Source organism: Cyclopterus lumpus, chromosome 4 (assembly GCF_009769545.1).
Source record: "Cyclopterus lumpus isolate fCycLum1 chromosome 4, fCycLum1.pri, whole genome shotgun sequence".
NCBI classification, from domain to species: domain Eukaryota; kingdom Metazoa; phylum Chordata; class Actinopteri; order Perciformes; family Cyclopteridae; genus Cyclopterus; species Cyclopterus lumpus.
In genome coordinates, this window is record NC_046969.1 from 14245493 (window position 1) to 14316277 (window position 70785).

General features: G+C 39.7%; 4 protein-coding genes across 6 annotated transcripts; all 4 read right to left on the bottom strand.

The window, feature by feature from the left end:
• Nucleotides 1-4285: 4285 nt before the first annotated feature.
• zgc:172302 (phospholipid-transporting ATPase ABCA1) lies at nt 4286-35133 on the bottom strand. 2 transcript variants are annotated; one of them, XM_034530175.1, is made up of 49 exons: nt 35031-35133; nt 33258-33356; nt 32931-33024; nt 32278-32419; nt 30669-30793; nt 29237-29355; nt 28368-28565; nt 28148-28240; nt 27599-27836; nt 27174-27313; nt 26733-26849; nt 25893-26090; nt 25241-25446; nt 24191-24367; nt 23577-23799; nt 22943-23164; nt 22505-22709; nt 21831-21944; nt 21026-21197; nt 20550-20681; nt 20114-20253; nt 19862-19999; nt 19280-19521; nt 19008-19065; nt 18684-18886; nt 17255-17384; nt 16472-16617; nt 16147-16271; nt 15902-16009; nt 15246-15438; nt 14881-14975; nt 14221-14253; nt 13980-14085; nt 13816-13890; nt 13545-13714; nt 13182-13359; nt 12722-12837; nt 12028-12172; nt 11814-11937; nt 11377-11506; nt 11131-11257; nt 10797-10859; nt 10157-10263; nt 9188-9329; nt 8900-9034; nt 8460-8563; nt 8114-8206; nt 7404-7653; nt 4286-6237 (listed from the first exon to the last, which is right to left on the bottom strand). In XM_034530175.1, the coding sequence occupies exons 2-49, from the start codon at nt 33321-33323 to the stop codon at nt 5752-5754; spliced, it is 7143 nt and encodes a 2380-aa protein (XP_034386066.1). In that variant the 5' UTR covers nt 33324-33356; nt 35031-35133; the 3' UTR covers nt 4286-5751. The 2 variants fall into 2 exon arrangements, with proteins under 2 accessions (XP_034386066.1, XP_034386067.1); XM_034530176.1 differs by lacking the exons at nt 32931-33024; nt 33258-33356; nt 35031-35133 and having other exon boundaries at nt 32274-32319.
• A 476-nt stretch (nt 35134-35609) lies between these two features.
• si:ch73-40i7.5 (amyloid-beta A4 precursor protein-binding family A member 3) lies at nt 35610-45017 on the bottom strand. The gene is made up of 11 exons (XM_034531210.1): nt 44122-45017; nt 41777-42758; nt 41270-41297; nt 41023-41168; nt 40752-40838; nt 39563-39751; nt 38564-38743; nt 37705-37917; nt 36768-36887; nt 36465-36605; nt 35610-36309 (listed from the first exon to the last, which is right to left on the bottom strand). The coding sequence occupies exons 2-11, from the start codon at nt 42743-42745 to the stop codon at nt 36238-36240; spliced, it is 2145 nt and encodes a 714-aa protein (XP_034387101.1). The 5' UTR covers nt 42746-42758; nt 44122-45017; the 3' UTR covers nt 35610-36237.
• An 84-nt stretch (nt 45018-45101) lies between these two features.
• On the bottom strand, nt 45102-49086 carry pex11g (peroxisomal biogenesis factor 11 gamma). Of its 2 annotated transcripts, none has more exons than XM_034530771.1 (5): nt 47764-49086; nt 47066-47119; nt 46292-46470; nt 45695-45763; nt 45102-45577 (listed from the first exon to the last, which is right to left on the bottom strand). In XM_034530771.1, the coding sequence occupies exons 1-5, from the start codon at nt 47824-47826 to the stop codon at nt 45364-45366; spliced, it is 579 nt and encodes a 192-aa protein (XP_034386662.1). In that variant the 5' UTR covers nt 47827-49086; the 3' UTR covers nt 45102-45363. The 2 variants fall into 2 exon arrangements, with proteins under 2 accessions (XP_034386662.1, XP_034386661.1); XM_034530770.1 differs by having other exon boundaries at nt 46922-47119.
• A 119-nt stretch (nt 49087-49205) lies between these two features.
• On the bottom strand, nt 49206-59844 carry si:ch73-40i7.2 (FYN-binding protein 1). Its single transcript, XM_034530769.1, has 16 exons — nt 59712-59844; nt 56135-56726; nt 55805-55919; nt 55406-55461; nt 55185-55222; nt 54921-54952; nt 54232-54364; nt 53813-53975; nt 52640-52790; nt 52446-52462; nt 51873-51933; nt 51559-51601; nt 51095-51257; nt 50554-50587; nt 50306-50343; nt 49206-50130 (listed from the first exon to the last, which is right to left on the bottom strand). Exons 1-16 carry the CDS (start codon nt 59712-59714, stop codon nt 50093-50095), a joined length of 1677 nt encoding a protein of 558 aa, XP_034386660.1. The 5' UTR covers nt 59715-59844; the 3' UTR covers nt 49206-50092.
• Between the last annotated feature and the right edge of the window lie 10941 nt (nt 59845-70785).

A 70785-nucleotide genomic window follows, 5' to 3' on the forward strand; every position in this document is an offset into this window, starting at 1 on the left:
CTAAAGATATCAAAGTCTTTAACAAGTTTTACTTATTAAATATTAAAGGATGCAAATCATGTTATGCCTCATTATTTGCTAATTACTGCAACGCTGATAGGTCCCTAAAGCTTGAAACATTGCTTGAGGCTCTTTATCAGGTTTCAGACGTCGATGCTGTTAGAAGCTCCACCAAAGAAAGATTTCCCCTCAGACACTCACATGGTTTAATTTCAGCAACTGTTTGAGGCCCAAAAAAGGTATAATCATCCAGTATTTCTCGAAAGAAATCAAAAATTAGAGAACTGTGTTGTGGTTGAAAAAACACTTTTTTGTAAATAAAGAAGTTAAAACTAGCTCCACCTCGACCAGCTGCAAGAGTAAAATGCTACTTCTCATCCCACATTGATTAATACATACAAATAAATCAGTCAGTGGACATTTACTCTGCAGAATGAGTACTTGTACTTTTAATAGTGCATTTGATTAATATTTAAGTTGTAATGGGGTCATTTCACATTATGGTATCAATATTACAGTAATAGATCTGAGTACTTCTTCTACCACAAATATATCTTCCCCTTCCAAACTGAAGTGTCTCACACGACAGATCCGTCTGATCTCCTCTTGTTGTCCAGCAGAGATCTGCTGAGTTTCGTCTTCCAGACATCTCCTTGTCCAGTCTGGACGCTTTGCTGCAGACGGTCACACAGAAACTGGGGAGGAAGAGAAGAGGTGGTGATGAAGGACCGTAGAGACATATCCAGCTTGATCGTCTCCTCGTGGCTGTTAGTGAACAACGTTTGAGAGAGAAGAGCGACTTGTATGTTTAATCGTTTTGAGTTTGTCAGGATCTGTAGTGTTGTTTCGTGTTTCCTGTCTTATTTTGAAGTCCTTGTCTCTCGTGTCCTCTGTTTCTCTTCACTTCCTGTCCCTGTGATTGTCTGCCCTGTTCCTGATTGTTTCCTCCTGTGTCCAATCACCTGCACCAGCCCTCTGTATTTAAGTCCTGTTCATGTCATTCCCCTTGGTCGGTTCGTCTTGTCTAGATCGTGGAAGATCTTGTGTGCATGTTTTGTATCCTGGTTTTTTGGAATCCTGTTTTGGAATCCTGTTTAGCAATAAAAGTTGCTTTTCCATCGTTGACGGCGTTTGGGTCCTGTGTTTCAAGCTGCACATAACAGAACGAACCGACCAAGAATGGACCCAGCCTACAACCCCTTCGAAGGGACCCGCTTGGCCTATGGGGGCCCTCGTAGCCTCCAGAAAGGGAACTACAACCCCCATAGGGTCTCGGCACCAAACCCCTTCGAAGGGACCCGCTTGGCCTATGGGGGCCCTCGTAGCCTCCAGAAGGGGAACTACAACCCCCATAGGGTCTCGGCACCAGACCCCTTCAACGGGACCCGTTTGGCTTATGGGGGGCCTCGTAGCCCCAGGGGCAGAGGTCACCCAGGCCCAGCCCCGGAGTGGGGGGCGCAAACCTCCGGACCGCGTCGGTGGAGGGTTCCGGCTGCCGCCTCTGTGCCGCAGACTACTCCGGTTCCCGCAGTCGCCTCCGTGCTGCAGCCCTCGCCTGTTCCTGTTGCCGCCTCCGTGTTCCGGCCAACCCCAACTTCCTGGGACCTATTGGACTTCCGGCCGGCCCTTGCTTCCTTTGCCTTGTCCCAGGACGCTTTCCGGGACATGATGGAGTCCCTCCAGGCGTTAGACAGGGTCCTGCTTCGGCCGCAGTCCCCGCCGGTTCCTGCCGATGCTGTCCCGTCGTCGCCCCGGCCGACTCCAGCTCCCCGTGTCCTGTCGGCGCCCCGGCCGACTCCAGCTCCCCGTGTCCTGTCGGCGCCCCGGCCGACTCCAGCTCCCCGTGTCCTGTCGGCGCCCCGGCCGACCCCCGCTCCCCGTGTCCTGTCGGCGCCCCGGCCGACCCCCGCTCCTCGTGTCCTGTCGGCGCCCCGGCCGATCCCAGCTCCTCGTGTCCCGTCGGCGCCCCGGCCGATCCCAGCTCCTCGTGTCCCGTCGGCGCCCCGGCCGATCCCAGCTCCTCGTGTCCCGTCGGCGCCCCGGCCGATCCCAGCTCCTCCTGTCCCGTCGGCGACCCGGCCGACGCCAGCTCCTCGTGTCCCGTCGGCGCCCCGGCCGATCCCAGCTCCCCGTGTCCGGTCGGCGCCCCGGCCGATCCCAGCTCCCCGTGTCCCGTCGGCGCCCCGGCCGATCCCGGTTCCCCGGGTCACGTCGCCGCCCCGGCCGACTCAGGCTCCCTGTGTTCGGTCGCCACCATGGCCGCTTCCGGCTTCTGTTCCTGGGGGTCCCCCGGAGCCCGTCTGTTCACCTGGTGGTCGCCCTTCTGCCCGTCCCCCGGAGCAGGTCTATCTGCCTGGTGGCAGTCCTTCAGCCCGTCCGCCTGGTGGTCGCCCTTCTGCCCGTTCCCCGGAGCAGGTCTATGTGCCTGGTGGCCATCCTCCTGCCCGTCCCCCGGAGCCCTTCCGTCCGCCTGGTGGTCGCCCTTCTGCCTGTCCTCCTTCTGCCCGTCGCCCGGAGCCCTTCCGTCCGCCTGGTGGCCGTCCTTCAGCCCGTCCCCCAGAGCCCTTCCGTCCGCCTGGTGGTCGCCCTTCTGCCCATCCCCCGGAGCAGGTCAGTCCTCCTGGTGGCCGTCCTCCTGCCCGTCCTCCGGAGCAGGTCAGTCCTCCTGGTGGTCGTCCTCCGGCCCGTCCCCCGGACTTCTTCTGCCAGGCTTTTGGTCCCGCCTCCGGCTCCCCTCCACCCACCCTGGGGGACTGTGTTGGGTCGTCTGGAATCCGCCCCTTGAGGGGGGGGTTATGTCAGGATCTGTAGTGTTGTTTCGTGTTTCCTGTCTTATTTTGAAGTCCTTGTCTCTCGTGTCCTCTGTTTCTCTTCACTTCCTGTCCCTGTGATTGTCTGCCCTGTTCCTGATTGTTTCCTCCTGTGTCCAATCACCTGCACCAGCCCTCTGTATTTAAGTCCTGTTCATGTCATTCCCCTTGGTCGGTTCGTCTTGTCTAGATCGTGGAAGATCTTGTGTGCATGTTTTGTATCCTGGTTTTTTGGAATCCTGTTTTGGAATCCTGTTTAGCAATAAAAGTTGCTTTTCCATCGTTGACGGCGTTTGGGTCCTGTGTTCCAAGCTGCACATAACAGAGTTAAATATTTCAGAATGTACTGAAGCTAAAGTATGAAAGGGCAATATAGAAAGTACATTATCAGGGATGAAGTATTTTTAAGTTACACATCAGATATGAATAGTGCATCGTCCCCTGTGGATGTGGCTTCCTGTCAGACCATTTTGGGGAACAGACTGTCAAATCTGGAAGGATTTTCTTAGCGCATTTCATTTATTTCTTATTAACAAAAAATACAATGTCCTCTTCACAATCACTATGTTGTATTTGTATTCTTCAAATACAGATGACTTGTGTGTGTGCGCACCATTTGAATCCATTGTGGGAATGGCGGACCCCACCACTTACATTAGAAGCTATTATATAGAGAGGTGACACATGATTGTAAACACATTTAATGTTTTTTTTAAAAAAAGCCATACTTAATGTCAGCATTGGGTTTGATATGATGAACATCTTAAAGATTATAACTTTGGATAATCTTTATAGACTTCTTAGTTTAAGAGAATAATTGTATCTGAAAGAGCAACTGATACACATTTCAGTGACTCATGATGGTTTAAATGGTTTCTACCAAGACCCTCCTTAAAGTTGTAAAAAAAGCACCATTAGCCGAATCCAGTTATTTTCCTTCCTCTGGTCAAGTGAATGAGTCCGAGAACGAGACTAGACAGAGGGCCGGGAGGTGGGGGTAGAGGAAAGGCTGGTGTGCCTCCTTATTATGCAGAGGATTGACAAAAGATCTTGGTAATTTTATACTCGTAATTTTTTTTGCTTAATGCAATACTGAGCAACTTTCATATGAATGAATGGGGCGCCGACTCCCTATCAGCTGCTCTTTATACATCCAGGTTTCTACCCTGCAGGTGGCTGTAAACGTGTACATACAGAAGTGTATCTATCTCAATGACATTAGATACAGAAAATGACTTCAGTGTAAAGAAAACCATCCAGTAAAGGTGGTTTCTGACTCTTTTCTCTGAACAGTGAAGCAGTAGCAGAAACATCTGTGGGTGAATGCAGAATAAACAGACAGAGGATCCTTCCTTCACTTTTATCTGCACTAAAACCAATGCTGATCCTCACGATGACGAAGAAGACCTCCTGACATGTTTCAGTGATTCATCAAAAAAATAATAAACTACACAGACAACATTCTCCACATTATGTTTCTTTAAATAATACGTATACAGACAGTTTTATTTTCCTTCAAGACAAAACATTCACGACAGACATAAACCCATTTTTCTTTTTCTATGCTAGCATATCTTCAGTATACAATGTACATCTTATAGTAGATGCACAGATAGAGTTATGTTCAAGTAGAACTTTTCAAGCATAATACCTTAAAAGTACATTTAGTAGTACAGACTTTCATTCCAAAATGACACATCAGCCATTTCGTCTATCTTAATGTATTAGTTCTGCATTCTCATTTCAGCTTTTACAATACATTTCATCTTTTAAAATATTATATTGTAACAGTTTGCATTTTGGAATGAAACCCTTCTGATTGTATACTCTCTTCTGATACTTTGTTTGTCTCATGCCTATTATTGTTATAACAATCTTTTGAGTATGTAACAGTGCATTGCAGTGCAGTAACAACCTGCTTTGAACATTCATTCAGCGGTGTCTTTTTTGTTTTTATAGAAAAAAAAAAAATACAGTTTCTAATTATTACAAAAACATCCAATGACCAAAGGCAATGTTGTTGCGTTTGGTGTTTGCAGCTCAGACTCAATAGAACAATTAATTATTGGATATTTCATAATTTCTTTGATTTAATTTGGAGGGCTGTTTGGCATTATGTAGAGTAATTTGTAGGGACCTGTATGTCCAGACTTTTTAAATAGTTTCATATTGAGTAAATATTTAAATATCTTTGTGATAAATAAATGTCCAGACCTTTCTCAGATCTGTGCAGGAAGTTTGTCAGATTATTCTACCTGTGGCATACAGAATATGTAATAACCTCCGTTTGGATAGTAACATTATTATCCAATCAAAACAAAATAAAGAAAAATAAAATAATTTATAAAAGAATAGCATTCGTAAAGTTCATCATTAAATATAGGTAGAGGTATTTCACAATGAACTTACAGTAAGAATTCTCTCCACATAAGAGAAAAAATCTCTCAAATGCTTTCTGATACATAAAATCATCAGAATTATTATATGTTACACATGTACATCAGACACTGTTTGAGTGTTTGCAACATTTTCTTTTTTTTAAAGTGCTTTCTGCAAAATAAAGATGAGACTGTGAGAGGTCTAATGATTGAGCCCTGAGGAACGCCACCCCTTGTTTTTACATTGAGCCTTGCATAATATTCTTTTATAACTAAAATATCTTTGGACTGATGAGATTGATACAGAAAGAGAAGACACAGTGTAAGATGTATGAACCCAAATAAAGGGTATAGAGCTGCAGATATGTTAACGGGTGAACAAGGCACCAAAGCCATTTTGGAAAGTACTCAGCTTTCTTTCTTCAGAGGAGGCCATGTTGCATATTGAGGTCGCTGCCAGCATTGTAAAACACTCAAATGAACATACAGCGAGTAATAAAAAGCTTTTGACTGTAGTAGGTCCTTCGAACCTGCGTCCTCTGCTCGTGATGCCTCAGTCCACTTCATAGTGCACTGTCCTGTGTGTTGCTGTCGACTATAAAGAGTGCTGAAGGATTTTGACTGGAGCTCCCTGCTCTGTGTTTGGAGCCACTGGATTTACTGGAATCTCCCTGAACTCCATCGTTACTGCAGTCTGATCCACTGCTGTCACTGCGGCCTCTCCTCTGAGCCTTCTCCCCTCGCCGAGGCATTCTGGTCATTGCCGTGCTGTTGCTTTTCTCTCCGTTAGCTTTGCCTTCTTTAGATTTGACCGTGCCAGCTTTTGGCTTTTTTGATTTACCCTCTTTTGGTTTGCTGTCACATGATGTGTCATGTTGCTGTGGAGTATTGCTTGGTTGAGGGGGTGTGATTGGCGTCTGTGGTTGGATGGTGGGAGTGTTAATCTTGGAGTGCAGCGTCGTGAGGTTGGTCTGCACTGTTCTGTTGCTGATGACCACATCTGTGAGGACGTCGTCATCCGTCTGCTCTTTGGCAAAGTTGACAAATACCTACAAAAATAAATCTGCTTTAGTGTCACATTAAATGAGTCTTTAATTGATTTAAATGAGCTTGGTTAACTATCAAGCTATCCATCACATTCTTGTTGTTAACGCCTATTAGCATGCATGCCAACTAAGTTACTAGATTTAATTCCTATTCTCTCATTACAGCTATATAATAATAACAATAACATTTTGGAAGAAAACTGCTGCTCTAGCCATTAAAATGTGTCTGGATCACTTAACACCTTATTTATCTTTTTCAATTTAATAGAATTCTGCAACACCTTATTAAGTACCATGCTCAGGGTCTGAAATCAGGTGTGTTTTATTAAATGAAAGTTCATAAATGTTATCTGTCTCTTTTGAAATCCAAGCACTAAATTAAGAGTAACATTTAGACCATTTACAGATCATTTAATGAAAAAATAATGATGTCTTTCAATGTTCAATGTATTTACACCAAAACATGAGGCATGTGCATGAACAATACCAATGTGCTTATTACACTGTGGCACGAGAGAGACCCATTTTTCGGAGTGAGGTGCGGAACACATGCACACGCATACATGAATGCGCCTACCTACATGCAAAAACCTACTATAAATCAATTTTAATTAATACAGTTTGGCGTTAATTCAGGGACAAACTAATACCTACACTGTACATTTACTACCAAATGACAAAGAGTTTTCTCTCTGCCACAATCGTCAACAGCTGTCTGAGCTACAGCTCAGCTTTCTAAAGCTGTCTTTCTGGCGTGAGGTGTGTTTCCCTGTCCACCAAAGGGGCAAATGGCACTGACAATTTTAGCCAAAATGAGCATTTTATGGGTTGCAGGTGCTAATTTCAGATCCTAATCTTGCAATTTGAAATCAAAAGATAATCTACATTTTACATCTTTTGTATATTTCATGGTATCATAGAAATGTGAAAGAACATGAGCGAGTGATGATATACTATAGATGTAAGTAGGTTAGGGTGGGATTGTCATTACTATGCATGGCCCCTTTCTCCCTTTTTTATTAGTTGTTAACTTTACAAATGCTTGTTAAAATGCTCTATTTATTAAATTTACAGAAGATCCCAGATTAGGACCTTTATGTCAACCTCTTGTAGAAATCTGAAAAGTTTGAATGGCTCTCGTGCCAGTTGCATAATTTATTCATCCTCACCTGGTCCAGCGTGGTCTGTGAAACAGAGAAGTCAATGATGCCCATCTCCTCGTAGTTGTTGGCCAGCACATCAAAGACACGAGCTAGGCAGCAGGCGTGTGAGGGCAGCTGGTACTGCAGCACGCTCTGGTGGCGCTCCTTCAGCTCGATGCTGGGAAAAGAGCTCTTCATATGAGTGCTGATGGGGCACGAGTCCAGGTTGGATTTAGTGTCCATCAGGCGGAGGATGATCGTGTAGCCGTCACCAAACCTGGAAGATGAAGGACGAAACAATAGTTAAGACTTTGTATGTACTCTTATGTCATTTGATTTAAAGCAGCTTTAAAAACAAGAATATGGAACAACACATAGGGAAAAAGTTAAACTCACAAGGGTCTACAAGATTATAACCAAAAGATTTCTTGCAGAGGTATTTACAGTAGATTAACAGACTAGATACACAAGAGATTATACCCACAGCCATACACAATGAAGCTGCTTAATCAATTACTTTAACGTTGCTGCTATCACGTTCTGCATCGGTCTTAATTGAGCTGCATGATATGTGTTGTTGTGCAGCTTACACTGGGGCTAATTGTCTTTGCAAGTACTTTGCATTTGACAGTTAAATGTAAGTCACAGTACGATGATCCATTTTAGGAGTATTGGCATATGAAAAAATCCAATATACCAGAATAATGTATCCAATTTCATATGGCAAGTGTGCTTACCTGTTCTTCAGGTGTTGTACAGATCCGAGACACTGGAATCTGCCGTTCACCATGATGGCCATTCTCGTGCAGAGCGCCTCACATTCCTCCATACTGACCATACAGACCCGTGATAAAGCCATTAACACATATTATACACTATATAATTCACACCTTGAGGAAACTCTTAGCCATCACTACAGAATTGACGGAGCAGTAGAAGATTATTGACAGGGTTTTGTGTTTACTGAGTGGAACAGGAAGTCGTGGGTCATCCTGCTAATGTGTCTTACAGGGTTACAGCCATATATCTACTGTTAATGACTATATGAAAGAATACATTAGTGTACTGTACATCTCCTCTTACCTGTGGGAGGTGAGAACCACAGCTCTTCCTTCCTTGGTGACGCTGAGGATGCAGTTCCACAGAAACCTTTTGGCTTTGGGGTCCATGCCAGTGGTGGGCTCATCCTAACAAGAGTTAAATAAATCAAAGCATTGTGGAAACAACAGGCAAAGTGTAAGTCGAAACACAAGTACAGTTTAGCAACACATTTTAAGAAAGATTTAAAAAACAGATATTACTGTAGTGGCACCAACAATTAAGTTAGTGAACCACATCATCTCAGAGAATGCATGTATGTGATGTCAGGGTTGCAATATGTAGAATATATGTTTTTGATTTTTAAAATGTTATTCATTCAAATATTTAATGTAAACTCATTCATGTTTCCCATGTTTTCAAAGGTTCAATAGGTTCATCCTCTGTGTTGATCTCAGTGGTTGGTGAACAAGTTTGTTTCTCACCAGGAATATAACAGGAGGAGCCCCGATGAGGGAGATGGCAGTGGAGAGTTTTCTTTTGTTGCCTCCGCTGTAGCCTCCAGCCTCCCGCTCAGCGTACTGGGTCAGTCCCAGCTTCTTCACGCCCCACTGCGCCACCTACATGACATCATAGAAGGTACATCACTTTAATCCAGCACAGAGCAGCTCAACAGACATGTCACTCCACATCAATTATGTCACGGTGTCTCACAATCACATGACTCATTGTCTTCATTTTTAGTTTTGAGGTGAACTGCTCCTTTACGTTACCTTGGTGACAGACTCCTCTGGCACTCCCCGCAGGCGGGCATACAGCTCCAGATGTTCCCGACCCGTCAGCAGGTCGCTGAGTGCGTCAAACTGTGGACAGTAACCCATCAGCTGGTGGACTCGCTCCATCTCTGTCAGCACACTGAGAACCACAGAAACACTTTCACAGTACTACCAATACTAATACTACGGCTCTTAGTAGTACTCCTGCCATAACTGTTACTATTATTACTAGGATTACTGCTACTACTACAACTTTAGTTATTGTGCTGGGCGACTACTATTTCTCACCATACTTCTACTTTTGATGTTACTGTTTCTTGGTACTACTACTTAAGTACTAATACGACGATGTAAATGGTACAATTGCAAAGTACTTTATATACTGGCACTACTAGGACTTCTGATTATTCTACTACTATGACCACCAGTACGACCACTACTACTACTACTACTACTACTACAATTACTTCAGCATCTTCTACTGCAGCAACTTATAATACTACTGCTAACATTGAAGACTGCTAATAGTATTGTTACTTTTACAACTGATACTATCAGTACTACTGCTTCTGCCATTACGATACATGCAATAATATCAACTATCAAGTACTTTTACTAGTGCTGCTAATAGTACCCCTAGAACTTGCACTCTTTCTACTGCTACTGCCACCATTTCTACTACAACAGTTATGATATCAACTTCGTAGCTTATTATAAAAATGTAGGTATGTTGAAGATAATAAACTGCCAAATAACAGTAAGTTTAAATTCAGTAAGTATTTTCTGAAAACTAAATCTTTTTTAATGTCTTAAATATGCTCATTAATAAAATAAATGCACAGTGTTTCCATATTTTCCAGAACGTTTCATACAGGTTAATTCAGCTTCCTGTCCTCTTATATCCGGGACACATTCACTTAGTAGGAGAAGGCTTTTGTACAAGTTGGTGGTGCAGAGAGTTTGTACCTATGCTGATTAAGGAAAGCCTCTCCGCAGGTGATGGCCGTGTCTCCGGTCAGCATGCGAAAGGTGGAGGTCTTCCCTGCTCCGTTCACCCCCAGCAGGCCAAAACACTGTAAACAAACATAACATCAAGCATGCAGCAGCTGTAGTGAGGAGCTGGGACCATTGAATCGATGTCAACTTTTTAATTAAAAAATTAGCTAAAATATAACAGATGTTTCACAGTAGCAGCAGTAGAAACTACTGTATTAGTTAAAGTACCAGTAAAAACTGCGCTAGTATCTGTAGAAAAAGCTGTAACGGAAGTATATTTCTAGCTGTAGGTTAAGAAGCAGCAATATTTGGCGTAGAAGCAGCAGCAGTATTTTTTAGAAGTAGCAGCACCAGTTGTGGAAGTATTATTAGAAGTTACAATAATAAAAACAGCAGCAGGAGCAGCAATACGGACACTAGTAACAGTAGCTTCAGCAGCAGCAGTGATATTATCCAAAATCCCCTCTTATGGGAAATAATGACTGTATCTACAGCAGATACATATACATGGCTGACAAACAATGCTGATTAGAACAACGGTCAGACAATGTGTGCGTTGTCATTGTACTATTATGTAATTGGTGCTTCTTTTGGTGTGTATATCACTCACCTCTCCACGAGGAATCCCAAGGCAGAGACGATCCACCGCCGGCTTCCTGCCTGATTTATAAACCTGTAAAACAAAAAGTCCTTTGTTTTACCATCAACCAGAAATGCACAACGATTCTGTCTCAGCAAGAAGTTTACCAGTGTAGGATGAAAAAAATGTGGCATGATGGCAGAATTAAATTCTAACAAAAATACACAAATGCAGCTCTTCCACAGATAACTTGAAACAGTAGTTTGAATGTTTTGTATGGGTTATACTTGATGTCAACTGAGTGCAGACATTTGCTGTGATTCAGCCACAGGAGTGTTAACAACGTAAACAGTTTAAACTGTACCTTGCTCAGGTCTATCATGGAGAGGATGTCTGATTGGGCGTTGCCACTTTTGACCCTCTCTCTCTCCCTGTTGACATCCTCATCCTCTGGACCAAGCGGAGACATCTCAGGCTCGGCCCACCACGACCTGAACGGAGCGGTACAAGATCAACCTGTATCATTTTGGTACAGATGCTGCAGATCATATTCCAAACAAAAGATCTGTCTGCATTTTCCAAATATATTGAAGGGTTGTTTTAAACTTACCTAAGGCGAATGAAGAACTTGTACTGTAGCAGTATGGTGAAGATGAAGAAGATAAGACCTTCAGCTGCCATTGCAAACAGGTTCTTCCCTATCGCGTCCCACTGAAGAGGGTTCAGTGTTTGCTTCGTGCCTGGAGGAGAACCACAGGCAAAGACAATATTTACATATATTTATCTTCATAGATTGTACATCTTGTGTGTTTGCTGCAGTCCAACAAGCTGCTCAAGTTAAAAGTATGCAGACAATAATGCCCCACAGGATGGTGACAAAAGTCTTTCTTGTACATAAAAGGGTCTAGCAAAACAACAAGATACAATTTACTGTATATTCAAATTACAGTGCACAATCACCACAACAATGAGCCGAAAGCATCAAAAGCAGAGTGTCTTGGGCTCAAATAATTGTTATCTTATATATATGTACATATTTATAGGTACCCAGTCTCTGGAAAGCATCTGCCATGGCCTGGTTTTTGGCCATGTCGATGAGTCCTCGTCCCAGGCAGAAATGAGGGAAGATGAGAAACACCTTCTTCAGGATCCTGTTCACCTCGTTCAGATGCTGAAAAGAAATCCCATAAATTGTGATTAAAAGAGCATTAAATCTATTTATTTTTGTCACATTGCCTGTGCAGACTAGTGCGCTCTGTACCTCGTCAACAAACAGCTCCAAGACAAAAGTTGCAATGCTGCCGTTGATTCCGATGAAGAGGTTGATGGAGGTCAAGACTACATAGGCTGTGCTTGGGACTGAGAAGACAAAGGATGCTGGGTACATCAGAGGCGTGATGGACCACCTAAGAAGGATAATGAGGTTATTCAATACAGAGTCATCACTTTTGTCACAGACTATGATCCAACTAGGACAATAGAGACATTGTTTACAGAGAGATCATTGTTTACCGTAACAGTAAACTAAGTAATATGGAAACAAAACACATTTTTTGACATGGGGCTTTATTTAAGTACATATTATAAATCATCCTGTGACGACTGATACAATTTAAAGATCACTGCTCTAAACGTGGTCAACTTTGTAGTTACGCTGGGAGTACAACTATGAATGAAGGAAAAAGGTCAAAATTCAGATTCAAGCTCATGATGTCTCAAGTACTCAGGATGTTCTCGATACCAATCAAGTTCAACATGCTGGTAATAATGATCATTGGCGAATGATTGAGACAATTAGATTAAACAATAAGACACATGGATCAAAAGAAAACATTTTATCCTTGAGCACGGAAACAGACACGAGTCACTCTGATGATTCAGTCCAGTCAAATTTGATAATGTATGATATTAGTAGTGTAGCAACGAGGACAAAAGTCAGTGAAGCCTGAACGTACCCGTAGAGCAGGAGAAGCAGGACGAGGGCAGGCAGGTTGGTCTCTGAGACGTACGACTGCTGCTGGAAACAGATGAAGATCAGCACCACCATGGAGGCTGGGACTGTGTAGTTCAACTGACAAGATGACAAGATGACATTTTAGAAGAAGAGGAAGTCTTTGTGAATATTTATTTGATCGGTTGAAGAAGCAACTCTCTGTCAACATCAATTGGCAAACTGTAGGAATTACAACATCACTGACACAATTCATCTATTCCAGTAAGTGTTGACCTCTGCAATAATGCATGCAGTATTATATCTCTGAAGAGATCTAACTTTATTTTTTCATCCCACCAAATATGATACAAAAATGACTAAACATAATTGCAGAGTGAGATTGTTGTCACATTGTGAAAACCTTTAAGGGTCGTGTGGCTGATAAGAGTAAGGAACATGTCTTCTTTCTCCTGAACACTGACCATGTCCCAGGTGAAGTTGGCCAGCCAGTAAAGGATCGGTTTTACCCCGCTGACAAACTGAAGGTGTTTGGCTTTGCTGACTCGCTCCTCAATCAGAAAAAGGACGAAGCTGGCCGGCACAAAGGACATGGCAAAGATCACGCAGATGGAAACCAGAACATCTACAGATGTGGCCATCCTGACGGAGGAATCGGGGAACAGTCAGGCACAGAAAAACACATATCAACATACACAATACACATATTCCTGTTTTACTTCTCACTAAGTTGCATTTAACTAGTGAGACAAATTGGGGTAATATAACAAGCCTGAGAAACTAAATCCACCAACACAACCCTTAAAACTTCAGAGCAGTGAACTAACATGGCCATTTCTGTGAGTTGTTCCTTGGTGAGGTTGAGCGGGTGGTTGTAGGCTGTGATGCCGTGTCTTCTCCTCTCTGGACCTGGTGGCAGACTTGCTCTCAGCAGGCCGTTGTTCATCACGTTGACAAATGACACCATGGCATGCCACCCTTTGTTATTGTACCACACCTGAGTACAGCAACGAGAGAAACCTCTTTTAAGTACTTCTTTCTTGAAAGACAGTCCACAGAAAATGAGGAGAGAAGACAGATAAACAGACACACATTTACCTTGACATTGTTTTGACTGTTCAGTCCTCCTAGAAAATCCGGCAGTCTGTTTAGAAGATGATCCAGCGAACTGTTCTGTGATGAATCAAAGAACATCAGAACACTTTAGGAACATTCAAGAAAACAGCCGTTTCAGTGACACATGCTTGAAACCTTGTTTATACCTGCTGAACTTGATAACGAGTCCTGATCGCCACGATCGAGTCTTGGACATGGTGGACTTGAGATAAAGTCTGAGTGGCGCTGCCCCCGAGAGAGAAACCTCCATATCTGTTGGTATAACAGTTTTTTTTTTTGTTAGTCCTTTAGAATAATTATGTTAATGCAGGTCTACAAGCCATTATATGGCTATAAGAACTGCAGATATTGTGCCTTCAAAAAGGAAGTTTTAAACCAGCAGCTTACCTGAATTCATTCACCCACTTCTTGGTTTTTAGGCTGTTAATGACACAGAGAGAAAAGCGTGAATGTGTGAAGGATATTATTTAAAGGAAACACAAACAGTGAAATCAGTGTTCTAACAACTTCAGTCTTTTTACATTTAAAATAGGTTGGCATTTACTCTAAAATTAAAAATATTTGGGGCTAGTTTGGGGGACAATATGTGTATCACATGATGCTCTGAATGATCTTCATATTGCATGTTGTCTCCTAAAAATAAATCAGCTATTCAGTATAAGTATACTTCGGTATAAAACAATAAGATTCAACCTTATTGTTTTATACCGAAGTATACTTATACTGTAGGCTACAAATAAAGATAGAACAACAAACAGAAAGAGAGATAAAGGTATCTCTACATGAGGGAAGGATACATTTTTTAATTATTTTTTTTATTTAGGGTAGAACTAATAATTGAGCACATACAATTGGGTCTTGATCACTGACATCAAAGATGGATGATACAGGTTTTTTTAAGCTAAAGTTCCAAACACCACAAGAAGGAAAAGCAATGGTGATGTATTTTAGACCCTTACATTTATCATCAGTAATCTTCATCAAAACAAAAAACCTAAACTAGGGAAAAGAAAGTAACTAAATAAAATGGAATGTTTAAAGAAGTACCTTTTCTTGAGAATCTGAGAGTATGTTTTCAACAGGTAATCAGAGATGTTATAACTTGTCAGATTTTGGAGAACGTCTCCAGTCAGCCTCTTAATCTAAAAGATAACAAATACAAAATCTCAAGAGCCAGACAGAGACAACCACAACAGTATATTTCACCACATGTTATAATGCACAAGCAAACATTTAATGACAACAATTTTACAATAGTTTCTGTGTTTTGGCTTTAGATTTCCAATTAAATTAAATATCAATTTGTCCTTCTATATATTCCTTTAATTGGCTTAATTTTAAATGAAAAGAGATCAAAGTCTAATTAATCAACCCTGCATTAATCTAATAAGTCGGTCTTGCCCCACACTGACCTGCGGAGGCGGCAGTCCACCGGCACCCTGCGGACAGTCTGGGAGCATCCGGCGTACGTCCTCTGTGCTACACTGACATCCAGGAGACGGTGCGTCTGTGCTCCAGTTGCCTTTGCTGAACATTTGCCAGGTGGAGAAAGAGACCTGTGGCCGCATGAACGGGCCACCCCGCTCACCCTCACACTGAGGACTCCTGCAGGGAGAACAGGGAATGAACATGTTGCCTGAATGTCTGGTATTAAACATAAAGTACATCAAACGACCACAAAAAACTAAAAGGTAAACAGATTCCCCCAAAGCTGTTTACAGCGATAAAGCTTACAACGGATTTCTATATTTCTATTAAGTGCTAGTAGAGGTCATAGATTACTTAATACTCCCAATCAAAAGGCCAAACTTACATCATTTCTACTTTAACTCTACACAGAAGTCTGTATGTAAGGAATGAATGAATAAATGTTGTTTTAATCTCTGTCTATTTTATCTCACATTTGTAGAAAACTGATATATTTTGCTGTCTCTCAAATGTTTTCTTCGTACTATGGTTAAGATCTTGATGTCTCACGACCATTTCTCCCACTACCTTCATTACTGTTTCATTAAGTTTCTTCTGATGCTTCTGAGACAAATTATTGTATTCACAGGGGTTGTCTTACGTGCTGTTGTCTTCCTCCTCTTTCTCCATGCACTTGGTACCAAAACCTGGCTGGTCCAGCAGAGCTTCCAGCAGGTTCTCCATGGCCGGGTTCCCAGGTGCGTCATTGCTGTAAATAATGTGAACAGTATGACCAGTTTATTCACAGGAGTAGACCAAACCAATTGACCAATTCATGGCTGAAGAAACCGATTAAAAATGGTGGCGCTGACTTAGGTAATGGTGAATGTTTGGGAGGCGGCCTACCTGAAGAACGTGTACTGTTCTCCGTACATCCAGGGCTGCAGCTGCATGGCAGGATACTTCCCAAATGGAGGTACAACGAGGCTGAAGAGCAGAGCGACCAGTACGAACACAGCAGGCAGGACAATCTGAAGCACAAATCAACCTTCAGCTGAAAAACTTACAGAGAGATTGTCTCATTCTAAATAATGACTTAAAGCCATAAACACCAACAAATAAACCATTGAATACATTGGATTGGAAACAAAGTCTCTAACAACTATTAAGTCAACTAACTACTGGATAGGGGACAGCGTTTGTTTTGTGTGCTGTCAATATTTGTCAGCACCTGAGCAAAGAAGCCCCTGCGGCTCCTTCGAGCATAGAGCCAGCGTTTGATGAAGAGAGCCCTCAGCTGCTGCCAGGTCAGCCACCAGCCGGTCAGGGGTATCCCACCTCGGCCATCTCCACTCAGCAGGTCTGTCTCCTGAGGTTCTGCAAGCAGAAAAAGCACAAAGTGAGAGTAAGTAACTGTAATGTATTTATATTGCACTTTTTACAGACAGAAGTCACAAAGTGCTAAATTAACACAATATCAATACAAGGGGCCAATAAATTACAAGAAGTTGTTAACACAAGATATATATTGGTGAGCACACCAATATATTGGGCTGATAAATACATAGACTTCTGTCAGTGCTGTCGACCTGTAAAATGATGGAGGCTCTTGTCAGCTCAGAGCCACAGAAAACTAGAGTAGAAGCATGACAACAAATTTGGAATATAAATTTATTGGAAAAAAGCTAGTTCAGTGCAGAAATGTTGGTGTGCATGTCAGTGTTCATGAACATCTGTTAAATCTATCCTAATTGTTGGCTCACAGTTAAAGGTACAGAGTGATGAAAAATGCAGTGTATTTAATATGGGGGGAAAATAAAAACTTTATTTTTCTATATATCTCTATATTTCAGTACAGAATGATCTGAAGGTACCTTGCTTTTGAAGCCTTTTCCTTCCTGGCAGCATTATGGCAACAAATAATCACAGTTGGAGATGAAACAGCAGACTGACTGTACATGGAAACACTGTGTGGTATGTACACAAAGACATGTCTGCAAGTGTTTGTGCATACCTGTCTCTGGTTCTTCAACATGTTGTCTGTCAGCCATCTGCCCAGCTGATGGCTGCTGCCTGAGGGGAGATCCGGCCTGCAGATCTGGTTCAGCATCAACGCCGGTTTCCTCCGCCACTCGCAAAAATATCTGAAAGTGAACAGAATGATCATAATATGCTCACAAAAACAACACAATGCTCTTCCAGTGGGTGGATAATATTAGTTGGGACTATAAAAGTTTGCAATGGACGCATTCTCTCTGTTGCAGCCCAAGATGAGTCTCACCCGATGCAGCTGTATTCCATTTAACTTGCTTATGCTACTAGGTGTCTTGCCAAGTATGAAAACAAAAGATTTTCACTTTTTCAATGAAGAACTGCTTTGAAAATGATCTTCATGCCCTTGTAGCTGAAGCTGCAGACAGCAGGTGGCAGTAAAAAAGCATCAAGCGGATTTAGAAAGGTCAGCGGAGCAGAGGGTGAGTGCATGAGACTGAGTAAACTCATCAGACTCCACTATCAGTGCTAATCTGATGCTAATGTTAAACCCATTAAGACCATGGCTGCTCCACAAATACCCAGCCCTTCAGATAAAGCATGGTTAAGCTCCAGCATGCACACACATACACTAACACACATAAACCCAGCATGTCAAATATGTTAATGTAGTTTTTCTGTGACCGGTTTACTGCTAGTCAAGAGAGTCACTATGACTACAGTTGATAACTAACACAACATTTTAAGTATCTGTTAGTTTACTGTTGGACTAATTGCTGTATATATTGTAATTACTCAGTTTACTTTCACTCTGAGGTACAATTAAATTAAATTACCATTTAGTCTATATTTTTGTAGATACAGTTTTAATTTCTCTACTAATACCCTTTGTCTGACTCTAAAGATGTCTATCGTTTCTCATGTTTTTCGGATTTATAACCACTATTATTGAATTACTTATGTGTTATCCAACATCCATTTCACAGTTTCACAATTGCTTTCAGGGGAAACCTTCATGGCCAACTGCTGCCTTCCACCTTTATTAGTTGTGGGTTATAAGTGTGTTTAGCTGGCTGCATAGATGTGGACCTAGATGCATAGTGAGGGCAGAAGAAGCCGTGAGCCTTTTTTCTTCAGTCAACTGCCCCGTCCTTCAGTCTTCTGTTTCAATCACTCTTGTGAGCTATTAGCAAAGGATGCAGGTGACAGGAAACAGTAAATAATAATATAAACTCTCAAAACCAAGGTGCCAATACAATCATTGGCACTCACTAAGTCGCTTCCTGTACGTCGGTGGCTTAATAAAAGAAAAAATGGATGCTTGATGAACGTTTTCTAAAGGTTTCTGGCAAGTGGATCAAGTAGCTTATTTATAATAATGTACACTTTATTGATTCCACAGTGGGGACATTATTATTATTTATCCATCAAAAACGATGCAAATGTCTCACCTCTTCCAGTGTGCTGTCTGACAGACCGTAGCTGCTGATGCCCAGCTCGGTCAGCCTCTGATCCAGTTCGGAGAGGAAGATGCCCAGGCTGCTGTCCTTGGCTGCCGTCTGCGGCAAGTTGACCACCGCCTCGCGCGCCGACTCCTCCACCAGCCTCGCACCCGGGATGTGGTGCTGTGCCAGGGAGAGCAACGCCGCAAGGTCTGCAGTGAAGACAATGATAAGAAAAGAGGCCATGCACTTAGTAAGACCGTAGCACTGCACTGACCTAACATTAAAGCACCTCGGTTAACTGTAGAGGCCATACAGCAGGCCATCACTCACATGAGCTACTCCCCTCACTTCCCAGGCCGGTGTCTTCACTCATGGATGACTCACTGTCCTGAAACACAAAGATTAGCCCTGTTGTTATCACCCCGTATAAGTTATTTAACTTATTTTTACCAAGATATAGGTTAACACTATACTATTATTTTTCCATCATACTTTTTGATTTTAACAATAGACATTTTGAGGACTCATGTAACAGCAAAAATGTAAAGTCGGCATATGCCTAATTTCCCAGGATAATTAAGGTTGAAAGAAAAAAAACTGACCTTGAGAGCAGGCAGTTTATTGGTGCTGATGCTAGTGTTCGTGCAGATACTGGTGCTGCTGGGAGTGCTGGTATCCAGTCCCTCCCTCTTTACCACAGTGAGGTAGTAGCCAGATCCAAGGCGGGATTTCAGGAAGAGCGGTGAGCCATAGCAACACAACTTCCCCTGGGAGATGATGGCGATCCGGTCACCTAGCAGCTCTGCCTCATCCATGTAGTGGGTGGACAGGATGATAGTCCGGTCTGATGGAGAAAGACATATTGACATATTTCACTTGTCATCTGTATCTTTTACAGGTCTCTCATGTTTTACAGCAAGGTTACAATATAAAGACTGAATCAGGCAAAGTATGCTCTATTTATTCAGTACTTTAAGCCCACTCTTGGGTGATTATCTAGACTTTCTAGTCAAGTAAAGACAAATAAAGCTATCAGGTTGTCACTCCAAAACCACATTGTTGGTTTGACAGTTCAGGCTGACATTGCTTTCTGGCCCTTTTGGCTTCAGGCCCTTTACGATGTGGTTTTGCTCTCACCCCCCAAAATCAGAAAAACAATGAGATTCACTGATGCTATCCTTCACCTTTGCGATATTTGAGCAGTAGATCCCAAATCCCTCTGCGTGAGTATGGATCAACCCCAGCTGTGGGTTCATCCAGAACAACCACCTTAGAGCCTCCGACAAACGCTATCGCCACAGACAACTTTCTCTGCATGCCACCTGACAGAGAAACAAAGGGAGGGTTTTAATTTTGGAAAAGACAAAGTTGACTTCCTCTTCTGCAAAACATATACAAGTCTTATTTTTATACGGAAATCTAACTAGCAAGTTTACCAGAGAGGTTTTTGGTCTGTTCATGTCGTTTATGCAGAAGGCCAACATCTTCCAGCAGAGTGTCCAGCTCAGCTTTCACCTCTGCTTCAGACAAACCCTTCAGACACCCATAAAACCAGACATGCTCCTCCACTGTTAGTCTGAGAGAGATAGACACAGAGACAAAACATTCACTGGGTTTTCTGGTGAATTCCAGGTGTACCAGATAACTTTTTCAGAACAATCATATATTTCATAGTAATGTGACTGATTTCCTAAAATTGGTTATCACTAATAATACAATTAATGTTACTCTCAAAAGAAGCTGGTTGTATGAAATATATAGGTGGAATCTCTGTAATCTATCAAACCTAACCATAGTAAGTCATAAACAATGTGCAATTGTTACTAGTTTTTAGCGGCAGAACATAGAAGACATTGGAAAGACAAGCTTTACATGTCAAACAGGACGTTGTGTTGTGGACAAACTCCCAAAGTCCTGCGGATGATGTCCATGTCATGACGGATGTCCAGACCATTGATGTACACAGTGCCCGAGGTCGGTGGAAACAGGCCAGTCAGGACAGATCTGACAAACATCAGACACATTAGAATAAATACTTTGTTAAAGCACACCTTCCACTTTAAATTAGATACAAATCTCTTATCTTCTACAGACTTTCTTGTGGCCATATGTGTGCTGATGCTGGTGTAGTAATTAAATCTTCTCACTTTTATTATTTTTTACAAGCCCAAAACATTACAATAAACTAGGTGACAAAACAAACATCAAGACATCACATCCTCTGCAATTTAATACAACCAAAGAGATTCATTTAGAATCAAAACCTTGTAAGACTTAAATGCTAAACAGCCCTCAGACACAATGATAGAACACATTAGTGCTGATCATTCATCAGTCCTGCTCCTTACATGGTGGTGGTTTTGCCGGCTCCGTTGTGGCCGAGGAAAGAGGTGATCTGCCCCTCGTAGAACTTCAGATTGAGGTGATTCACGGCTAGTTTGGCTCCCTTCTTGTATATTTTCACCAGGTTTCTGACGCTCACACCCAGGATCAGGTCAGTGGGTTCTGGTTCAATGTGCTCTGATGACAGAAAACAATTGTATGTATTCAGAAGGGACAATGTATTGTTAAATATATATACATGTGGGGGAGTTACAATGGTTAATTATACTCTCACAGTGATTTCTAATTTAAAATAAAAGTGTATTATGTGAGCAGAAGTCATCAGCCAAAGGGTCCCGATATGTTTTTACAAGCCGAGAATATAACTCCCCTAACTTCACTACAGGAGTCAAGTCCAAAATGAAAGATTATGGATAACACAGGCCAGGTGCAGGGACAAAAGAAACAACGTAAAGTCTGGATTGATGATCATTCTCAGGTTCAGACTCCTTGTACTCTTAACCCTTGTACTTAATGGGCTTATTGTCTCAGCATTAACTTGACTTTTAGTTTATTGGCTTAAACATAACACAAAACAACCAGCATAGACTTTTCAACTGCTATGAAGACCAGGAGACGACTGCTGACAGCGGTGACAATTACTACAATAAACAAGGTACTTATTAGTATATGACTTCTATTTACAAACCGATGGCTTGTGAAAATACTTTTCCACTTTGGTTCAGACAAAAGAAACACAACAGTAGTCATGATTTGACCTTTAGATGAATATGAAAAAACAGAAACAGCTGCTGATGCGCAGCTTTGTACCTTCATCCTGTTCTGCAGGTGCGGGGGGGATCGGCATGCCTGCCTCCAGGGGAACTCCACCCCAGTAGTTGATCTGGAAGATGAAGTACCAGGGCCGGGAGATCCCATATTCACCTGGTGAAAAACACACATATTAACAAATTCAGTCACAATTATAATTTTAGAACTGCATTTTTATGAAAGAACCAGTTAAACCAGAATCACTTACATAGTGAGTACATGGTAATGCTAACCTATATAACCCCCAATACTACATCGAAACAAATTATTTTAAGAATGATCAAAAAAGCCACGGCAGCAAACCAGAAACAAAAAATATATATATATTTAAGAAAAGAAAATACAAATACTGAGATTTAAGTAGATATTTTTCACAAGATTAAAACACTATTGACAACATTAAATCAGCTTGAAGTTGCAGCTTTCACATCTTAAGTAATTTCTTCTCTAAATTAAAATGTCTTAAAATTAGGATCTCCAGTCTGAAACTAAAACACAGGTCTAAGACAATTTTAAAAGTTTGTAGTTTGCTTGTTTGTCAGAGACGGGAGAATGTGCTCAGCCTACATTTACAACAGCAATGAACCCTAACCCCTGTATTGTAACTCAACACAAAACAAATTACACAGTATACTTTCAAACTGTTTGTGCAGATATAGTTCTAATCATCATACCAGGAAACACTGCTTCGATGTACCAGGCTGCGGTACCATAGATGAAGGCGTCCAGATAAAGCATGATAATAGAGGTAGTAAAGCTGTACGAGTCTCCTTCCACAGGGCTGGAGTGGAGGTTGTACCACTGGATGCCCACGCCTTGCTCTTCGTATTGAGAGAAATACTCACAGCCGAAGCCAAAGGCCACAGGAGACAAGAAACTCTAAGAAAAGAGTAAACAAACTATTTTCAATCTTGGCACGAGGACACTTGAAATGCTGCGATACCTTTGGGTGTTGAAGCCCAGTTTCATTTTATTGAATTAGATACATTTAATATCATGGTTAATTTTCCAATTCCATCTGCTCATTAAGTTAATTTCTGTACAACTAGAACACATTTTTCTAGAACTGTGGAGAGAAACTTTATGCTTGGACCAACTATAATTTTACTCACAGCGAGGACTCTGTAGGTGGTGTTGAGGCGGTCTCTCCAAGCTACACATAGTACGTATGGCAGGTAAAGCCCAAAGTAGATCAGCCCTCCACATGCAGCAGCCAGGTTGGCTTTAGAGAAGAATGTACTGATGAGAAAACACTGCATGATGGTGGCGGTGGCGAACGCGGTCAGGAAGAAAAACACAACCGATGGGTCGCTGTATGGCAGGATGTCCCCCCACTGGAAATAAGACAAACTAGAATTACGGCCTTGCTGTTGTATGCCACCACCAACCCATCATGTTGCAGTGTACAATCATATCTATCCAAAATCTCATCACTTCATCCTTTTACCCTATTGGACACGAAACGGTGACCATAGAAACAAATGTTTCAGATAAAGGAAAGCTTTTACAATGAACATCTCAATATGCAATAAAACTACTGAACACCTGAGTATTCTCCACTTTACTATCAGTACTCTCATTACCAATTATTATTTACAACTTTACGTTTTCTTTCCTGATCATGCACAGCCAGCTATTTTGTATATATATATATATATATATATATATATATATATATATATATATATATATATATATATAGTATATAATATAATATATATTGTGTTGAGTGAATGGTCATCTTGCCTTGAGCAGTGCAATAAGGAGACCTGCAGAGACGAGGAAAGGAACAATGCTGGTGATAAACCAGCTGAGCCATAGTGTTCCCGTTCCCAGACCCATAATCCTCATGGTTTCCTTCAGCCTCGCCTCCTTCTCATACACCACGCCTTTGATGATCATAGCCACCGAGTAGATCCAGGCCAGTGTCATGAAGAGTGGCAGAGAGCGGTTTAGCACTCGGAGGAAACTGTTATAAAGTATAAAGTAAATGCTAAAGCAAAGTAATAATGTAGTTGTAGTCCAAAGCAGAAGGTAGTTAAATGTTATTCAAAGTCTGGGACAATTTTTAACAGTTCAAATATTTTTTTCTGTTCTTTAAAGTTTTTGTGAACTCACAACATTCATGGGGACTCCTTGATTCCTGTTATGATTCCACAAATGGAAAGAATTGGGGAGCGGGGGCTTTCAAATAGTTATTCTCTCCCTTTAACAGCTACAATTGAGGTAAGCAATGCACTAAAACGTCTGCTGCTGCATACAAACTGCTTGGGTTATGGCTGTGCTAGTCTGTTTCCAGCGTGAACATGTGGAACTGTGTGCACAGGTAAAGTATTAGTTTACAACAGCATATGACTCACACATCATCTACATAGCAGGGGTAGGGCATCTGCTGGATGTAGATGCCGGTTGTTTGCTGAACTCCGGTCAGCATGCGGCTCACAGCTCTCTCCACCAGGTCCTGAACGTACACAAAGCCACCCCAAATGTAGCGCATATCATTAAATGGGTCAGCTGCTGGACCAGGATCCCAAAATCTGAAAAAAAACAGAAAAGTGCTGGAGAAAGTCCCGAAAGGCGAGTTCTGGTTTACGATATTTGCCACTTCAGCTTAAAAAGACTACTAAAACTTGTTTTTGGCTAAATGTCATTGATCTTTGATAAGCTGGGGTTTCATAAACTGAAGAGTACTTCCGGTGACGATATTGTCTCATTAGAAATTATCTGAAAGGGATACTCCACTCAAAACATGATTAATCAACCAATTTGGCAATGTAAACCGAGCTGTTCATGCAGGCGTTGTGGCTGCTCTAACCTGTTGACATGCGCGCCAACATGAAAAGCAAGAAGCTCCGCAACGTCACAGTGATGAAACAGTGTACTGCCGACCCCATAGAGTAGTATATCTTTATCATAGTAACAAGCCTCATAGAGAAGAATACTGTATATGTACCCAATGCAAAATTATTTCAAAGCTGAAACTTTGGAATTCTTCAAATAGAAAACCGATTAAAGTTGTACCGTATTTTAATCTGGTTTGTCCGTTTAACCTAGTGCACTCGATTTGTCAGAGTATGATTGGCGAGTACATATCCATCCACATCCATTTTTATAACCGCTTATTCTTAACAGGGTCACTGGATATGATCCCAGCTGACATTAGGTGAGAGGCAGTGTACACCATGGACAGCTAGCCAGATAATCACAGGGCTGACGCATAGAGATAGACCGTCATTTACACTCACATTCACCCCTATGGGCAATTTAGAGTCAATTATATATGGTTTAAGCAATGGAATAGCATGTTATGGTAAAGGTATTGTAAACGGTTTACTTGCACAACAGTTATCCATCAGTAAAGTTAAAGAAGTGCCCGAAAAACTAATTATGTTTTGGTTCTTCCTCAGTACCTGTCCTTGATTTTGTTGGTCCGGGTCACATCATCAATGTCCATTCTGATTTTGTAGGTGACGTGGGGCGGCAGGTCAGGCGACGAGGAGTTGGGCAGCAGGAAAACCACACCCGCCCAAAACTGCCTGTCCTCCAGTAGCTCCAAAGCCCTGTCAATCATCTGACCCTCGGTCTCCAACCCCTCCAGCTTGTTCAGAGAGAAACACTGCAGAGAATAATAGGAAACACAAAAGATATGAATACAAACAAAATTGAAGAGAAGCAGAAGTTATTACTTAAACTTTGCACTATTTAGAGGATTTACTATAACTACTTTAGTATGTACCAATCTAACACATTTGAAAGAATATAAATGAGCCCAAACGTGTTGGCCCTATCTGAAAAAAAACAGGAGAGACGTGAAATCCTGGTCACTATGAAATCTTTGGACAATATTTAGCCGCGTTAGCTTTCTAGTCAGCATACTATAGATTTTTAGAAGGTGTAGTGTAGTTAAATGAGGTAATTAAAAAGTGTTATTGCCTCCTCCATATTCCGTCAAACATGATTTGTTCTGTTCTTTTATCTTTTCCGTCTATATTCTCAGATTGAGGCTGGTATTTCTGACATGTTTGGAGAGCAGCATGAACAACAATGCCAAAGGGTGAGAACCTCAGTGACTTGTGCGAGCGTGGTGATGGTGTGGCTGAGGTCGTTGTAGATGTCCAGCCAGGTAGGCGGTGCGCTGGGCTTCCTTTGGGCATCTGGTGAGGGTGTGGCCAGAAAACGTGCAATTCGTGAAGCCGTCCAGGATGTGTTCTCCAGGCGCAGGTTGACCAGTACTGCGACCTCTGGCCGTCTCAGCAAATCCTGTCACACACACACACACACAGAGTTGTCTATTCATTACTTTTGGGGACTTTACATTGACTTACATAGTGTACTTACTCATAGGACCAAGCACCGGACGTGGGGTGACAGAGCCTTCTCTATATCTGCCCCCTCCCTCTGGAACTCTCTCCCCAAACTCATCCGAGACTGCACTGATCTTTCCTTATTCAAATCGCAAATCAAAAGCCACCTGTTCAGAACTGCTTTTAATGTGTGATTGTTTGCTCTATTTTTAGTTATTCTTATTATTTTTTTTTAGCTTTTAGGATGTTATAATTATGTTATGTAAAGTGTCTTTGAGTACCACGGAAAGCTATATAAATGAAATGCATTATTATTATTATTATTACATTCATGACCTGGAGATTGGTAACAACCTAATCCTAATACTAATCCTAACCTAACCCTAAAGATAACCTTTCTCTCACCTTAAACCAAGTCGTCGCCCTAAAATGTAATGAATTACGTGCATTTTGACCACAAAGGAAGGCGAGTCTCCACAATGTGACTATGTAATCAGAGTTATGCCCACACACACACACACATTATATGAAAAATATATTTTCAGCATCATCCCACACTCATCCTTCCTGAAGAGAGATAGCAGTTGGTAAATCAGACCTGCAGCAGCTGAATCTCCACGCTGCTCTCCATGTAATTCTTGATTTGTGGTCCCACCTCCATCCAGGCTGCATTCAGCTCCTGGAGGATCTGCATGTCCTCGAAAGTCTTGTTCATCTTCAGCAGACACAAATAGTAGTTAGCTTAGATGGATGTATTTGTTTTGGTTTTTCATCTGAGAACACTGCAGTTGCGTGTCTGATTTCTCTTGGGGCATTTTAAATGTTGTCAGGCTCCTGTCACAATGTTAGACACACACAACATGAATATTTGCCCCCTAAATAATATGCTCAGGAGCCTAATGCGCTTGCTAATAACTTGTGATATTCATTGCTTTTAGCGACAAATGCTTTAAATGCCAATACGTTATATAAACCACTTCAGTAGATTAAGTTAGTCAGGTGGCAATCCTAGGATGGACTCTCTGAGGTTTGACTCTACCTCTTTCATGACTTGTTGTACTGCAGGAGTGTCTGGTGTGTACAGCAGTTTCCCAATAAACAGAGGTTTTATTCCTCTCCACACAAGGCGAGACAGAGGGTTGGACTCAAGCCCGTGGATCAAACTTTTACAGAAAGGAGCTGCATGGAGGAAAGCACAAATAAGTCAAACGTTAGACAAAAACAACCATTTAAACTTAGGTGGTGTTGATTTTTGTTGTCGCTTTGGATCTTCAAGATCACAAATGGATCAGACAATGAAAAATCTGATTTTCTATTTATTTATGATAAATTGCCATTTGCAAATCAACTGAAAAGAGGAGCACTTGCTGTGGTAAAAAGAAAGCAGTTAATGGAAACTTTTGCAGCCATTCAGTTAACTTTGAATTATCAGAACATGTTTCCAAACATATCAAAGCCTCTTACTCGTGTTGTTGTCACGGTCCGGGTCTGTGTCTTCAGTCCCATTTTTTCCTAAGAAAGACTTGATGTCATTGTCCTCATACCAGTTGAGTGATGGGATGCGCTCACCGCCAACCTCAGGGTGACCGCACATGATCCTCGAAAAAGCACGAAAACTCTCTCTGGGCAAAGCTGAGCGATTTTCTGGAGACAGAAAACGAAGAGCTGTGCTCATGTCTGCAAAGCTGGACAGGGAGGAGAACTGAAGGAAGACAGAGAAGTAAGACCGGAAGTTAGGAAATAAAGAACAGGGTAGAAATTAAGGGAGAAGATTAAATTTAGTTGGGAGAACATTTGGTAAATTTTATTCAGTCAAATGAAAAAGAAACAGACATATAAAAAATTATTTCACCTATCAACATAATATAACGACATTTACAAAGGTCTGATTTGTTTACAGTGACTAATTCATAATAAATCAAATGTAAAGCACCTCCCAAAATGTCTGTTCAATCAAGAGACTGTCACAGAAAATACAGAAACAGATGGACATGAAAAAACACGTGTTCTTACATCATCGATGAGGACAGCCAGCTCTTGGGAAACTGAGGTGACGGCCTGACTAATGAGCCTGAGGTCTCCAGCGTTCGCCATCAGACGTTCTCTCTGACAAGAAGGACCGACAGACAGGTTTACTGATGGCAACAGCAAACAGCCAGTGAGACTGTATTCGGATTTATTGATTTTTGCACTGGTGAGCAAAGTATTTTTGCCAAAGATAGCTCATTCCTACCGTGAAGAACTTGGTAAAGTCGAGCTGAGAGAGGAAAAGGCGTTCAGCCTTCTGCAGGACGTCAGCTGGCAGGTTACACAGCTGAGTCTGAAGATCATTCATGGTGGCTTCTCCTTCGTCCACCTTCAGAAACTGTCCCAACATGCTCGCATTACACACCAAGTCCTTCAGCTGCATCTGAGCACCAGCCACAGAAACCTGGATGGATAAAATTGATGACCCATATTTACATTTAATAGAGTTAGACTCAAACTAATAATACATACAACTTTATCTGTAATTATCATCAGGGCTGATAGCAACATTTCTGTGATACTTATTCATCCATCCATCCATCCCAAAGACTATTCACCTTTCACATCCAAGGTCTCAAGTTCAAAGTTATTACATTCTTTATTTACACATATTTAACTCAGTTAAATCAGTTCAACAATTCGTAATTCCTATTTTAATTTTTTAATTAGTCTTATTTGTTGTCCCTTTCATTCTAATAGATTCCACCTATTTTTGTTTCTGATATAAAAGTTGAATTGATTTTGGATTTCCTGGGGGGAAACATTTTTCAGAAATATACCAAATATCTTTTTTCTATATTTGAAACTTCTATTGAGGTTTCTGATTGAAGCTTTAAATGGCTTAAATTTAATTTAATTTAATTTAATTTAATTATATAAGTCTGGTAAAAAAACAGACTTTTCCACTTCCGACCCCTGAAAGCGCTTTAACACTACATGTCATCATCACCCACTCACACCCATTCATACACTGATGACAGGAGCTACCATGCAAGGTTCCACCTGCCCATCAGGAGTAGCTAACATTCAAAGAGGGTCTGTTTGTTATCAATGGATATTCAGCAGATAACTCACCTGAAAATTGAGACGAGCCTTCAGCAGCTGGCCCACAGTCACAGACGACAGGTTGCCATTGGTCAGGAGGAAACTGGAGAACGTCTCATTGGCTCTCAGGTATTCTTCTACTGGGAGATCTATGGCAGAAAGCCAAACATTAGGTGCTTCCCAGTGCTACAAATAAAATACTATGTATTACAAATAAAAGTCCACATCCAAAATAACCATTTATACTGTTTCAAAATAAACTGTTTGCCGGTTAGTTCGTGCTCTGTGGGATTAGGGTACATTTGTTGTTTTTCAATTTATGAATGGCATCTAATAATGCTTAACCAGGATTATTAAAAATGTTACAGTGCCACTAACATAAATATTATATATATTCAAAATTCATAAAAATAAATTGCACTCAGCTCCAGAGACAGAAATATTCTATAGTCGTATTCACACTCCCTTGTGAAGTTTAACGTTACCATTTAAGTTATTTCTGTCTCCTGAAAAGATGTAACCCTGAGAAACTTTAACAATAATTTTGAGGTAAAACAAAAAGTGGCTTCATAACAGTGTGTGTACAGTATTGTGTGAGGATTGTGGGAGTCAGCAGGTGTCTAGTAGGCGGTAGGGGGGGGATTTGTTGCTGATAAACCTCACTAAAGAACCTGCTTTAATTCATCCAATTGTTTTCTGAGGTAGTCATGTAATGTTATCTGCCCACAGCAGAGAGGCCAAACGGCCACTCTGTGCTGCTTCACAACAGCAGTAAATGGACACATTCATTCGGTAACTCGACACCTGTTTAAAGCCATTCATACAGATCAGCTACTGTATACTCTCAGTCCTTCTCAGAACTGGGAACAGAGCTCCCTCCAAAATTAATTCAATGTCTATATTGTATTGATGGCTTGCAGGTACTTAATCCTGCTATCAATTGAATTTCTTTCTTTGAAGGCCTGTTAGTTTTCTGTTTAATAAAGACAGAAGTGTGTTAAGTTATTCAAAAACTAGCATATGCATAGCAAGCTTTTTCATTAGTTCTGACATTTGACTTGAAGAGTTCATTCGGTTGTAGTGACTGATTCAAACATTGTGGTGATCTTTTCTTCTTGGACTTTACCACATGCTGACCTTGTTTAAACTTTTAACCACAATACAACTTCACACACAAAAGCCAAGACTCTATTCAGTTTCACCATATACATAATTCATTCATGGTCTTGTAGAGCAACCTTGAAGCTATAACTTGACCTTATACTCATGTTCACTTTGTGTGTGTTTTGCATGCCAATATTTCTTAACTCAGTCATTACTGGAAATATAATGATATCTATTTGACTTTATGGCAAGTCCTACCCAGGGTTTGAAATGAGAACGTAAACAACAAATGTGTTTAAATGTCAAGAAATCCCTTCAGGTCAGTGCTAAAGGAGATTTAAAACTAGCTGTGGCGTACTTGGCCAGGCTCCAGGTCGCTCTCCGAGCCTTTGGACACTCTCCATCAGGTCCTGAAAGCCAGAGAATCTCCGGTTTCCACTGTAGGACAGAATAGTCTGCGCGTCCATGAAGAGACGAGACAGTCTGGGGGAGATTTGACCAGAGAGTGTTTACCAGTAAACACCAACTTTACATCTGCAAACATTACCAACTTAACTTTAACTTCTAGGCAAATTGGAGAATTGTAAATTTGGTTGTTTCTATGCTTGAAATAAATGGTTTTCAGATCAGATGTAGGAGTTTCAGAGAAGCAACTGAAAGCACCAAAGTGTACATGAAAAAAAGCATCTTTGGGCAACACTGAACCCCAAATTGCTCCCTGCCATCAGTGTGTGAATAGTAACTTGCAAAGCTGTTAAAAGTGTGACATAAATGCAGATACTTAGCAGTTACATAAATGCAAGAAATAAATTAATGGTTTAAACAAAAAGTTTAATCGGGTTAGTGAAAGTAGAATCAACAAATAGTCTGACACATAACCCCCTATAAAACCACAACTTAGTATTTTTACACTTTAGTTTTTATGAGGATTAAACAGAGATATAACATGTTATTGGTGAACTTTCAAGGTGCTGGGAGGCAGATTTAGTTTGCCGTGTCCAGTCTTCATAATATAGTGTGCAGACATGGAAGTGATATTGATCTTCTGATCTGCTCAAAGAGCATGAATACCAGTGTGTGTATTTATTAACATGTCCAACTATTCATTTGAGGTGTGCTAATGCAAAGTACACAAACTGTTGGGGATAATCTAGAGTCCAGGAGCCCTGGAGGCCACTGGCTATCGGTCTAACGACGGATAAGCTGCTGAGGGCACAGGGCCTACATTTCTGGGGTGTCGGTGTAGCCAGCGGATATCCAGGCCAAGACTTTCTTTTCTGTGTGCTGGTCATTGTTTACAGTGTGATTAGCAAATTGACTGGACTTGAGAGACAACATGTAAAACCGGATTGTTTCACACGTAGCCAGGTTACAAGCTCATTTTAAACAGAAACAAAGCTAAAGCATCGTCAGACAATAGCTGATTACGCATTTTGGCCAATGCGTAATGTGTCTTTTGCTCTGCACATGGACTGTTTACCTCCATTTAACCAAAGCCTTCTCAAGCATGATTGGTCAATGCTACTCAGATAACAAATGGAAACCAAAACGACGCTGATGGCAAAATCTTGTCAAGTTACCTGCAGATTCTGATAATGAATGTATCTGTGTGTATTCCTGCACTGAAAAAGTATCATCTTGCTCAAAGAATATGTTTTGCTTTGTCTGTTCATAAGCAAGCAATAATTCTGAATGCTGAAGTGGGTCTTAAACCCTGGATGCAGTCAACCGTATGCAGCAGCATTGCAATCTGGTCAACAGTGTTCTTGCTCTAATAAACTGAATTCAAAGTCAATAACAACTGGTGGATTTTTTTTCTAAATCAACAACATTTTCAATCCTACCATACACTTTGACTGTATGCTGTTTTTCTGTTTAACTTTTGGGCTAATTCCTTCCTCAATGATCCCCTGGTAAACTCCCGCACTCCAGACAGCTGTCCATCTTTTACATCCAGTTTTACCTACATGGAGTTGTCAAAGTTGCCTACTTGGCCCAGCGTCTCCCCTGGTGTCGGGCTGTGGAAGCATGGGTTGTTGATGTTGCAGATAATGCCCTGGATCCAGGGCAAGGTGCCTGCTGATGGCAAGGCTTTGTTCGGAAAGTGACCTACAAGCAAAGACAAACAAAGACAAAGAACCAGGAGATTAGCCAGTCATACAAAAATGAAATACTGTAGTAGTGACCTGAAACCCAATCTACAGGCAGCATATTGTATCCCTTGTATCAACAAGGAATAATTAAAGTTAGTCATCTGCAAGGCTTTGTTTTGTGTTTTTTGTGTTTATTTACAGTTGGAAAGTTTACTTTTTCTACACAATTAAGAGACAATGTAGCTTTTAAGGGCCCTACAAAATGTAAGGCATTAACCAACTGGCCTATATCGTGTCATATAGTGTGGTGTTGTGTTTAATTATGTTACCATGTCATGTTATGTTAATTAGAGACTTCTCAAAGAAGGTCAAGAACACAACAGGTTAGGAAAACAAATGTGCTGAAAAGACTTACTCTCAGTTAGTTAATCTCTCAGTTAGTTAATCTATATAAACTGGTTGGCATGAAGCCATTTTCTGAACTGCAAGTGTGTGTCTGAAAAGACACGTTAAATACGATCACTCACATTGGCTCTGTTTGTAGGGAGGGTGTGAATGGCGAACAGAGATGAGGATGACGAAGAGGAAGAGCGGCCATAGGAGCTCAATGATCAGCTGGATCTGCATTAGAGGAAAACATAGGAGCTGTTATAAATAATCAATGACCTTGAGACCTCTGTTAGAGACTATCAGGACTTTCTCCCAAACCTGTCATCTAGTGTGACCCACACCGTAACTGACAGAGATAGACAGTTGTGATTTCTTCATGAAACTTCAGACATTTCATATTATATTTTTAATTCGAGAATCAACAAACAATTAAATGACTTTCTGTTAAATGAAAATGTGGCCACCTTGTTCCTCCTGCGGTATGTGATATTCTTCCAGAGCAGAAGGGAAAGCTGTTGTAAAAATCCCATCACTCTGAATGGCTACCTGGCCATGATGCAAAGCTGGAAAACACAAATTGTGTTGAGAAAGAGACAAGTCAGCAGGGGATCCCAGTTTTCAAGTTGACACATGCGGCTGCTCTGTCCCCACTTCAACTACAGCTGGGGACATTTATCATATTTCATCTTCTTCTCAGTCTCACTGTTTTCTGTCTTGTCTCTCTCTAGTGTGACATATCAAATAGCTGTAAAATACTAGTACACAGATATATATATATATATATATATATATATATATATATATATAAATGACAGACAGTAACTGACTAGATATAAAACTGGCGAATTCGACTTTTGTGGCATTTTTCTTTAGTTAGTGTGTTCTCTGAAATCTTTTTTTTCTCTCCTCCCAAATTGTTTGTGCATTTATTCACAGACCAAAATAAATGTATCTGGAGGTTGTTAACTACTATTATGTTAGGCACTAAGTGTTAATAAAATACTTATTGGCTTTGGCTGTTCTTTAAAATGTGCTAATTTGACTTCTAATGTCTACGATGAATAAGCTCATCATTAGTGAGGACTGGTGAGAAACTGTAGCTGACCTTTGCCCTGCAGAGGACATGACTGTGGCTGAGGACAGTTGAGTTTATTTCTCAGCATGAAACAACTTTTAACTTTTATGTCATGTTTTAAGACACTTATGTGGTGAAGCAAGGTATGACGTTCTGTAAGTGATGGATCCATCAGGTTGTTTTTATATTTGTTGAGAGTAAAGGTTGTCTTGTGTGCCTGCAGTGATCTGCTTAAGATGGACAATCCCCTTCTTTATCTCAAAAGCCTCCTGATCCTAACAGCTTACCTGTTTCACTCAGAGACTTTTAACATTTACTTTTTCTCTGTGAACACCACCAGACTACAGCCTCTTCCTCTTGTTTGTGCTGTAGTTAGTAAATAATCTGAAGCTCTGGATCATGATTTGTGCCAGGTCATTTCCTTTGCATCTACAGACGACATGGTGTCGCCTTAAAGTCAATTTTTCTTTTTTAATTAATCTGTTTACAAATAAATGTCAGTGCAGGATACAGGTATTGTATCCACTGTGTTTTCTTTGACTTTTTGTTTCACTCCATTTCCCTTTTCATATATATACACACACACACACACACATATATAATATTCTATATATATATATATATATATATATATATATATATATATATATATATATATATAATATTCTATATATATAATATTCTTTATATATATATATATATATATATATATATATCACTCAGCAAATATAGCAAGCTGATGTACAGGTTACTTTACATCTTAAAACTCGCATGACACAACATGGGTTCAAATGAACTTAGCTAACGTTAACATCAACACTACTTGTACAAACTAACATTAACTAACCTAGGCATTTCAGCATTTAAATAGAGACGATACTGATTCAAACAAATTGTCAAATTAAAACATAATTGAAATGCTATTGTAATACAATGACTAGTTTAGTTCACTGTTTGACTTGTCCATGACTAGTAGCTAAAGCCCATAATTAACCTGACGTTAGGGAGGAGTTAAGCTAAAAGAGGAAAACACTTAGCTAACGTTAAATTTGGAGTCAGCTTCCTAGCATGTCACACAATGATGGTTGAGAATGACCTTTTCGAAAACAAAACACAAACGTAATGTGCTCTCAAGACTCGTTAAACTGTCGCTTTTGATTACCTTTCTGTAAAATGGGTGATAAAATCTCCTTTCAGTGTCGCGGAAACACCAACGGCCGGTAGCTCGTCATTGACTATTCATTTCCCCAGTTTGCAGCGGCAGGCGTGAGGTGGAGAAAGTCCCGCCCACATGGGACGCCGATTGGCCAAAGTATGATTCAAGTGCGGGGCCAAAGAAGCCGGTAAAGAAACTGATTGGCTTGTGTCTATGTTTTGGTAACTGAAGACAGCTGATTGGCCAGGCATTGACAGCGCTGTGTTATGTATACGCTCACAGATATCTTATATTACTCACATAAATAAAATGCATTACTTTATTAGCACAAGCAGCATACGATTACATTGTATACTTGTAAAATAGCAGTAGAGATATTAATTAATAACATTGTATTTGCAATTGTTACAAAGAACTGTGCTATTATCAATTTTGATATATTTTTCAATTACATATATTGCAAAGACAACATATTCAGAGATCTGTCCAAATTCAAATGTACAGTAGCTCTAACTCCGATGTATAAAAGGCATTACATTTTAAAAAAGCAACTTTGCAACTGAATCTCAATAAATAAAGTCAAGCTATCTTACATATCATTTTAATGAACATCCAAAACAGCAAATTCTTAAAAGTATACGCAGTTAAGGCAGTTACCTTTTATCGTGCATGATATCTGCTTCATATCAGGCACATTCAGGGAAGCATTGTATAAATGAACCAGAGCTCTCTAATGTGTGTGAGACAATGTGTTGATATACACGTGTAGAAGTACATCATAATGAAAAACACAGACTCTTTGTCCTTATTCAATAACAATTCCCCTGCAAGCACATTTAGCTCAGGCACACTGGCAACAAACTGGAAGACCAAAAACTCGAAAGTACAGCATACTCAACACCATGTAAAAAGTTAGTGAAGTCAAAATATATTTTGCTTATGAATTATTGCATCTCAGCTGCTGCCTGCATTGTTAAATATCAGATAAATATGAACATAAAGCTACCATCTATCTCTGTTGCTTTAAAATATGCTTTACAATATAACAATGCACTTTACATCTTAAAAATACAAGAACAGTTTGTTGTATTCAGTGGTGTGACAACAGCGTGTGATATGCTGTATGATAAATTGCATAATATTTTCTTAGTTTGGCAAAAGTTCATGTTGCTTGAACACTGCAGTATTTTGTCCTTGATGCAGCAGGAAGTGCTCATAGAAAAACCGGCTGCTCTTGTCCTGTTAGGAGTCGATATGTTGAGGCTGGCATGGTCTTCAAGTGTATCTGCCAAGAGGAAGGGGGAGGGGGGGGATCTACATTTGAACAGTGACGATATGTCGTAATAAAAAGTGCACTTTGGAAAGTGGAATACTTATTACTTTACTTATGACAAAATCAAAAAAATATTTTGAATGCAAGCATTTCATGCCCCCTCTCACCTCCCCAACGGCGTTGGTCAGGATCTGGATGATCTTGTCGTGTGGCGTGGCGACGACACTCTGCGTGTTGATTTCGATGATGCGGTGCCCAACACGAATGCCTCCTCTCTCTGCTATACCGCCCCGCATCAGACTGCAGATCTGTAACCAGGAAGAGAGGGGGGATTTTTACTTTTTAAAACAAAGACGAAAAGCATATTAAAAAAAAAGCTATTTATTTTGTCAAAGAACAAATGAAAAAAAATAGAAGAACTAATTGTGAGGATGAGAATAGCGTGACAGATGATATGAATATTGACTTACAATGCCGTCCTCCACACTGAAGCCCAGCTGAAACTTAGGATCTGGCCTCCTGATAATCGCCATGGTGACCGGCGGGCAGTGGACGATGCTAAGCTTCACATACTTTTGGCTTTTTAAGTCCTGAGATGGAAACAGCAGAATTTTTTTTTAAAAAGTGTTGTCACCTTTCAGAAATATTATTTTCTTGGTATACTTCTGTATTTATGTTACTCACCAATTGTATAAGTTTGCTGTTAGTTAAGTTTTGATGAAGGTCTGCAAACACTTCTCAGTTCTCTTTTTTTTGTTTATTAACCTTTCCTTAACATTTTTAAGCAATTATTTTGATGTTTTTTTTTGTGAATACAAAATTAAAGTTAAATATAGTTGTTTGGTTACCATTCAGACTTTCATGGTCACTACCCTCTGCATGTGAAATCTTAAATATATGCTAATACAATACAACAACATGAATATCTATGGACTCACAAATTACCATAAAGCTGTCTGACCCAGCCTCAAAACATTACACATTATTAGCTTCACAATAATGAATTATTTGCAGGGCTGTTGTGCTGATGGCATTATGCAGGTGTTCATTATATTGTATGCATCACAGGTGAATGTTTCAAAGGTGGTGCTCTACGGTAACAGGATGACACATCTTTAAAATATTTAAATATAGAAATATCAGTGCAAAACATAGTGGCTATACACAACTGCATGAATACTGATATTGGCTCTTTAAACCCAAATTAATATCTGAAGCCACTTTAAAACCAATACTGGCATATGTGCACTCACTGTATGCAAACAGTGCCATCTAGTGCATAAAAAAGTAAAATCACTCAAATGTACAGTTTTTATATATTTAATTCTGCTCTTCCATCATAATAATAACAACAACAACAACTATTATTGTTGATATACTTTTTTGCTCCCCATGTGCCCTTCTTACCCGGATGATGTTCTGGCATGTGGTGATGGGCAGACCCACCAGGCTCGTGCTGTTTACAGACATGATGCGGTCCCCGATGCTGAGCTCGCCACAGCGCTCAGCAGGTCCCCCATGAAGAAGGTTAGCCACCACCACTGTGGGCAGGATGGATCCCCAACCTGACTCCACCACAGCCAGACCCAAGATCTCCCCCGGAGCCTTGGTGATGGCTACCTGAGCCACAGACACACAGCAATGAAAATGTTTACATTTGGTTAACCAGTTATTTCCCTAAAACCATCTACATTTGAAAGTTGTCAGGGTAACAACGGAGATACATTGTAATACATAAATACAAGCTGACACCGGCAGCTGTCCTACATGAAGGAGCATGTTTTTGTATGCCTTTATTTTAATGCAACAGAAGTCCCTGGCCGGGAATCGAACCAGAGATGTCGGCAATCACCATTATATATAGTGTGCATCTTAACCATGAAGCCACTTTTTAAGCCAACTTTCAAGTGTATGGGGAGGAAATGTTTAATTATCTAAAATATATATTTTAGTTGAATTATCACTTTAAAAAGATGGTGGATGAGAAGATCACAAGATTAGGTGAGATAAAATGAAAATGAGAAACAACATTTGAGGCAGGAACATGACCAAATGCAACACTCTTTCTGCATAAATAAGTGATCTACATCTATTTTGCTAAATATCAATGGTTAACGATTTAGATTTCTCATTGTACCACCTTATACGACTCTTCTTACATGTGCACTAGAAAACCCTTAATAATATCAAATTACATCATAATGACGTCTATTAATGGCCACCTGTAGTTTGTGTTCAGACACGTATCCACAATCACTCTGCTTACGTCTCTGATGTTCTGAGAGTCAGAAAAGTGGGCCAGGTCTCCGTTATAGAGCTCTTGACTTTCCAGATAGTCACTGTACTCGCCAGGCCTCAGGTCGCTGGCCTTGATGCCGCTGGCCTGAAGAAACTGCTGGTACGCCACTCCGAACGCCTGACCGATAGCTTGGGCTATGACCTGGGCCTGGACGGAGACACAGGGTGGAGGACAGAGAACTGACTCAGGTTGCAATTTGTTAAATACATATACTGTACTTCCTTCATTTTTTATCACCCTCCATTTTCATATAAACATATAAAAGCCAATTAGTTGATTTGCAAAACATTAAACAGTGCACATAAAGCACATGTCACACCCCGAAACAAACAGAGCATCAAGTCTCAAATCGTTCCCTACTCTCCTCTCAAAGATGACCTATGCCTTTCATTAGTTATTTGTTACATTTACTGGTTCACTTGCTGCCCATCTATTGTAAATCATACTTAAAATAAAACGTTTCATATAAAAGAGTTAAGTTGGGAAAACTAGCTGTAGACGCAGTGGCCTCCAGGCCTTCAGAATCCCACAGCTAATTAGTTTCTAAAAGAAAACCTTCCTCCTCCTATTCAGTCTTGCCAACAGTGGAAAACTGTGACGGCAGCCAGACCATTTTTACATTCAGGAGAACTCGCTAGCTGTCTGATGGAAGGAAACCAGGTCAAGCTGAAGCTGAAACTGTTGTCCAGCTGAAAACAGCACATTTGATCTGAGACGCAACACTGAAGGGGGCTAAAGAAACCTTAATAATGTCTTGAATTGAGGCTCTTCCCCCATCAGTTGGATCTGGCCCCGTTTGTGAGTTCTGCAGCTAAAGACTCAAGATTAATTGAAACAATGAAGTTGTAGACACAATAAAGACCATAATCGCAAAGCAGGGAACCCTTCAAAACTTCACAGAACAAAATCTTTTAACAGCTATTTGATTTGCTGTTTTATTAAATTGCCCTTCAATAAGTCACTCACGTCGTCAGAGGAGAAAACGTGGCAGACCATTAAGCACTTCTTCTGAGGCCCGGAGGAGGAGGAAGAGGAAGAGTTAGGGGCTAGGTCACCATCCTGCCCTTTACGTTTCCTTCGTGCCATCAGGACCACAATGTTACCAATGTCTGCAATGTAAGAGATCATCTGCAGAGCGTGATCCATCATGGCTTCCTGAGTGGAAACAAGACATGAATATTATTCAACTTGCAGAGACAATAATAATAATAATAAATAATAATAATAATAACTTTTGATTGTCTGGTACAAGCAGAGAATGCTACCACAAGGCACTGCATTGATGAAAAAACCTAATTCAGAAGTCAAATATGAACTTTGTGAAAATTATTGTTTGACTTTTTCGGGTTTTCTTCTATGTTAAATGTTACTGTTAAGCAGACATTATATCTAAATCTATTACATCCGAGAAGTTGACGTGTTTTTCAATGCAACAGGGGAATTAAAAAAAAAGATTTCCCCTCACAAACTAACAATAAAATAACATAACCAAAAGAGACGACTTTCCTTTTTCCATTACAATTGAAAAAGTTAAGATGCTGGTATGAGATGCAAAACATTTAATTAAATCTAAGAGGCTCAACTTCACAGCAATATCAGTTGTCATTTATACATGAAACCACAATATAAAAAATTTAAAACATTTTTTTTTTTAAAACAACGCTAAGATTACTGTATTTCTTTTATTCATAAGTATGGTGCAATGAGGAGCAACCAGCCATGCAAAGATGGAGCTCACAGAAAATGACCCATTTTGACTCTCCTGGCAATTTAACTACATAGTGAAAGAAAATAGACTTTACTGAGCTGTAAACTAAATTGTAGGACTGTACAATGATGACACACATCAATGGAATTACTATTGACATTTCTTTCCAAATGTATAAAAATCTGTATTTCAAGGGTTCAGAACATTTTAAATCAGCCCTGCCTTGCTGTCCATAAATGAATCTGTTCACACTATTATCATGATTTCTGAATTTAAATCCAACCTACGACCTGAAATCCATTGGGATTTGAGAGCAAAACTTTAGGTGCGACAACGAAATGATAATGCAGTAATAAATGGGGTCCAAATACATCCAAAATAAAAATAAAAAGCAAAAACAATTAGGCACATTTTAATCAACTTATCCTTAGCGGTAAGAAAACATACCTGAGTGTCAGCAGTGAGAACTTTGATTCGTTGGGTTGAGATGAACAGATCCACCTCTGTCATTGGCTGGGACTCTCCCTCTGGAGCCTGAAACAAACAAAGTCACACTGAGACCCTATTGGCACACAAAAAGAAATAAAACAGCTAATGCCTCAATAGAGGTATTTTCAGAATGACAAATATCCCAAACTAGAATAATACTACACAGTAACAACAACTGCCATGTTTCCACTGAGAGATTCTCTTCAGTGCGTCTCCTACGCGGGTTAACCTTAATGCGGTCCACAGCCTCCTGAGCCTGCGTCATTCGGGCATTTGTAGACGGGGTCTTCTCTGATTTGATCTGAGTTGAGCCCAAGTACTTGGCACCAAATATCACTCCATCCAACAAGTCTTCAGGGTCACACGGACCAGGCACTAAAAGAGTGAAACACAATAACATAGACAATGACTTTTTATGAAATTTTAAACTGAAAAAATCCTTCTTTCAAAAAGACAACTGTGCTGAAGTGTCTCACCGTCTTTATACGAGGGATGATCGGCACTCTGCAATGACAGCAGAAAGATGAATTAGTAAACTTTCAAGGCTGAAATTAACCAGATACAAAAATAAAATAAAAACAGTTCAAGATAAATTAGTAATTTGCAACATTGATAATCATAGTTACATAGCATCAAACAAAGCAACACTTTGTGGAGACAAAACTATGTTCAATTTTGACATTTTGTAGACAACTCAAAGATCAAGTGAAAATATTTTTTTTCAGTTATAACATAGCATCCGTCACAAAAGTTATAGATGACAATTAAATGTTATCACTGGTTAAACTTCAACTTCTCGAATGATAAACAAATGCAATGAATCTACTTTGTTTAAGCTGATAAATAAGTTTAAGTTGTTTAAGTTGCATGAGCAATAGGGTCTTCTGTAGAAACTGAATCATTAAATAAATCTTGACATAACTACATTGGAGTTTACAATTCATCCCCCTTTCATCTGATAATAGAAAAAGTTGCTCAATTACCTGCTCGCTCTCTGCAGCAGCCTCCTCTTCCTCTGGAGGCTCCTCGCCCAGCTTCATCCACACTGGCTCAGGATACTCATCATCAGGCAGGGAGGTGAGGGAGTCCTCCCGGTGCCGCTGCTGTTGACCATTCCCATAATGCCCCCAGAACCTTTGAGCATCCTCCTGGCTGTAGGAAACCGACACTACGGCATCCATGTCTCCTCTGAGGGGCGGACAGGTGGGACTTTGTGTAGCGCTGATCTCTGTGAACTGCAGCAGCCCCATCAGGTCTCTGTGGTGGCTTTCAGAGAACAGCAGCCCGGTGGTTTCAGTGCTGTCCTGTGTTAGTAGGGAGGGAGCACATGCTTCCCGCTCAGACAGGCTGGAGTGCTGGGCGAGGTGAGGTGGTGTCCGGCGGCTGGGATGAGGCTCTTCCCCCATCAGTTGGAGCTGGCTAAGCAAGGTGTGGATGCGGCTGTGGTCTTCATCACCTGATCTCCTGTTAACAACCTCCACTTCCTGCTCACTGACCATATTCTCCACATCACTTACTTCATCCCCAACAACCTCCAAGTCCTCAACCCTCACCTTTTCCTCAACTACTTCATCCGCTTCCTCCAATTCCACCTCAATATCCTGGACTGAAATATTTCCCACAAGCTCCTGCTGGTTCAAGTTGGGTGGAGCAACAGTGTCACTCATGCCCAAAGGTAGTAATACTGCCTCGCCCGGACTCGCCTTGTCCAGATTGTCAACAGAGGGAGGGAAGCTGGTGTCATCCAGGTCATCTGCTGAGCCCGCCTCACTGGAGGAGTCAGACCTCCAGTCCAATGGAGGAGGCTCGATCAGATTGTATGAGTCAACATCCTCCACCTCTGAACCTCGTGGAGCTGCCACAATTTGTTGTCTGCTAATATCAACCTTCAAGACAGGAGCAGTTGCAGAACAGGAGTCTGACTGATCAGCGGGGCAGACATCCAAGTCCATTTTGAAAGAAAGCCTGTCAGGGAGAGAAGTTTGATTTAAGAGGCAATCCGGAAGTGGGTTCAATGGTTTTCCAACAAAATGAATAACATTGTCATATAACATAAACAAAAGTTAATTGATGTAAATAAAACCTGCAGCACAAACCTAACTGGTAGTATAACAAAAGACTGTCTCACACGTCTTTAGTGCAAGTAAAACTAGACACCATCAGTGAAAGCTAGCTGAAGTACAACTAAACACCATGAACATCAAGATAAAGAAAGCCATCTAAAAACTCAAAGTACAAGGGCAGCATGTACAATATGGGTAATGGGGATGAACCGATCCAACCTAAACACTCCTGATATACCGATACTTTGGGTATCAGCCGATTCAGAGTACTGATCCACTACCAGTGTTTAAATAATATTCTGTATTGTGTGGAGGGTACTGGGATCATTGTTTTACGTGTGAGGCAACATTAGGTTTGACTTAAACATGGCTTTACTAACTTTGTAAAACAAAATATAACAAACAAATAGATAGTTATACATCTACTCAATTGTCATTTATTAAATGAATAATATCTGATCGATTTGAGTGAATATCTGACTGATATCCGATACCATATCTGTTTGGTGCATAATGTGTAACCATCAAATAGACCCAGAGAGAACACTTCACATCCCTTTTACCTATGAAAGTTTTTTTTAAATTTTTTTTTAATACAAGTAATTCAGCTGCCATTTCTGCACCCTAAAATAAATTGCACGTAGAACAAAGCGGCTTGCAGATTAGCCCAGCTAATCTGAATTTAATTTAAATATCTGCACTTTTACAAGCCATTCTCGGTTGTTACACATCACAACATTGAATACTTATTTTAAAAATCAGGCAGGTTTTCTGGTCAATTCGGCCGATAAATGATCCACAACGCAACACAGTATTTCTTTGCGTTCACAAACACACATCGTGGATATTAGACAGGAAAATAAAAATAAGTTTTAGCAGATTAGCTGATTGCTTGGACCAACTGTGGATGTTTAAAGGCATTATTGAGGTAGGTCGTAGAATCGTGTTACGTTGATCTGGAAATGACAGTAAAACTTTTAGTCAACAAAATGTTTAACTGGGACCATGGCAGAATAAAGTAGCGCACACTAATACGAGCTAATAAGAGAACAATTCAATAAGCCAGACTCCAGAGTCACACCACCATGTACTGCTTTACGTTATACAGTCTAGTTCAAGGTAGCCGATAAAGCAGCTCCTCGCTCACTAGTTAACATTAAAGTAACTAATTACGACCCGCCGCACACAAAGAGTAGCACATTGATAAACTGAATCACGTCTGAGTTAATAAATAGTGGGAAAGCAGCGAAAGGAGCAGAGCTCACCCTTCTTCTGTCTTCCCCGGTTTCTTTGTGCCTACACGGAGACTCCTCTGGGTGCCACGACAGATGAGGCGAGGGGGTTGTCAGTTTTTTCCAAAACTTTGGCTTTGTTTTATTCGTCATACTAAAACAAACAGCAGCAAGCTCACATAATCCCTTTTACCTCACGTGAGAGTAAAATCACGGCACAAAAACAGTGTCATTGATGTGGCAGATGTCGAGTCGAGTTTCTATGTATTCACTCTTTCGCTGTGCTGCGTTCACTTGCTGTTGTAGCTTCCTGTCTGTCATCAGATGATCGTTTCTTCCTCGTCTTTCTCTACAGTCTCTGTACACCTATATACATGACCACACACTTTCATTTTCTAAATCCTGAGTTAAAAACAAGCCTCATATTGGATGGAAAATAGACGCATTCAGCATTTTTTTATTAGAATTTAACCATTCGATGCATAATGTAATTTAGCTGCCCTACTACAGCTGTATCTCTATCTCGATCCGTCCGTCAGCACTTGAAGGCAACAGCTGCACACGTCATGCTGACGTTTTCAGACCTGCTCAATCAAACATCGATCAAACGTCCAACAGTCTGGACAGTCAATTCAATGTATTAAAACAGTCAAATTAGTTTCCCATCTAAAGTTATTGAACATATAATTCAATGTACATTTCAAGCAGCTTCAGTCGAATTTGACCGGTAACAGAGACAGTTTATATACAAAGCTTCACCAGTGTTTTCTACGGGCTGTTTTCATCTGATTCTTAAATGAAAATCAGCTGAGCTGATTTTGTGTGATTGTGATGCTGCAGCAATTAGTTGAGATATAAGAGCTAAGTAAAGGGATATTTGATTGCTAATCTCATCAAGTATTTTCTCCAACTATTGATTCAAATGACCAAATATATATATATATATATATATATATATATATATATATATATATATATATATATATATATATATATATTTAATTTGAATTGAATTTAAGATTTTCTGCCACTTTTTTTCAGGCTTTCATTCCCATCCGATAAAGCACTTTGATGATTGGCTACAAGTCTACTTTGATTATTCACTTTACATCCAGTTTTAGGTCCAGATTATTATTATGTTAGTATATCTTCACAGAGAGTCTGACAGGAGTCACATTAAAGATCAGCTACTCATTCTTTCACTCAGCATTTTCCACAAGTACATATCAGTCATTTAGTCAAAGCACCTGATCTATTCCTCACGAGAGGTAAAGACTATGGACTGTCTGTCTCGTCACTGTCTCCAGCGTTCACCTGGATTAAACCAATCAGTGACGAGATGGTGCCCATCAGCCCCACCAGCCAGTTGGGGAATCGTCCAGCCCACAGGAAGCCGGGCGGCATCCAATGAATGGCATTACAGAGGTCAGCCATGCTGCTGAGGATGGAGAGTACCTCCCTTTGCATCTGTCTGCGGAGCTGAGAGCGGCTGCAGAAGAAAAAACACAGGTTTATCAGGACATTTTCTTTTCCTTTACAGAAAAATGTCTTCCTCTCTTCATTTACTGCAAAAAGACATATTGACAGAAAACTGTAGATACAACACCTGTTGCCACCTCCACCCCTCTCATATCTCTTCAGCTTCTTCTTCAGGAGCAGCAAAACTCGGAGTGATCTAAAGAGCAAAAGATTCACATGACAACTCAGACTGACAGTGTTTAATGGCCATTTGTTACAAATGTACTAAGCAAAGCAAGTGATGAAGTACTGCTCAATCTTACAAACTGTTTGGTTACCATGAGCAGCATTTAGCAAGTGAGAATTTTATTATAAATATAGACGGAAAAAATAAATGCACTTTTGATTATTTTTGACAGAGAAAGCAAAAACACATTTTCTAGTTTACTTGAAGGATAAGACATTATTTTTATTTATATATTTATTTATCTATTTATATATCATTTATAAAATCCGGTCCCAAATAGGTAGTTTCATAAAAATAAAAACATTCTAAAACAGCTGGTCACTGTAGCTTTAAAAAATAATAGTAATACACAGGAAACACCTGATAGCATAAAACCAGCGTTATGTATCCTTATTATATCCTCATAATTATGTATTAATAGTGACATTTGTCATTTCAGCGCTGCATTATTCAAAGTTTCCAGTCAGATTTGATGTTTGTGGACAGGTGAACTCAGACCTGAGTATTCCCAGCAGCAGCGAGGTTCCCCACAGCACCGTGCTGAGCAGCCACCACTTATCAGACTTCCCTTTGATGAGCTCAGCGTCAGCAGCCCACGCAATGTGTTCACAGGGGTAGTACAGCTGGTCGGCTACGTTGGTCAGCAGCGATACCAAGCGCACGCCTGCATCCTCCTCCTTTGAAAGACATGATGCCATATTTGCATTAATGCTGCAGTTTACTGGGTAGCTTCATAATTATTTTCACAGAGAATGATTTGATTAAAAACTGGAAATAAAAAATGTTTCCTTTATAAATGAATATCTGCTGCAGACTGGCAGGTACAATATGAGCACTTCGCTATTTTAAACAAAGATTAAAGTGCTGTCATTTGGTTCTTTTTGAATGAATAAACAGTGTATCCTGAGTCTTAGCAAACACAAGCCCTGTCAAAGTCTTTCATATTTGTTAAAATGAAGAGGTGTTAAAATAAGCAGATGCCCATTTTTCTCAGAATATGGACAGAGAACCCATTTATTATCATAAAATAAACCATCTAGAGAGGAAAAGGAGCTAATCCATCCCTTCCTTCCTGACTGAATGAATTATGAAGAACAGAGCAGCGTGTGGGTGTTGTGTGTGGCTGACCCCGCCTCCAAGCCCATAGCTGTGAGAGTAAGCCAGCATGGAAAGATCATCAAACAGCCTCAGCACCGTCCTGCAGTGGCTGAGCTGAGCAGAAAACAGCAGCAGACGTTTCCCGAGCCGATGGGACGAAACATCGGTTTCTACCTTCTGGGAAAGAACTCCTCCGACCAGCTGTGAGCCATAACAGACCGTCCGAATCTGATGAGACAAATGTGACTATGATTCAACGACTTTCAAGAAGACTTTACCTTCAGGGATGAAGTGAAAGCTGATTTAAAAAATATATTTTGTAGACAATTTTAACCTATTTTTAGATTTAGGTTTTTATATCTTTATACTATATGTTATGTTATACTATATTACTACATTTCACATTATATCTCATATCATATATTATAGTTCAAGTGTAGCTGTTTATTAATACTGACAAACACCAAGTACCATTACTCTATCATATTATACATTAGTCTGTTGTTTACTAGACCTTAGATATAAGATTCCAGCTTCAACATTGATTAAATGAATGCTTAATCATTCTAATCAAGAATAAAATATATTATTCTGAAATGGGCTTTTGGTACCCAGCAGCATTTTGAATGCAAGGCTTTTACTTGTGTATTTATATACTGTGGTGTTACTACTTTTACTTAAGATCTGAGTCCACCACTGCACGTCTCTATTGTTTATTAATGGTTTGCTGACCGTCTGTTTTCGTGTCAAACGGGTGTAGGCTTCACTATCAGCTGGAATAGATGGACTATAAAATCAAAGCTAGTATAAACTAATAAACTATCCCATATTAACAGTTGATCATTAAAATATAAAACTACACGAGTACTCACAACTTTATCTCTTCCTCTGTATGACTCCAGCAGTCGGACCAGAGACTCCACAGACGGCTGCATGTCTGTCTGCTACTCAAACACTCACGACGCAGTACAAAACAAAAAACTTTGTGAATCTCTTGCACAACATCTCCACTATCATCTTTTTCTGGTCCGTTACCAGCTGGACTTTGAAACCGGAAGTACATTAAACAGACTGAAGTAGACAACTAACGAGTCAATCGAACTTCTTCTTCGTCTTTTTTTGTCTTCGTGCGACGGCGCACCGCTGACCTCCTCAGTTTGTGCGCCATAAATTTTGCTTCAACAATATCGGTCATCGGTAAATGCAGTAAAAGGATTAGATAATGATGCTTATTATATTCTAGATTATGAAACATAAAGATAGTAATGTGACCTTTAAGTTTTACTTTAAAAATAAGTATGAAAAAATTAAAATTATTAAAAATCGTTTTCTCCTGGTTGTGACGCCACATAAAGTATTTAATTCAGCAATACTACTGTGTACAAATACTGCAATTAAAAGCCTGAATTCAACAACAACATTTATTAACTTAAATACCGTAATTAAAAGTACTCATTATGCAGAATGTCTCATTTCAGAATGATAACATTACATCACTGGATTATAATTAGGGATATTTGAATTTGTTCATAACTTTAATGTTGCAGCTGGTAAAGTCAAAGCAAATTTTAATTACTTTATATACTGCTGGGTAGCTTAAACTATGATAATATATAATCATTTATTTGTTGATTTATTGTTTGTGCTAACAATCTAAATATGCAACTAAATAATTTAAGTTATAAAATTAATGTAGTGGATTAAAAAGGACAGTCTATACATACAGGTGCCCCTCAAAATGTAGTGGAGTATGAAGCCTAAATAGAAATACTCAAGTGATCCAACAGGTGTAAATCAAAGCTCTCTGATATGGAGCAGAAAGTCCAAAGACGTCTATGAACTTAAAGAGGATGTGCTGCCGATGTATACACACACACGAAGCAGCTGTAGGCCTATATATTGTGTAATGTGGAATTTGATTTGGCTGTTGAGCTAACTGTTGTGCATTTTTCTATTTTTGGAATGGTCTGAATCTTGTTTGTGGTCTTTTAATGATTTGTAATCACCATCATTAAATTGGTTGTAAATGTTTTCACAGTTTGACGATTGCCTCCAGTCTAAACTTTAACCTTTACTGGAATTGTGTTTAGTTTGCTGCATAACTGTTGTCAGTTTTCTGTTACATTTTTTTTCCAAATTCATATTATGTAAATAATTAGTCTTGATGAAATGTATGTGTACCTGAGATATTCTGAATATATTTGTCCACATTTTCCTTGCTGTTCTGGATCATTTCCATTCGACTCCATCATCTACACGTTTTTTTTCACGACCGAACAAGGACTTGAACCCAAACGCACGACTCGAGGCAAAGTTACAACAAAAAAATCGCTGTTTAATAAACTGGAACAAACAAACAGAAAAATCAACATGAGCAAATAAACTAAACTGGGCAAATAGCGAAAAAGCAAAGTAACATGACCTGGTAACTGGCGAATTGCATAGAAAGGGCTGGTTCTCTGGCACAAAAGACAAGACGAACTGGCACAGGACAAAGGGAGACAGACAATATATACACAGGGTAAGGGCACAGGTGGAAACAATCAGGAGCGAGGCAGACAATCAGACCAGAGGAGAAACACACAGGGGAAGGAACAAGTTGCCTGAAACAAGAGGAGAGTTGACTTTCAAAATAAAACAGGAAATCACGAGACAACATGGACACAAGACACGAAACTGATTAACTTAACATGACAGTTTCCTGGACATGACATTTTTAACATTACACAGCCAGCTAAGTGTGTTGTTCTTCTTCTTCCAAAAAGACAAAAAAGGAACACAATTACTTGTAAAATGTATTTTAAATTATCTCAGAGGTCGAGCAATACACAAAGCTACAGTTATAGTGTATTTATTTTCTATACAAGCAGTTTGACAAACAATGCAATGGGGACCTGTTTGGTATTCTCAGCAAGAGGTTTGTATGTGTGAGTCTCTCTCTCTTCACTCTATTTTCTGTTTTTGTCCCTCGGTTTTAAATAGTTTTATTTTTAGCTGGTTTGTTTGTGAGCCAGACAGCTTGTTTCTGTTTCCCGTCAGTTGCAATAGGAAACCTGCTGTCTTTGAATCCTGTTTGAGTGAATGCTACTTAGTGGTGGGGTCAAGTAAACATACGTATCCAGATGGATAATAATATAGTCCTTTAAAGCTTTTAGTTTCAGTTGTGTATCTCTCTCTGTCTTACGTTGTGTTTGGCATATATCAATAACCAGTGTGTAGCGAGTCATTTTCGTAGACGTCTGAAAGAAAAAAGAAAAAGAAAAAAGTTGAATATTTCAGATTAGGATAGAATAGGATATTACTTTACTCATCCCCAGGGGGACATTTAGTGAAGCAGCAGCAACCAGAAAGTTACAGTAACACTGTCTGCGTGGCATTTAATCCAGAACATGAAGATCCACAGATCACACTCACCGCCTGGATAGTCAACATCGTCGTAAATGTCTCCTTCCCTGCAAAGGAAGACTGACATTAAACTAACTGCAGAAAAATGATTTCTATTGACGTTTTATAGAAATAAAACTCGTTAACTGACTCAAGTCAAAATGCATTTATAGCAATTGCAGATGAAATGTAAAGATATGTAAACATTTTACTTCTACTACTACCACTACTACTAATGGTAGCAGGGCTGCATATGAAACTGATGAATATTCACTTACATTGTAAGAAGAAGAGATCTGGACACATAACCATCTGTGAGAGGTAAGAACAACAGACTTTGTGTAAAACAGTCGCATTGTACTAAAATACAGTTGTTACTGAATTGGTGATTCCATGATGTTCCCTCTATCAGGTAAAAGTTTTCCCTTATTCAGTTAAATATCTCAATTTCTACTAAATTGACTGGCACAAAACTGGCACATTGTCTGGGGACATGAACTGTCCCATGTGCTCTGTTGACATTTCTTTTCTTTTCATTGAAACATCTCAACAATAATTGGATAACTTCGTGTGAGCTTTTGGTTATGGTTAGATTTGGGTTACACACATTCATGGGCTATGATATGATATTACGTTGTTTTATTTGTTGCTTTGTTTTTGTTTTTGTGGCTAGCACTAAACTGCCTTTGTATAATATGGTGCTCGACAAATACATTTTAATTAGAATATAAAGCCGGTCATTGACACACTGCTCATGTTTCAGCTGCTGCATCTTTAAATGACATGACAGTCCAAGAGGGATGTGAAGTATTTACATACATTTTCCAAACCGGTTGCAACACAGAGCTTTCTTGGTGTTGGTGAGCTGGATGATGTCCACAACTTCTCCTTGAGTCACGTGCAGATCCTTCCCTCCTGGCTTCTTTATGAGACTATTGGGATCCACCATCATGGTATGCAGCACCCTGAGAGGCCCCTCATACTGTGAAACATACGTTACAGTGATCCTCTTTTTTGTCTTAATGGGGGCTTTGTAACATATTAATGTTATGCATCATGTGGAAATCAGGCTTCTCATCATTATCGGTTGTCTGTAGAGTTCCTCAAGGAACCACACTGGGCCCTGTTCTTTTCTATATATACTCGTTACCTTATGGACATATAATTCAGGAACAAATAATAAATAAAATGACTATTTCCTTTTATCGGTATGCTGATGACACATTGTTTTTATCTACCAATAAAACCACATTTCTGGTGTTAAAGTGTAAAAACGTTTTTACCTTAAATCTTTTTTTTAACTCCTTCTCCACTTTGGGATCTATGCTGTAAAAAGATTAGTTACAGTTAATCAGGAAACATATACATGCATTTATCAACAACACATTGGCTCATGAATTGCCGCAGATTATTACATTTAATTAGAGGTAGACATATTCTTGGTTTCTTTCTGTATTGAACAATACCTCATGGAGTCATATCACTTTTCAGATCCACATAAATAAAGCTTTACATTACACAGATACTGCACTGAGCTGTCAATATCTCAGTCTCTCATTTCCTGTTCCCTTTCAGTGGACCACATGTGAACAGATACCTGATGTCAGGCGGTGGTGGGGGGAAATCCTCAGTGATGGGTTCAACATCATCATAGTCATCTGAGGACAAAAATAAAGCACATTCAAACTAAAAACTAAACTGTGTTTTCTTCTTGTAAATGAATACATGTCTAAATTAACATTATTTGTTATTAGCAAGTTATTGACACTTAATAAAGTTAGCAAGCCACACATTATTTCATGGAAATGTTCAAGGGATCAAGTTTGTCATCTCTCTCTTTCTTCAAATTGTCAAATATTCTATTGAGTTTCTGCAAACTGTACATAGTGTGTAAAACGCTTTTGATTGTCGTTGAAGCTGTTAATTGTGAACAGTATTTGAATAAGAGCAGACTTTTAAAGATTGTTCACCAATGGCTAGTGGTGTATATACTCATGAATCCCTATTAAATATGAAATGTTTTATTAAAAGAACACAACGAATTAAAACAAAGTTGGTCTTTATACATATTGTTTCTGTTGAGCAATGATTAAGTTAAATACAAACTTTGAGAATTCACCATTAATCTTCACCAGCCAATAATGTTTATGTGTGTTGTGTTGTCACTTACCATCATATTGAAGCATGCTGCAGATTAGAGGAAACATGACATGTTAGTTGGAACAGACGTGGGTGAAACTTGAGAAAACATTGCCACCAAACAATATGACGCACTGCTAGAGTAGAAATGACTTTAAACCGTTGGAAAAAGTTGTCGATAGAATATTTAAAAAAGTGAAATAGGATTAACATGATCTACTGTACCTGTCGCTGCTGTGGGACTTGACATTTAACATCAGTGTGGGATCTGGCGATGGTGGAGGCAACTGTGATGCGGCTATGTTTTTGGACTGAAGCAATTTGCGCTTCACTGCTTCGTAATCGACATCCACACACGTGTTACTGATGTATCCATCTGCAAGGTAACACAACATCAGAAGTATGTAATGTGGCTGTATGACAATAATTCAGTGTTCGAGTCAACAGAGAACCTTTGACTGCAAAAAGTGATAATCAATATCCCCACTGGGCGACTGTACTAAAAAAACACAAAAAGTCATTTTTGTGTTTGATATATCGGCACTCTTTAAAAAAAATGTTGTATCTCCATCTACTAGAACCAGACATCGCTGTTGGCGGAATAGTTCAGGTACAATGGCAAAACATACTTTTCACAGCCTCACTTTCTCAGTAGAGAAAATGTTACTCTGCTTTGGTTTATGGCATCCTTCACTGTCTTGACCATGCCCATCATTTTCTGATATTGCCCTCTATCATTGCTTGCATAATAAATATTGATTACTAGAAAGGTTAATCAAACACTAGAGCAAGTATGCAATGTGAAAGTGATTGAGAGGTTGTAAAAGATTAGGCCACCAGGATGTTTTGGTTTCACAGATAGTTGTGTATCATCTGCATCACATATGTTATATTTGTATATACATAATGAAGATAGAGAAGGAATGCAGAGGCAAACATGTCTTCAAAACTGAAGTTCTAAACTCAAATTCTTCCTCAAAAATACAAGAGCACATCCACACACAATTGCAGAAAGTACTACACTACCAAGGCATATTCCCAAAAAGATTAAATAAAATCTTGATATGCCAAATTGTTACACCAAAGCCAAATGTATAACAATTGTAAGATTTCCGTTAAAATGTTTTTGATTTCAAGTATGTCCGGTATTCTTTAAATACGCAAATTGAAAATGTGTATCAAAATAGGTGGGTGGAAACTAAATGGAGATATCAATATCTCAATTTAAACAACAGAAATATTTTTTTTAGATAGATAACGTTGTGTTTTCTAGCCTTCACATCTGGATGGAGGTGATTGCTATGCCTAACTTAGAGGCCTCACTTTATGGAAATAATGAGTGGTTCAGACTAGAACGTTTTCTATACATGCTCGATAGAATGTTCAAGTGAAACTCACAGTTTCCATTCAAAGAGCGAGCCAACCATTTGCCTCCGGGGTTATTCTTAACTCGGAGGATCTCCACGCTCGCTCCTTGTTGCACGCTGAGGTCCAGCTTTCCTCCTCCATGCCAGTCATGCCGGACTCGGGCTGTATGAAGGACCTCCACCTCCCCTTGCAACTACAGATGTACATAGAAAAGGCTGTGAGAGGTTGACAGTCAACAGAAACTAATTTGTATGTGGATGAAGTATGTATTTAAATGACCTGAATGCTTGATATATCAATGCTAGATTAAAAAAAATATTTTAATTTTAAAATAATTTGCTGTATCCATATCAACAAAAACTGTATCCATGTCAACAAATTTTAAAAAATCCATTTGATCTACTGAAGTTGGACTTGAGTGTTTCATGCAAGACAAATGTAGTAAGTACCTGAAAGTTCTTCCTCAATTCATTTTCTAGTTTCTGACGTTCTATCTGATTTTTCTTCTCCTGCGCCTGTTGACTCTTTGCTTCTTTTTTGTTTTGCTTCTCAGTATTTAATTGGTTTAGATCCACCTGATCCCTGTAAAAGAACAATTCAAATGAGCAATGACTGAGAAACTGGCAGGGCCGTTCTACAGGCCAAAAATGCATTCACATTTAGATTTTCACAGATTACTTTGACTCTCTGGAAACAAAAGAACAAAAACAAAACATGATTCAGGCCGGAGCACTACTCAGTAAACTGTTTACCAGCTGCACTATCTTACAAACTTAACTTTATTAGTTTGTAAAAAAAAGTTATCTTGAACAGGAAATATGTTGAATCACAGAAACAACTTAATACAAAAATATCATATGGCACACTTGTGGCCATTCTAATGTGTCTTCCAAAAGCACCCTGCACTACATCACAATGCAATTTCTTTCTTTGTGTCTTCATGTGTAAAGATTTTTGGGTAATGGTGCAGCAGTGGTTGTTGCAATAGTAGCTGCTTTGTTAGGTGCAAAAATAACGGAAGCAGAAATGAAACATTGTCTTGCTTCATGTCAGCAGCTGCAGCCACCATCTACTTTTAGCCATGGAGCGATGAACAAATGCATTGATTTATTGGTAAAGGTAGAAAGTTTATACTTACTCATCAATAAACTCATAAACGTCATCATCGTCCTGCAACAGAAAAGGCTTTATTTGCACCTTTAAAGTTATTAGACTAAAGGGGAACATCATGTGTATGTTGTAAGAACAATGACACAATAAATGAAGCAGCATTGTCATTTGCTTCACCAATATAAAAGGAATATTCAAGCAATACAAGTGTAAGCTGAAATTTTCTTGGAAACTTCATTCTAATTTTAGTCTCTTCAAAGTTAAAAGTTCTGTTTCAGTTTTTTGTGCTTACCCCGTCCATACAATGTGAACTGTTGTCGCTCCAGGACTCTGTGAAGTCACACAATACAAAGACATTAAAGGCTTGTCTTCCATTTGAAAGAGTGGCACATCCTCTTAATAGCAAAACAAGTTATTATGAGTAAAAACCCTTTACTTAATTCCTTAAAAGGAGGAACAAAAGCTTCAACAACAAAATGAGCCATGCACCAATAAACAAGCTGCAATTGTTACCGTTCTTGTCAAAGCTTGCAATGTCATCGTAGCAGTCCTGGTTATCGTCAATGTCCCTGCAATCAACAAACCTGTTCATTATTAGGCAATTGTTTGCGTTATCTTAGAGCACTTGACATCTGGACGGTGCACAGGTTTAGAAAGATGTACTCAGGTATTCCTAATTCTTTTTTTTATGTTCAAACTCTAAATGTGAGTCTCTGATATGATATGATCCTAAAAAGTGCATTGCATTTTTTTTTTTGGCTCAAGATTGTTGCTGATAAAAACTGTAATGGAAATAAGAATGTGTCATACTGTGTACCCTAAATATGGTAGAAAATGACATTAAATCCCAAACTACAATATTTTTTCTGTATGTACATCCCTGAAGCATCAATGAACTAGTTAAATATTCACATGGAGGCCATTTGGTGCGGCAGCCCTCTGGGTTTGTTGGATCGTTGTGGCGGTTTTGGAGGACTGACGACTGTGGCTAAAGACGTCTGTCTGGCTTCTGAGCCCGGGGAACCCGCTTGGAGAAACAAAGATAATGTGCAAAGAAATACACGGCAGACAACCGTCAATCAACAGTCACATGTTCACATTAGAATGGATGGATTTAAATTTAAATTTCCATCAAGTGCCAGCAAAGTCAACTCAAGTTCCTTTGCCACAGACCAAGGCCTTTTTACTTTTCTGTTAAGAACTTGTTTTGTTCTGTCAGCGAACAGGCCCGGGGAGACTCACCGTCACTCTTTCTTGGAGCAGGAAGGGTCGGTCCTCGGTTGAACCTCAGAAAATGCTCCAGGTTGACATTGGGAGGCCGTTTGGGCTTCAAGGGCATGGATCCTTCAGGTGGCAGTGGCCTCCTCAGCGGGGTCACATCCACTGCACTCCTCTGTCGGAGCGGTAGAGGTGTGGAGGTGGGAGCTGGAGCCAGGGCTGATTTGGTGCCTGGAGGCCTCTGGTGCCTCAGCATCATGTTCTGTAGCATCTCCCCCTTCAGCTTGACCTTACCGGGGTCGGCTGGCTGGATGGATGCTCTGATTCCAGGACTGGGAGTCGGTCGAGGGAAGGAAGCAGGTCTGGAGTGGATGGAGGCTGCCATCGGTTCTAATCTCGGGGACCTGACCAGGCCTGGACTGGCCGTCGGAGGATGAGGAGGAACCGTAGGAGTCAGTCTGTGATGAGCTAGATCGTTCTCTGTCAGGGGCATTATCAGTCTCCCGAACCCAGGTCTTGGTGATTTTGGGGAGCCGCTGTCTCGGCTGCTGGTGTCCGAGGTGCCGGCCTTGCTGTTGAACCTGGCCCTCAGAGCCTTCACGTCAACGCTCTCCCCCTGACAACAACACAGGAGCACAAACTCAACTGCAGCTGCTCCGTTTCTAAAGCAGGAAGTTAGTTAGCAGCATGTATGCAGCAAGGCATGCTCCTCAAACACTCTCTCACACACACACAAACACACACACACACACACACACACACACACACACACACACAGCTTGTCAATGCTCTCTTTACAAGGTGAAAACACACCCTGCAACAACACAGTTTCCTGGTTGTTATTTGCAGAAGACACTTTCATCAGTGCAGTCTGAACAGAAAGATATTGATGGCTCAAGAAGTAACCATAAATACTGTTAGAGATTGTGATCATTATTAACAATCACTAATGATACATAACGATTGATGTTTATTGTTTCTTTTATTTAGACTTTTCATAGAATAGTGGTGAACCAAAGTAACCATTACGATAGGTGTTTTTCTTTGGAGGTTCGAGAGTGAAGGTTTTCTCTTGTTGCATCGTTTGTATTTTGGTCTTTTAGTGTCACAATGACAATAACATGCAAAAGTAAAAGCTCATAAAAACAGTCACATGGCTTACATGTGTATGTTAGTCTTTATAGGAGGGAATTTGGCATTTTGCCATGTTAGATATGTAGTTATCAATGCTATGATTCTATGTTTTATTTTGTGTTTATTTATTTTTATGTTTGACCACTCTCAAAAATTCTTTTTATATTATATGATACAGTGAAGCACCTTATAACTGGTTTTAATGGGACTACAGAAGTAAACTTGACTAACATACTTACAAACTATCTTAGAGACATTCATTTGGATCATGAACTCTCTGCTTTCTGCTAGTGTTTAGAAACTAATTTCAGACTCTTTATTCTCATCAGATGTCATTTCCTGTATCGTTCCTCGTGCTCACACTGAGCTAAGTTGAACTCTGTATGGATTTCCTTTTTTAACTCAGTGACAACTTTATTAGGTACACTTGTAAAATCGAATGCATTCCAATAAGAAAGCTCAGGCGTGAATTCTTTACAAAGATAATAATTATCTGTTAGGATTAACACCTTCAGTGATATATTTAACTTTATGCTTATTATTGAGGTTGTAGTTTGCAGTGGTGTTGAACTGTTTAATATTGAGGTGTTTTTTTGTGACATGCATTTACAAACTCACTACAAACTATGACCTCAATAATAAACATATTGTATAATTAACAGCTCTTTGACAGTGTCAACAATTACAAAAAATGTAGTACCTAATAAAGCAGCCAAAGAGTGTACATTTTTCACTTTTGAATTTTTCTTTTTACGTAGATGAAATTCAAAGCAGACAGAAAATCACGTGTCTCATCTTTTAAGAACTGAAGTTCTTTTTAGACGTTATTTTGGGTTTGAATGTTGTCATTCTCACAAACACAAATGACCTGAAATAAAAGAAGTGCTCGGAGCAGCTTAAAATAGAGCATCAATATCATTGGTTGAGTTTAACTTCTATAGGCAGAAATTAGTTTAATTAGAGCAGGTTGTCTGACTCAAAAATATGATCAACCAAGAGGGAAAAGTTATGGAAATGAGAAGACATTTTGTGATGAATTAATGTCTCATTCTATGTTCTGTTGACATAATAAAAACAGGATGACTGAAGGAATTCCACCATCTATTGCCTGAACACCGAAAGCTCCAACACAGCCAAACAGACAGCGCAACGAGGAGCAGGAAGTGCTCACAACCACACACCTCTGTACCTCAGCATTCTGCTCTGGTTACCATGGCAATACCCTGAGCTGTCACTCCTACACGAATAAGCTGCAAAAGCTCTGGCAGTCGTCTCTTTTGATACGAGGAACAACGTTTCTCTTTACACCACAAAACACACACACGACACAGACAGGTTCACTTTCAGTTAGCGTCTGCAGAAGTGCAGTGCATGTGCGTGTGTGTGTGTGTGTGTGTGTGTGTGTGTGTATACGGGTGTGAGTTGGCATTGACACATTATCGCAGATGTTTTGAAATGGTGTTGCCACAGATTGCAGCTGTGCAGGTGTGCTGCAGAGAAAACAAGATAACGCTGAGAAAAAACATTTTATTAACAACTAGGCGACAAATTGAAGAGAAAGTCAGGTCAAATTAGATAGGACTTAAAGTTATAACTCATATTGTAGTTTTGTATATTTAATAAAATATCAATGAACTCTTTTGATGTCTTCTGTTGACCTACATGTTTAGATTTGTCTTATTATCAGCTCGTCAGCCATAAAACATTTTTAATTGCACTGACCTGTACGAAAGGTGGGTACACAGATACAATTTGATTACATATATTGAGGTAATACTAGTCGTTCTCACATATTAGGTTCCAGACAGTCTCTGCTATAGAAAGTATTCATTTTTTAAAAAATTTAGAAGAAGTTACAATAGGTAGTCTGGTTCCTGTGGAGTTGTGATGATCTTCAGTCTTTCTACACCTTGATTTGATTTAAAGACAATAACCTTTTCGATATTTAAAAAGTCTTAAAATGCAATAAACGTGCTTTTAAGAATAAGATAGGAAGATAGAGAAGTAAAGCAGCACTGACCACACTGTGAATCATTAACCACGGATAGCAGTGTGAAATAGAGCTTCCTTTCATCAATGGCAGGACAAACATTCATTTTTTTCTAAATCCAACTTCCCCTCCCGTTGTGAAAATGATGTAATTACTGTCGAAAAACAACAGTAGCCAGTCGATCAGATCATTAATTTGCAAGATTGTAGAGCAGGTTAAAAGTTTTAAAGGTTATTTAATGAGTATTTAGTTATTTGACAGAATGAAAATGATGTTGAACCCCAGAGAAACAATACAATCTGTTGATGTTTTTTCTACAGTTGTCAGGTTATTTAGACGCATTGAGGAGGAAATTACCAGAATCGCCAGTGTGAAATGTGCTGTGGAGGAGTTGTGAAACACTCCATTGACATACTGTATATAATAAAAACAACAACATAAGTTTCTAAATAACATAGTAAAAAAAACATTTCTTACCATATTTTGTCTTTAGTGATGGTTTAATGATGGATAAAGTGCTCCATGTCAAGCAGTGATCCAGGCTGATGCTACTGTACAGACCTGTGTTACAAACGTACTGCAAATGAGGAAATGCTCTGCAGTTCAGTGTTGGCAATGGGGTGACGGACAGCGCCACACCATCGACAGTAGAGAAACATTAACATGCCGTCGGACAATTTGTTTAATTTTTTCTTAAAAGGTCAGGTTTTTCCTTCCGCGAATGAAAATGTGCAGAAGGCACTAAAGCAATGTTGTCTGTTTGTTTGTCTTTCTGTCAGACATTTCCCTCTTCGATTAAAAAAAATAAAAAGGTTGAGAGAAAGAAGTAAAACAGAATTACAGCATTTTTGGTAGCTTACTTGTACGTCCTGTATTTTATTCTGCATGTGCAGTTTACATTAGGAGCAAAGACATATTTTTTTAAAGACAAATTCTAATTTGATATGGAAAAAGGAAAGTAACAAGTAGAAACCAATTAAAGATTTTTTAAAATTAATTTAAAGTACCAGATAAACAGATATAAGCTGGTGAAATGAAACATGATTACCATCAATTGCTTTGCTATTGTGATTATTAATTGACAATTATTTTTATGAGATTTAAACAGACATGAAACATTATACTGTAACTCTGACCGACATGTTTGATTGTTTTAATCTTACAGTTTTCTTCAATAGCAACACAAAGATGTGATTTTATGTGCAAAAAAAGAGACAATGAATGTCCAGAAATTGATTGAAATTAAATTAGTTTGCTTCTCATCACAAAAGGGGATTACGGTCCAAGGTAGAGGATAGTGACAGCAGTGGTTCAGTTGCTCCAGTTGCAATAGAAGGAGTTTAAAGGGGTGTGGGTCCCGTTGACAGCTGTGGGTGAAGCAGATGTGCCTTCTCCCATCATCATCTGGCCGCCTGCAGGGGGCGCTGCAAGGCCTGCTGGTGCCCATGCTGCCATACCACTCTGAATTGTGGGCCAGGGCACTGCAGCTGGACCTGCCCACTGATTCCCCAGAAATCCCTGCTGGCCCCAGGGCATGGTGGTGGGAGAGTATGGGGGAGAGGAGTACTGAGAGCCCCCTGCTGGCTGTGTAGGGAACATAGAGAGAATCTGAGAGGTCGAGAGTGTTGGCTGTGGAGACTCTGAGAGACAGGAAGATAAATCAAAAAATTAAATATTGTCTTGGCATTTTGACCTATTGATATGCAGAAACAATTAGTTGCAGCATAACTTGTGAACTTGTAATTTTTTTTGTTTGTGTACCTATCAAACATACAGTGTTTTAATTAGAAAGATTGAGAGAGACTGATCTGAGGCAAAATATTTAACCTTCAGAGTCATGCTAGCTGTTACCCCCGGGTTCACAGTCTTTATGCAAAGCTAAGTTAATCAAGCTTGGGCTTCATATTAATGAACACATGGTATTGATCTTTTTAGATTTACCTCACTTAATGAAATCCAATTTCCCAAAATGCAAGACACTGTATATCAACACAAATGCCAAACCTTTTTTCCAGTTCTTCAACTTTTCTGTTTTAAATCATACAAATTGAATATCTTTGGGTTTTGGACTGTTGGTGGGACAATCATTTAAAAGAGACACCTTGGGATCTGATGGATCTTTTTTTAAGTGCATTTTTTTATATTTAGTGACATATTTTACATTTGAATTTTCTCAGGTGTGGTGTGTGGGATTTGGCGGCGTCTAGCGGTGAGGTTTCAGATTGCAACCAAATTAAACTTTTCCCGTCAGTGTTTAGTTTGTCCATTCCTGGCTTCTGTAGAAACACTGTTCACATCTTAATTATAAGAAAATGTACAGATAATTAAAAAAAATTATTAGTTGTAACCTAAGTTTATATTCTATGTTTTCTGTTGTAGTTGGTAGTAAAACCACTTTGATTATGTCTAAATTCATTTTTTGTGTTGGTTGTCTTTTTTTTCTTTTGTGAAGCACATTCTGCTCTTGAGAAGTGCTGGATAAACTTACTAACGTTTTTAAAGTCAGGTAAAGTTTATTGTCATAAGTAATAATAAAGGACCACAAAGAGACAGGATGTGAACCTGGGCCTCTGATGTTGAAGGCGTACATTAGAGTGCACCACCACACACATGCACTGCCGACGACTCACACACTCATTCTGAAGACACTCATTCAATACAAATCTAACACATATAATAGTGATAGTATAACATAGTATAAAAGTGTGTGTGTGTGTGTGCGTGTTAATGTATTGCTAGTGTGTCAACACACACACACACACACACACACACACAGCAATCATTGAGATCTGGAGGAAGGAAGTGGTCAGTGTGTGTCTGATAGTCCTGTAGTTTATGGTAGTTTATGGCAGAACAGCCTGATGTTTATGATGATTTGCATGATGCGATATCAAACTGGTCAACTCTGAGTTAGGTCTCTGTATGAATCCTCCCTCTGATGTGACGGCAAAGAGGACTGAACCACAACATCTTTTGTGCCTTTGTGTATGTCCACTGCAAACTTGTGCTGCAACAATTAGTCGACTAATCGATCAGCCAATCGATCAAATTTGAAAATCAATTAATCGTGAAAGTAATTCTTTATTCAAAAAATCAGCTTCTTAAATATGTAGATGTCCTGCTTTTCTCTGTATAACATCTAATTAAACTGAATATCTGGGTTTTTGAATGACGAAAAAATACATTTAAGCATTACTTTGAGGAACTGGGATGAACATCTTTTACCATTTTCTGATATTTTATAAATTATACAATTCATCAATTCATCTTGAAAATAATTGGCAGTTTAATCAATAATTAAATGAATCATTAATTGCAGCTCTACAACAAACAAAAACAAGCAAAAGTTTCAGTGATCTCTAAAATGTAACCCCTTTGACCAATGGCTCCATGTTGTGTGTAATGTACTTTGTTTGTATACTGCTGGGACTGTCACGAAAAAATATAGAGTAAATAGGCTTTACATTTTTTAAACTAAGAAAATCATGAAGAAAACTTGGGTGAGACAAAATGAGAAGGAAATGGATTAATTTGCCCTGAATTAGGCATCCTTAAGCACCTTCACCCAGGCTCTGTGCTGCCCCCAACTGGCTGTACACATAACATGTTTCAGTTCATAGATGGTTCAAGGAAAATTATGTTTCGCATGTTACCTTTAATACTTGAATAAAACCTGGACTCATGTTCAAACTTACCTGGCTCACTGGTGCACGAGCTCTGTTTGGGCATCAGAGGCTCCTCCATCTGGATGGAGAAGACTTCCATCAGCTCATTACTAAATGAGGCCTGTGGACACACCGTCTGCATTTGATAACAGTAGAATACGGTATATGTGCTCTTTTAGTCATTGTTAAGAGCAACATGATAACTGACTATACATAAACATATATCATGTTTTACCTGGTTTGATGGTCCTGAAGAAGAATTTGTCCATGGAATGAAGACATCCTCAGAAGCTGGCCCCTGAAAATAAAGCTACACTGAAAAGCTTTGTTTCAACATGTGAGAAAGATAAGAATAACAAAATAGAGATGATCAATTATAAACCTCTGCAAGAGATTGAGGGGCTGTTCAGCATTTAGGAATAAAACAGAGCTTTTTCATTATTTCATTTACCTCAGCTGGAGCGACTGAACTGTCATTCAGTGGCAGTAAGGAATTGGTCTGGAAAAAACATGAACACAGTGTTGATAAAATAAACTAAACAAATACACCAAAGAAACCCCCCCACTTATAGCGATTTCCTCTGACTTGTGTCGGTGGCTCTGCAAGCTCTTGTGGCGTCTCCTGGTCCACAATCTGACAAACCTCCTGAATGTCAACTCGGACTGGTTCTGCCTGATGGACACAGACAAAGACATCACACTGCACCTCAAACACATGCACTGCAGGGTCGGACACAACAAATACAGCACATAAATGACATGTAGGACTGTGTGTCGGCACCAGGTTGGCTGTCTTGATGTAGAAGAGGTCGTAAGTGTCTTGGTGTTGGTAAACGTAGGCCAGAGCTCTGGGGTCAGACGTATCTGTCGTCAAAGAGCTGATCCCGGTCCGGTCATGGTCATGAAGTACAGCCTGAAATTTGATATTTTAGTTTTATTGCAACATATCAAACTGCACCAAAAATCAGCAATAAAACAACTAACAGAAAACTACAATTAATGTGAGAAAAAAAGAGAAATCAAGATGCTTATAACCATGGAATGCAACCAGATTTAATTTTTAGTTTTGTCTGGTTTCTGATATCAAACGGTTTCTCTAGCTGCAATTTTTCTGGATCTTGTTTCAACAATAAATAACCTAAACCTGAAACAAAAGGCGAGAAAATCTATTTGTTGAAATGTAGCTTGTTGAACAGGACAGGTATATTCAGAATTGTTCAGTGCATGCAAAGGTTTGCGATGTTTGTTAACACCACCACCAGAAATTGGACCAACTTCCACATGTGCAGTTCACATGGGAAACACTCCTTCCTCATTTCATTGATCACCCCTCCTCAAATGTTTCACAGATTATTACTGGAAGAAAGAATGCCACACTTTATGCTTTCCGGGAGGAAAATGGAGATCTTAACTTCTCACTGAGGTGGCATCCTTTATTCAGCTTTATACCTGCTGGAAGAAACGTGTTAATTGAATTGGAAAAATAAAAAAAGAATGTCAATGTTATTTGGTGAAGGAAAAAAAAGCATTTCATTTTTCCACTGGAAAACCACAATGGTTGTTGTGGTTGCGCACAAGATTAACGATCAATTCGAGTTTCTACAGGACAACAAAATGAGGAAAGAGAGATTTGGAGCGTAACTCACGCCGGTCCTTTCATCCACCATTTTCAGTCCGCTGGAGGAAACCTTCAACCAGACTCTTTGCTTGTGTTTCCCTTGTCTCCTTGCTGCTGCCTGAAAGCCCTAACAAAGATGGGGTATTACAAAAAAAGAGTTTGAGTGGTTTGAAATAAGAGCAAAGTCAGAAGAGCTAAGGTCAGAGAGTCATAGGTCAGAGCAGACACATTCAAAAGAGAAATAAAATGTGTATATACTACTGCTATTAAAGCAACTTCTGTCGATTTTTTTCGATATTGATTGTTTGATTATAGCTTTTAACTTGTAATGGTAATGCTGAAGTGTTAAAAGTTTTGTGGTCAGTGTCTTTTATGACAAAAGCATATTTCTATGAATCACTGCTTTTCTTCAAAACTGACTCCCCTCCAGTTAAGAAGTGTTCAGCCTCTTTGGTCTGTTTTTTTAAAAGCTGTTGTGTACGACTGGATGTACACTCACTGGATTGCGTAAAGCCCTGTGAGATTAGAGGGCCTGTAAAGTCACTGACGTGTCAGGAGTGACCCACTTCTGCACTGCAGGGATTTCCCCACAACTCCTTTTCCATCCATTTGTTCATTTCCATTTAAGTGACTTAGAAGTTTTCAAGGAGCCTGAAACTAATAGACATTTGAATGTCAAAGTTTCAACAAAGTGATCAAAATTATTTCAAATATACAACACAAAATACTTGTTCTGTTTGCACAGCCCTCCGTTATCTTGATCACAACGTCCACCATTCGACTCCCGGGGAGCCTTTGTTGTATCAAATACGCTGACTTTGGCGACCCCTTCTCTTTTCTTCTAGGTTGACAGTTTGGGGTTTTAGTGAAATTCTCAACAACTATCAGATGGGTTGCTGTGCATTTTTGTACCAAAACTGTCAGTCTCTGGCGGAATTGTGATAACTTTGATAATCCTCTGACTTTTCATCTTCAAGCAACCCGTTCTCACTCCCAACGCATCGCCAATACATATTAGCATGTGTATGTAATGCACACATTAAAAGCGGCATTAAAGTCAGAGCAACTAACGTATTATAGAGAGCGAGTCCACGTAGCAAAGAGGATGGCTCCAACAAACACAGGTCTTTTGTCCAGGAGACTGCTAATCGTGTCTGACTGAGCGGTTTTGTTCCCTAAAGCTAATTTCCTGTGAATTGGAAGTTTATCATGAAAATTGATTATGCATGTCATGAGCGTATACTGACATGGCATCACTGATAATGCAAAACTGACACCAGTTGGGTACTTAGTGACCATAGACTGTATACAATATAGATGTAGTCTATGTAACATCACACACTGGTGTCTGAAGCTCAAACTGGGTGGTCGCCATCTTGACTGAGCCTGAGAGTGTCATAGTTTGAGATTAGGAGCAATGAACACTTGATTTGACGCATTAGTGTGAGAATTACCGGCATTTTTATTTGTCTAATTTTGTTTTATGACGAAACTCCTGCCAAACAAACCCTTCGGCCTCAGCTGTAGTTTCTGTTCACGGCTAATAAACCAATGTTAATGTGTAACACTGGTTACCGGTCTTAGCGTTATATATACTTGGATTAAAACTACTTTTAGGATGTGAGTAAAGGGGAAAAGCCTCTTCTCTTTTTACTAAAATTACAGCCAGATGCACCAAGCCATATAGTTCCCTTAAAGAACAGAATACATACACACCAAACATATAATTAATGGTAACGATATATAAATATATATGATTGAATTATGTACATTCTCTCAATATACCTGGAAAGGTAATGTACTAAATAAATCTTCCAAAAAATAAAGTTAATTTTGCTAACACGCAAAGGAAAACCCATCAGCATGTTTGTGTGGGACTGTGTTCATATTTAGCTGATGAGTGGATCTTCGTCTGGACTCTGGGACATTAACATTGATGTTGAAATAGAAGATCATCAATCTCCAAAGGGATCTTATTCAATAGACTTTTAACCTTAATCTCACTGGTCATATGATATCAAACGTGTGATGTTAATCTATAATTTTAGGTGAGTTTATTTTGGCTTTGTAGGGTGGACTGACTACCTTTAGCTTCATCATAGAGTCCCAGCACATCTTCTCACCCTGGGCGGATGGCACCGGGTCCACGCCGATCAGCTTGGCTTTGTAGCGAACCCCGTCTCCATGGAAACGGGAAGTGGCGTCACTGGGTGTTCTGGGTGCTCCTGGGAGACATGAAAAGATAAGATGGAGGGTCAGACTATGCAGTTAAATCTGTGTCAGAGGGTGGAAATGAAATGTGTGTGTTTATTTGTGCTACTTAAATATGTACTAATTATGTTTGTGTGTCATAATCTGATTGAAGTACACATGTTTTTGTGTTTTTAGTATGTTTGCCGGTCTTATATTGGAATGCCTCTGTCTTTGTAGTGTAGCACATATTTGTGCACACGTGTGTGTGTGTGTGTGTGTGGGGGGGGGGGGGGGGGGGGGGGGGGGGGGGGGGGGGGGGGGGGGTGGGGGGGGGGGGTGGGGGGTTGTAAATGGATAATCAGCACAAGTATGTTAGTGTTATTACGTTCTCCATATTTGTGGAGGCAAAATTGCTGAGTGAGCGTCTGATGCTTGGTCAATGTTTCATCTCATTTCCTGCAATGAAAACAGTAACTTATTGATTATAGAAATGTCGGTATGCGTTGTTGTAACAAAGTTCAGCTCTTCAACAGCTTCACTGACGTTGTGAAAGAGTTTACAGGCTTTTAGTCACAGTTTAGTTTAATGATCAGCACATTTCACAGTCCAATAAAACGTCAGTCAGTGAGCTGAGCTGGTGATTGTCAAAAGCCAAATGAACTCTAAAATTAGCAAAAAATAGTTAGTTTGAACATAGTGATATCATATTTTCACTGCAACGTTAACACATTATATGATGTCCACTTGTTACTGCTGTGTTGGGTGTGAAATTTCTGACAATGGTCAACTTTAATGGTGCCTTTCCTTCTGTGACAGATGACAACAAATAACTAATCTTTATATATGGAGGAGCTCTTGAGAGGACTGACTGAAGAACTGTAAAAAAAATAGGCTGAATAAAAGGGAGGATAATTGATGCAGTTGAGAGAACAGCTAGAGGATAACATTCCTACGCTGATTTCTCACTGCTTATGGGGTGCCGAATGTAAAGATTTGCTACAATTATCCATCTATTATTATCAAATCTAAATCAACATTTCTATTATATATTCTATTTAACATTTATTTTTAGAATCAAAACAATTACAATTACACAATGCACACTCTAAATAAACACAACTTACTTACCTGTACAACAACTAAACTCAAAAGCCAGTGAGAAAGTGCTGAAAGATTACAGCATCTGTTTTCAGAAGCTTTTTTAGGTTTTAAATCCTTAGTCCGGAAATTCATCATGGAAGTATGACTCCTGCAGGTTCACTGCTGTTTTATAGGCACATCATTGGGATATAGTCATCCAAAGTCATTTTATTCTCATAAAACCATCATTGTGGCTAAACGTTAACATGTCTGAGAAGTGTGTAAAGCAAATTGAGTACAATTTACATTTCTGAGCCTTACAGAGACGAGAGGAAACTATTTTCTTGACAAACCTGCAAATGTTTGCAAATAAAATACCTAAAAAGATAGATAAACATGTATTCGGTTTCACATGACGTTGGAAACCTGTTAAAGGATTTCCAGTAAGACACCACTGAAGAAACTCAAAAATGACATCAAGAGTGGGTTTCTCAAACAGCTGAAACAGCTGGACACCCTTCAGTGGTGCATGAAGGAGGAATGAGGGAGAAGAGCAACACAAGTCTGACCTAAACACTCCTGTTTCCCATCAGATATCAAAAGAGTCACAGATCAGACCAGGGGCATACTGTATGTACCGGTATGTATGTTACACTGTATAACTGTTTTGCCAGTTATACAGTGTAGTGCTTCATTTCCAATTGTGTGTGTGGGTAATTTCTTCTCAAAGTTGTTTCCCCAAACTAAGACAATAATACAAGAGTGAATCCAGTGTTATTAAAATCACTCGGCATTAGAAGCTGATTATTTATATTAATTAAATGTGTACTTTTTGCATTCGATTTTGCATTCATCTTGCACAAACAATTCAGTGATCAAATTCGTGGTGAAAGTTTTGAGGTTTTCAGGAGAGAAAGTTGTCTGTCCATTTGGCTATGTTTCATGTTGTCAGACATGCAGAAGCAAGTCAATGTTCTCTATGTCACATTTAATTTGGTAACGGTGTTTCCTTAATCCATTTAGTGCATCAACCTTTTGTAAAAAAAAACATTTTTTTGCAGTTCATGGCGTTTCATAGAATTTTTCCATTTCTCATACTTAGAAATGCGAAAGAAAATACGTCAATTAAAACACAGCTATATTTTGTCTCTAGTATGGAGCAAGCTCCCAAAACACAGAATTCTTCATTTAAAAAAAATTTTGTTTCCTACTTTTGGATTTGGCTTCATTTTGGAAGGAACTCTTCATGCAAAAAATATATATGAAGTCCTTTTCTTTTCAGCAGGATGCCTTAAGTCACCTTAACATGTTCTAAGATGGTTTACTTCTGGAGAGAGTTAGTCTTTATGTATACTTCTGCATATATTTCAAATCTTGTCATATATTTTTATTTATTTTTTAAGTAGGCACACACAGATACAATTCATGTTGATTATAATGTAGCTACTAGAGTTGAATGAATCAAAGTACAGCCTTCCCAACCGTGTCTGAAGAAAAGGTAATAAACTGCACTCAGCAGTTTTGTTCAGATCCCTGGTTAAAGCAAAATTCCGACCATTATTTTTGCCTGAGAACTAATCTAGACAAGCAACAGTAGCCGAGCACTTGTACCTCTTGTACTGGAGGAGAGCCAGGTCCTGACAGAAGTTTGGCCCGGTGCATGATAACTCACAGCCGTTTGCTCCGTCTCCATCATGACGAGGAGGTCTGGATGGAAACTCAGGATGCAGTGAGAACCATGTGACTGTCAAAGCTGTTTGCAGCAAGAGAGCATGCCTCCTCGGTCCGGCAGCTTGAGAAAAAGACAGCAGCGCGGCTGTAGAGAAAATCAAAGAATGTCAGACATGTAAAACACTCAAGTGCAAAGAAAAAACATCTCCAGATTTATGCAATTTCTGTTTGATCCAACTCACCTGCTGGAAGTCTGTCCCTGCTCTGATCCCACTGCTTGACTCACAGACGAAACTTCTTAAGAGTCAAAGGTCCGGCTGCAGATTCACTGGTGATACATTAACATCCGCTGGGAGTCCCAAAGACATGGGAACTGTTGTTCAGGGCCATAAAGGCTCTAATATGGAGGATTGCCAGCACATAGTGCTGTCCCTCTCTGGGGATGAGGAAGCTTTGTGTGGTATTTTCTTAAAATAACAGTTGAACTAAATGTGCCAGGCCGCCAAATTAACATCTGGCTCGATGAAAACCTTAGAAAAGATGGAAAACAAACTTTTCGTATGTGGTGTTTGGGCCTGTGGGACCCATTTTAATTTTATATCAAAAGAAAAATGATACAATTCATTATTTTTTCAAACTCAGACTCATTGGCCATGGCTCATTTTCTGTGAAGAACATATATCAGAACACATTCTCAATTACCACACTGTACACCCCCCCTACACATATATTACAGACAGGATGTAGGTCCTGTGTACCTTCACTGTGTGTGTGTGTGTGTGCTTGTCTGAGTGCGTGTTTATGTGTGTGTGCCGTTCCCGCACAAGGTTGCAACATTGTTGATCAATTCAACCACTGACATCCGTCTGCTCTCACATTCCCGCATATTTCAGTCTCTGTCTTGCAAGTCTTTATTGACTCATACTCCATCCCAGCTGCAAATTATGTATACAACACATGCACGAATCAAGATGGTCAAAAGATGCTCTGCTCGAAATTAATTTTGGAAGAGAGAGAAGCTTTTGATGATGATGGAGAAGAAGAGGTTTCAGAATGTGAGGATCTTTGAAGAAGAGGATGCAATTGAGCATCAGCTAGTTCCAAATCGAAGACGAGCCCCAGGACCAGCCCGTCAGCAGCCAGTCACAGGACCAGAACAAGTGAAGAAATATGGTGTAACAAGCTCCTGTCATATTCCTATGCTACGAAATGTAAGACAAAACTGAGATAATCCTGATGACATCATAGTACATTGTCGTTGTTATTTTCTCAGACTTGACACCTACAGAGTCACAGAGGATATTGTACGACAGTTTTCCCAGGC

What these genes read in the sequence shown, in the direction of transcription:
- pex11g (XM_034530770.1), bottom strand. Translation starts at nt 47,826, where the DNA reads ATGCAGCCGTCTGTGGAGTCTCTGGTCCGACTGCTGGAGTCATACAGA. An exon ending in CTGCTGCTGGGAATACTCAG is followed by an intron (nt 45,764 to 46,291) that starts GTCTGAGTTCAC and finishes TTTGCTCTTTAG; the next exon opens with ATCACTCCGAGTTTTGCTGC. An exon ending in AGGGGTGGAGGTGGCAACAG is followed by an intron (nt 45,578 to 45,694) that starts GTGTTGTATCTA and finishes TTTCTTCTGCAG; the next exon opens with CCGCTCTCAGCTCCGCAGAC.
- si:ch73-40i7.5 (XM_034531210.1), bottom strand. Translation starts at nt 42,745, where the DNA reads ATGGACTTGGATGTCTGCCCCGCTGATCAGTCAGACTCCTGTTCTGCA. An exon ending in CTGCTGCAGAGAGCGAGCAG is followed by an intron (nt 41,298 to 41,776) that starts GTAATTGAGCAA and finishes CTGTCATTGCAG; the next exon opens with AGTGCCGATCATCCCTCGTA. An exon ending in TTCTCACTGCTGACACTCAG is followed by an intron (nt 39,752 to 40,751) that starts GTATGTTTTCTT and finishes GTTTCCACTCAG; the next exon opens with GAAGCCATGATGGATCACGC.
- zgc:172302 (XM_034530175.1), bottom strand. Translation starts at nt 33,323, where the DNA reads ATGGGATTTTTACAACAGCTTTCCCTTCTGCTCTGGAAGAATATCACA. An exon ending in CATACCGCAGGAGGAACAAG is followed by an intron (nt 33,025 to 33,257) that starts GTGGCCACATTT and finishes CCTCTAATGCAG; the next exon opens with ATCCAGCTGATCATTGAGCT. An exon ending in CACAACGTCCTGTTTGACAT is followed by an intron (nt 20,254 to 20,549) that starts GTAAAGCTTGTC and finishes TATCTCTCTCAG; the next exon opens with ACTAACAGTGGAGGAGCATG.
- si:ch73-40i7.2 (XM_034530769.1), bottom strand. An exon ending in TGCAAGCTTTGACAAGAACG is followed by an intron (nt 55,223 to 55,405) that starts GTAACAATTGCA and finishes GTGACTTCACAG; the next exon opens with AGTCCTGGAGCGACAACAGT. An exon ending in AGTTAAAAAAAAGATTTAAG is followed by an intron (nt 51,258 to 51,558) that starts GTAAAAACGTTT and finishes TATGTTTCACAG; the next exon opens with TATGAGGGGCCTCTCAGGGT.